The sequence below is a fragment of the Grus americana genome, chromosome 12, assembly GCF_028858705.1.
Source record: "Grus americana isolate bGruAme1 chromosome 12, bGruAme1.mat, whole genome shotgun sequence".
In the NCBI taxonomy this organism is placed as follows: domain Eukaryota; kingdom Metazoa; phylum Chordata; class Aves; order Gruiformes; family Gruidae; genus Grus; species Grus americana.
This window is the reverse complement of record NC_072863.1, coordinates 12,562,297-12,634,385: the sequence shown is the minus strand read 5'-3', so window position 1 is coordinate 12,634,385 and position 72,089 is coordinate 12,562,297. Positions and strand designations below refer to the sequence as shown.

The 72,089-nt window shown below is 39.3% G+C and overlaps 1 protein-coding gene across 1 annotated transcript; it reads left to right on the top strand.

Annotated features, from left to right (window-relative positions):
* The first annotated feature begins 31,385 nt into the window (after positions 1-31,385).
* On the top strand, positions 31,386-35,708 carry LOC129211903 (uncharacterized). The gene is given in 4 exon segments (XM_054839687.1): positions 31,386-32,158; positions 32,231-33,182; positions 33,649-35,363; positions 35,365-35,708. Coding segments are annotated over 4 exon segments (3,753 nt in total). The 3' UTR covers positions 35,678-35,708.
* Positions 35,709-72,089: the final 36,381 nt, after the last annotated feature.

The window sequence follows — 72,089 nt, the reverse complement described above, 5'->3', positions numbered from 1 at the left end:
AGTCATTTTTAGTGGCAACAAATAATGGAATATAGGCAACTTGCTTTTCAGGTGAAAAATCTGAATTTAATAATTAGGTAAACATTGAAGGATGCATGTTAGACTGGACAATATTTTCAAAATACCTTGTATGTTTGATGGAGAGATCTCAGCCCTTTATCACAAAGCTTAATATAGCTCCATGTAAATAAAATGCATAAAGCATACAGAGAAGGCAATGGCTATCATTAATATGTATTGAAATACACACGTTATGAGGTGGAACTTAAATCTAAATTCAGCAGAGAGAGGCTCTGAATCAGAGAAGACAGAAGAGTATAATTTTCTTTTGCCATCTGTATTTGATATTTTAGTGTATCACCATTCTTTCCATGATGATCTCTTCCAATCTCAAGTTATCTGAATGAGGAAATGTGCATCAGCATGGGTGCTGATGGCAGAGGTGAAATTTTAACTCAGATGCTGAGACAGTTTGGACATGTGTGGTGGGAACACAGATGTGGCATCGAAGTAAAACATTCAAACTCTTGCAGCAAAATACAGTTATATTAGTCTGTTGCTATTAGCTGTACTGAAGACATAGATACAGAAATACCTGCAGTAATACCAATATCTGTGGATCTAAGGAATTTTTTTCCTCCTCTGTCTGAACAAGATGGTTATTAGCTCAGTGGAGAATGGGAACAGCTGGGAGAGCTGGGGCAGAACTGTCAGTCAGAAACATGGACAGAATAAGAGACAGAAGGAAGTTCCTAGAGTTGCCAGTTACATTGACGAGTGCCTGAAAAAGAAAAACAGAGTGGTATATTTTGCTTTTTTGATTCAAAACGCAGATGGCTCCCAGTGTAGACAGTATATTATGGGAGAACAAGAAAGTTTCCATGTGGGAATATCCACTTCAAGGATCCATTTTGTCATTAAGCATGCAATTGAATAAGATAAGCATCTGTGCAGAAAAGCAAAGACGCAGTCACAAGCCACAAGCACGACAGGAGAGTAGCCTAAGACAGATGCAAAGCAGAACTGAGATACATTGTTTGCCAGGGACAGGCTCTGTATCTGCAGATGCCTCACTGAATGGCACAATGTTTATTTGATAAAACATACCTGTCACTGGAGAAAATGACACATAGGCACAAGGTGTATCAGATGGTAGCACCTACTCCAACAAAAACATTTAGAAGGGAGATATTGCTAATTAGTTTGAAGATTAAACAGGATTTCATATCCCTACCCCTTTTTTTTGCGACAAGGACAGTCTTTGGACCACAAAGTAATTCCAATGTTCCAGGTGGAAAGTGCAGGAGAACTTCCTTTTCTCCATACTTAAAAACGGCTTAAGAAATCTGCAAGTCACAGTGCTGTTCAGCTTCATAAAGCTGTTTCATTAACTGTGTCCATCTCAACTGAGGCTCAGCTAAACCCAAATTAGCAGCGTCATGAGATTACAAAAAGTCCTTCTCAAATCCATTTTCTACCTTTCCACCTCTACAGGCTTCATAGTGGAAAAGGAAAGGAAACTGCCTAGGCACTGAGAGAAGGTCTCCTCTAACTCTCAGGTTGTTTTCATTAAAATGTCCTGATTGCGGAGTCTCCCATTGCCTACATATGCCGTACAGAATATAACACAATACAAATTCACCTTTTGGTGCAAAGATAATGGCCTTGACTAGGCTATCTGGATATATAGGGGTACTCCTTTCTGATTAATTCCTTTCGTATTAGACCACTTGAATATATAATTAGATAAGTTTTATGGACTTATCTATGTTTGGTCATATCTTGCCCTTTCTCAGTTCAGTTTTTTCACTTTGTGTGCTGATAACTCTGGGTATCTCTCATCTCCAATTCAACAGCTTCCCTCTTTTTGATAGAACAAAATATACAAAGTATTATAAAGACAGAGCATGCTGCCTTAAACATCAATCTTTTGCATGATTCCATTGCCTGACATAACCACAGCTTGCACTTTCATTTTGCATATTAATATGCTGTATGTTTTGCAATTAGTCATGGCAAATTAACTGTTCTTGCCTTATCATAGGCAAGGACAGTTCAGCCGGCCTTGCTGTAGCATTTCATCTTGTGAATTCTTAGCTAAGAACAAAGGTATTAAAATTATTTTTTGAATTAAGGTCTTATTAAGAGGATCTCTTTTTGCCCCAAGTCCTTTTGGATGGAAAGATGCTCACCTGTGTGGTGCTTAGAGAATTCTGTCTATGTCAGAAGATGAAGAAATTCAGAGAAATTATCAGAGAAAACACAAGTAAATTTTAACATAAACTTCATCTACAAAACCTACTTTAATCCCAGATATCCCTGAACATTTTGTTGGCTCTTTTGCTCTTGCTGCACACTAAGCATTGATTTCACAGAATCATGATTCCAGGATCAATATACTACAGGATAACTGCCCATTCCAAACTCAGCACTGTGTAGGCATGGTTTAAGTTCTTTCCCTAGATGCATCACCTTACTTTTGTCCACGGTGAATTTGACTGATCTTTTTTCTTGCTCACTAATTTTGTAAGTTCCTTCTGGAATTCCATATCATTAGGATAGTATCATGAAAAGGGCTTAATGTCATCTTCAGACCTCACTGTTTATTGTCTTCTCTAGTTCATCAATGAAGATCAATTGTTACTGGTCCTGCTCTGATCCCTGGTCAACACTTTTCCATAATTAAAACTGATCTCTTGTTTCCTATCCTTTAATCATTTTTCAGTGTACCAAAGAACTCTTCCACCACTCCTGAGGCAGGTTAATTTGTTTAACAACTTTCAAAATGGAACCATGTCAAAGAACAACTATAGAAAGTCATGTAGAATCATAGAATCATAGAATGGTTTGGGTTGGAAGGGACCTCAAAGATCATCTAGTTCCAACCCCCCTGCTGCAGGCAGGGACACCTTCCACTAGACCACGTTGCCTAAAGCCTCATCCAACCCGGTCTTAAACACTTCCAGGGATGGGGCCTCCACAACCTCTCTGGATAACCTGTTCCAGTGCCTCACCACTCTAACAGTAAAGAATTTCTTTCTAACATCTAATCTAAATCGACCCTCCTTCAGCTTAAACCCATTATCCCTTGTCCTGTCACTACACTCCCTGATAAACAGTCCCTCACCGTTTTTACTGTAGGCCCCCTTCAGGTACTGGAAGGCTGCAATAAGGTCTCCCTGGAGTCTTCTTTTCTCCAGGCTGAACAATCCTAACTCTCTCAGTCTGTCCTCATAGGAGAGGTGCTCCAGCTTCGTGGCCCTCCTCTGGACTCGTTCCAACAGCTCAGTGTCTCTCCTGTACTGGGGATGCCAGAGCTGGACGCAGTACTCCAGGTGGGGTCTCACAAGAGCGGAGTAGAGGGGCAGGATCACCTCCCTCAACCTGCTGGTCACACCTCTTTTGATGCAGCCCAGGACACAGTTGGCTTTCTGGGCTGCAAGCGCACACTGCCGGCTCATGTTGAGCTTCTCATCAATCAATACCCCCAAGTCCTTCTCCTCGGGGCTGCTTTCAATCCATTCCTCGCCCAGCCTATAGTCGTGCTTGGGATTGCGCCAACCCACATGCAGGACCTTGCACTTGGCCTTGTTGAACTTCATGCGGTTCACACGGGCCCACCTCTCCTGCCTGTCCAGGTCCCTCTGGATGGCATCCCTTCCCTCCAGCGTGTCTACCACACCACACAGCTTGGTGTTGTCGGCAAACTTGCTGAGGGTGCACTCGATCCCACTGTCCATGTCGCCGACAAAGATGTTGAACAGTGCCGGTGCCAGTACCGACCCCTGAGGAACGCCAGTCGTCACCGTTCTCCACTTGGACATTGAGCCGTTGATCACAACTCTTTGAGTGCGACCATCCAGCCAATTCCTTATCCACCGAGTGGTCCATCCATCAAATCCATGTCTCTCCAATTTAGAGACAAGGATGTCATGTGGGACAGTGTCAAATGCCTTGCACAAGTCCAGGTAGATGACGTCAGTTGCCCTTCCCTTATCCACCGACGCTTTAACCCCATCATAGAAGGTCACCAAGTTTGTCAGGCACGATTTGCCCTTAGTGAAGCCGTGTTGGCTGTCACCAATCACCTCCTTATTTTCCATGTGCCTGAGCATAGTCTCCAGGAGGGTCTGCTCCATAATCTTGCCAGGCCCGGAGGTGAGACTGACCTGCCAGTAGTTCCCTGGGTCTTTCTTTTTTCCCTTCTTAAAATTGGGGGTTATGTTCCCCCTCTTCCAGTCGGTGGGAACTTTGCGGGATTGCCAGGACTTCTCAAATATGATGGCGAGTGGCCTGGCCACTTCATCTGCCAGTTCCCTCAAGTCCACTAGATCCTCTTCATCCAGGTTGGGTTTTTTTATTGTTTTGGGGTTTTTTTACTGGTATCCTCACAGAAACCCAAAAAGTTGGTGAGGTGTCATTTTCCTTAACAGAAGGTATGCTAACTCTTTCCCAATTGACCACTTTTATCCATGCACTTGGTGACCTTGGTTTTTTTATAGATTCTACCATACAGCTGGGATGCATCTCAGACTCACCAGTCTGTAGTTCCCAGGATTATCTCTTATGTCTTTGTTGTAGATGGCAATTACTTTGAGTCCCCATCTGTCCTCCGGTTCAATGACTGTTCATCATGGTAGGTTACACACCTTGGCCATCGGTTCTGAAATTTCATACTCATATTCCTTTAGGTATCTCAGGTGAATGCTATTCATTTCTGGTAACATATTAAACTTACCTATATGATCTAAATTTTCCTTTGAATCAACCTAGTTTCACTGGTATATGGGTTGCAAAGACTGTAGTGCTGTGATGGGTATTGAAACATCACCAGAATCTTCAGAAGTAAAAACCAATGTACAGAATTTATTTAGATTTTCTTCGACAGCTTTTATCACTGTGTGCATTTCCTCCTTTTTGTACTGGCTTCTGGCTTTTGCTGTATTTAGGAAGTATTTCTCTATGAGCTTGTACACCCTCTGAAAGGTGCTCTTCAAATTCTATTTTTTTGGTCTTCTTACTGTTCAGATCCCATTTGACCTGCCATGTTTCATGACTTTCCAGCTCTTCTCTTTCAGGCAAGTTTTCCATTCTTGAATACTGACTTTTCCACAAGGAGAACCTCCTTAATGTTTATGTTAAAATACAGAGAGGGGTTTTGCCTCCATTTGGTTTCTGTCCAATTGTGGTACATAGTTTACCTGGGCTTCTAATATTTTAAACAGACTATAGGCTGCTGGCAGGTCCTATTAGAAGGCCACTCTCCCACTAGTAACTCTAAATTAGCCTCTATCCACTGGTTAAGAACAAAGGCAGAATAGCACTCTTTTCTTCTAGGTTCTAAGACTAATTGCTCTAGCAATTAGCCATTTCTTGCATCCAAAAATTGCATCTCTATGTCTTCAGTCACTGATTCAGTCTACGTATTCAGTCTACAGTTGAAATATTCCATTATGACTCCTTGCCCTGTATTTGCAGCCTTGCTAGTGCACTTAACATTTCTGCATCACTATAATTCTCCTGATGGATTTGTAGTGCAATCCTCATGATACCTTTATTTTGCAAGAGTATGACAATTCTTTCACAAGGAGTCTATAGCAATTCTCCTTCTCTGTAATGTTTTTATTGTTACCCTTTCACATATTCTTCATACGCATCACCACTAAATTGTACTTTACTATTCCTGTATAATGGGTAAGCTGGCCATTGATTATCCAACTTCTAAGAGGTCTCTGAGATGCTTATGTTATCAGGGTTGTTATCTGAGGCCATACTTTCTAATTCCTCCATTTCAATATTTAAGTTATTAGCACTGATGCAGAAGCACCTGCTTTGACTTTGTTGCAAGTGCTAGCCAGTGGGTATTCCAACCAGTCTGCCTTTCCTGTTTGTTGTGGTTGTGCTATTAATTTCCCTCTCAGCTCTTTCAAAAGTGCAGGGAGCACTAGCCATGTTCCCCTCATTGGTTTTGTTGGTTCAAACCAGAGGTGCTCTTCCACAACTGTTAGCTTTCTCCTTGCTTTTATTTAAATACTCCTCCTGAAGTTTTAATTTTTGGTGTCAGCAGCACAGTTCCATTTTGATTAAGGTACTATTAAAATTTCTAAAATAACTAAAGCCACACTGGCTCATTAGCTTTCTTATGTAATCAGCATGCATACTCCTGCAAAACATATATTTATTACCTTCTTTAAAAAATTAGAAAGAAAAGTCTTTAAGCATGGTATGAAGCTGCTCTTTTATAATGGACATGCTTAATCCTTTGATATTTGAAATTTGTATGTAAAGATATAAAAGTCCTAGAGAAAACACAAATCCCTCCAGGAAATATCTCAATATGTACTACTATGGCATATATTTTGATACCTGCTGTCCTGTAATATAGAAAGAAACTTAAATGAAGTTAACATCAAAAGAGGGGACAATTACATGGGTAAAAGCAAACTCAGACCTGCTTACCCTTTCTTGCTTGACATTTTTTCTAAAGTTATATTTTTAGCTTTTTCTTACTATAAGCCTAGAAACATGTCTACCATGCCGGCTATAGGAAAACAATTAACTTCCTTCAAACATTTATTTAAAGGTATTTATGAAAATAGTGACTTGCTTTTCAAAGAACTAGGCAAGTTTTTTAATTGCCTATTTAATCTACAGCTGATTGTGATCTGGATCCACAGAAATCTGGCTTCATGACACCTTGGAGTTACAGGCCTCTTTGCATTACCTCAATTGGTAGAAGTCCTCTCCAGAAACCATATCTAGTACCAGGTTCAAATCAAACTCAGATCTAATTATGGCCAGACATGCAACTGCAAAGATGAAACTGAAGCTTCCGTTTCATCCTCAGTTCAGGACCTGACTCAAAGCTGTCCAAAAGTAACTGAAAGGCATTCCTTGATGGTAATGGGCTTTAAATCTGGCCTGGATTCTTGGCTTCTCTGAACTATTCTATTGAGTAAAACATAGTGGTGTAACTAAAATGTCTCCATGTTTTCACTTAGTGATCAAAATGTAAAATTTTACAATTAGATCTAATCAGGAAGACAGCTCATTTGTCAGCGAAAATCAATGAACCTCTTGAAATGGATTACAGTTGCAGCATTCAGGCCTGGCATAGTATTGTCAACCACTTTTAGTTATCAAAGAGTCAGGAATGGGAATGACTTTCAGCCTTTTATAAGGTCACTGGGACCCACAGACGATCAAGAAGTGACAGGAACTGTGCTGAACTAGCTGTCCTCTTAACTACCTATTCTCTGGCCTGTGAATTTTTTGACTGTAGGATTACTTCTTAGTCAAATCAAGTATTAATACCAAATTCAATATTTTGTCATAGGAATCAAATCACATTTTTTCTTAAATCTGAGTGAAATTAATTCAAATATTTCTTTTACTTTAATGTGCAATTAACAGAGACATTTTTCAGTTGCTGAAGTGACAATTTCAATCTTCACACGACATAGAAGTTGACATATTTTTAGACAATAGAATTGACTAGAATGTTTTAAGTATTTTAAAGTGTGGTAATTGCAGATCTGCTAGTGCTAAATCAAATACAGAAATAGCAAATGTTGTACCTAAATAATTTGAGGCAAACAATGTCTCATGTCTTCTGCCTTTGTCAGCTTCAAATTAGCCCATGTCAGTAAAACATCTGCCTTGTTAAATCCTATACTTGCTTACATAGCTATGCTCAGATTTAAGTTTTCTGTAGAAATTATTTGTGTATGTGATAAGGAGAGTTTCAATGCCCTAGAATAGCCTTTGCTGTTGACATCTCAAGAAGTTGTTTTTCTCTGGTAGATTGCTTTAGATTCGCCTTAGTAATGACAAAATACATAAAATAACTCTGAAGAGCTAAAAGCAACTTTAGCTTATTTGTATTCTCTCTTTCACACAGAGTCTATGCAGGTTTTTAAAAAATGTGTAACTCATAGTAAATGAGTCAGCCTGAAGATGGCAAGACTTTGTCTGAAACCACAGCACTTGATCTAGCTTCTTTACTTCACCATAATTATTTTTTTAAGTTGCAGCTGCACTTTCAGGGGAGAAGGAGGAATACATTGACAGTGACCATAATACAAATGTCAAAATCCTTCTACCACACACTCAAAATTATTTTTGGACTGCGGAAGAGACAGAGAAAGAGGAAGATCCTTTGCAAGAAGCAGTGCTTAGCAGCATTCTTATGAACTTATTAATGTGTTCTCAATTTACTGCTATTTGCTGTCTTTCAAACATCCTAAGAATCACAGTGTTGTAACAGGTAAAATAATTTTGGAGGATGTGCTGATGTCTCTGCATTAACAATATCTAAACCAAGATACATCTTTTATATGAGCTATTTGTAACTAATAAAGCTGTCAATATTCTTGCACTGCAAGTGCTTAGGTTATAGTTGTAGTCAATTCCAGGAACTGCTGAGAGTTTTCAGCTTTACTAAAATACATGAACAAAAGGACCTCCATCTCTCTTAACCCAGCAACACATTTCTTTTTTAGGGTGTGAATAAATGAAAGGCGCCAATGAATCCCTTTTCTTTGTGTAAAGATAAAAGATGATATTGTTAACAAGAAGAGATGAATAAAAGCTGCTTCACTCTTGATCCAGAGATAACCCAGATACTGAAACAATTAATTGGGCAAAAGGTTCAATTAAGCCGAATGGCCTCTCAATGTGGTTTCATGTACCTTACTTGTAAAGGAATGAGTTTCTAGTACACATGTTCATTTTTTTTTTAACAATGTTGTTTCATTTTTCACATTTGAATTTTAGCCGGGGGAAAAAAAAAAAAAAAACAAACCCAAAACCTGAATAGGAACCTTTTGAAGAAGAAACTATAAAGTTATTTACTGAAAAGTTATGCTGGACTGCAGTTAATTAGGAAAAAATCAGATTAAAACTTGGAGACAATGAAATGAGGAATTTAACATAGACTAGAAACAGATATTTTAAACTGAATGTAAGCAGTCAAAATGTAGTCTTGTTACAAATTCTGTGAAGTTAATAAAGCCTAATCTTGGTTCTAGGAATAACTATCATTGGTAACATGAATCTTTACTGATCTGTATTTATTTCTAGTAAAGATCAATTTGCACCCACAAATATAAGCAAGTGACAAACTGTTTAGTAATGTATCAGCTAGCTTTATTCAAACTTAGGATAGCAGAAATACATGCTTTTCAATTACATGACCTGTTTCTAACTGTAATCTCCCCAACCAAGCAGATGCTCTGAAAGAATATTGAGTATTAAAAGTGAATTTTAAAAAGCAATATGTTTTGAAAAACATTGGCATTGCAATGGAAGGGGATGTAGTTATATGCACACCTCAATTGTTGATGAAATACTTGTTTCCTTGCTTACTATTGCTAATAAGCTGTGTCACTTAATCAGGAGGCTATGTAGCTCAATCTGTAAAATATTAACTTGGATCAACAAGGTATATTTTTCATATATAAGATACACAGAGGTTGGTAAACTTTCTATCTTGAGTATAAAACTATGCACTCAATCAGCACAAAAGCGTGATGATAAAAGTATATAGCAAAATCAAGAGCACACACAGCTTTATCAGCATATTATTATACTTCATGGTTGTACAACTAAGCAACTGTCACCAGTGGCTACCCTAGAGCACAGCAAAGATTTTAATCGCAAGTATACAAGTGGTTCATATGTACACAGGCAAAAGGCTGCAATTCTCTTTTGCTACTTGAATTTTCCACTAAGCCTTCATATATCTAAAAAAATGATGATACAGAGAAACTGGCCAGTGGAATATAATAAGTGATTAAAACCTGCGAACTATAATAAGAACACACATAGACAAGTGTAAGCTTGAGGGGAAACACTAATGTAAAATCCAGGTTTGGTTTCTAAATATGAATAAATGTCACGATCCCTGTGTAACCACTGATGTAGGGTGTCTTTGTTAGACACAGGCCATTGATTACTGAACTAGATCAGTGTTAATACTAACACTTTCTATATACATTCCTGTAGTAGTACATGCTGCTGCCTGCTGTTCTTGCAGAACATTAGGAATAAAAAATGCTTTGAAAAGGAAATGGGAACTTGCAACATTTACTAGATTCAGGTATAACAGAAATGGATGGCATGGAATTCAGTGAACTGCCCTTTTCATTTGGAAGTTGTCATGTTCTTCAGAACCTTGATTTGAAAAAAAGTAAGTAGTTTCCTGGCTGTTATGGTACTGGGCATAAAAAATGGAATTCAGTACAAACTGCAGAAAACAAGGCCAACCTGATCCTAAGAACAACCTGAAACAATAATTCAAATACATTGTGTGGCCCAGTTCATTCCCATAGACTCTCAACATGTCTGCCTTTCTAATGTCCTTTCTCTGATTTATTGATGAGCTGAGAAATAATGCATTACTTGGTAACTTTAATTTCCTCACTAACCTTTGGATTAAGATCAGAGGTGTCTTCAGATGTCTTTAGAATACCTAAACTAGCTTCCTGTAAGTTATAAACCATCAAATTTCAATCCAGATACAGCCAAAAAAAACCCCAAAAATTGTTTGCCTAAATTATCTCTTTCAGGAAGGTCACCACTTGTTTTGGAGACACTGAAGAATGGAGAATTATTACTTTTTTTCAAATGCGCTAAATAGTCATTCTGTAAAGAAGTTGTGGTTGGGTTTTTTTCACTCAACTAGGTAAAAGTCTTCTAAGTCTCTAACTATCTAAACGTTTTCTCTAGCTATTCTGTGGTTCTCTGTACCTTCTCTACTTTTCCAGTATCTTCTTTTAGCAGAACCATTCACCAGATTGGAGTCAGAAGTCCAACACCAGTTTCCCCAATATTTTTCATGCAGAGAGAAACCATGCCCTGACCCCAGTTTTACTCTATGTACTCTTCTTTTGTACAGATAGCCCTTTCTTGCATGAGTTTAAGTGGTATTGAACTCGCATCCTTCACAGAGTCACTGCTGCTCATAATCTGTAAATCGGACTGGAATTCCCTGTTCCTATGGATACAACTTTTCATTTGGTTCTGTTGCAGTATATTTTGTTTAAATGAGTTTAGCTTAGCAAATAATCTGTTTCCTTCTGTTCACACCATTGCTTATGTATTCTTATTTCTAACATTTACAGGTAGCACAGTGACTTCCTACTTCCTGCGCCATCAGAAGCAACATTCTTGATTAGCACCAGGCCTGATTACTGATTTCTCAAACCCCATGCAGAAAGCAGCCTGCTTGCTGATGACTGTTTTTGAAATTTGTCAATACATCAATCTTAATATGTACACAAAAAAACCCCAACTTTATTTAATGTGTGCCTTGCTTATAGAGTATAGTGAGTTTTTTATAACTGAAGCGGGTATTTCTGTTTTCAAAGCACCAGGTAGACCTGAAAAAAAAATTTATTTATCATATAATGATATTCCACACAAGCTTCTGCACTTGGCATAGTACTCAGATTTGCTTTTTCAGCACACAAAGAGGTTGGAGATTGCTCTGTTGGCAGAATTTGGGAATAATGTCCTAAATCATTTTCTTTTCCAACTGAACTGAAGGAAACGTAGCAATGTAACAGTGTAGGCCCCAAAGAAAAGTCAGCCAGGGGTTATCCATAGATTTGAAAGCAGCTGCATATTAGTAAGAAAATCCAGTTTACTTAACTGATAAATACAGGAAAAGGGCCCTCTATTTTATACAGTGAGAAGAACCCTCCCAGGAAAAAAATACAAATAGACAATCTTGAACCAATATAAAAATCCCCATACTATTTAAAAAGTGTAATTCTAAAGGGTTATAATTAAAGAATTGTTATTTATTTCTAGCATGGTTATACTATATCTTCTTCCACTGTGGCTGAAGAAACCATTTTTCCATCTTTCCCTATGCATAATACAAGGATGGTTTATATATAGCCTGTTCTGAAATAAATACATGTTTGGACTCTGATGTGTCTTATTATGATAGCTGGCCATAAGTGAGGATTTTCAAAAAAATCTAAGAAAGAAAATCCAAAAACCGAATAAAACTTGATTATCATTTTGTCTGAGTTTAAGTTAAAGGTTTCTTCGTATAGTTCCATTTAGCATATTGACAAGCAAAATTTAAACTTCAGGGTAAACAAAGAGTTTGTGTTTAACATAGTGTTGCATTGCTCGCTAAAACTTACACTTGCAGTCAAAAAATTTGTTCAGTAAGAGTTTGTTTTATACAATCAGTCTTTAGGAGTCCCAGTTCTGAATGCATAGTAAAGGTATTCAGCCCAGAAATTACAAGAAATTAACTACCACATCAAATACTGCCTAATATCAAGCAAATAACCAGTATTCTCAAAACAGGCTATCACTAAAATATAGTCAACAAACCTGGCCAATTAATCAGGTAAGAAACGTAACTAGCAATGAAATTGGAAACCTTACTTACCAAAATAGAGCTGATTAGGCACCAGCTAGGTAGAATTTCATCAGCAAGATGTGCATGTGTGTCCCATACTAATGATGAGCACCTGCAGGTATTACCATTATCACAGGATACACTTATTGACATGAGACAGAGAAATAAGACAGAGAAAGAAAACTAAATTTTCAACCTATCAAATCTTTAGCACAACAGCAGGCATGCTTTATGGCACTGATAAAAGGCCTCTAAATAGTCTAGTCACATTAACTTTGGGGGGGGGGAAAGAAAGAATTGCACTCTCCATAGATTCTGGCCTCATTTATGAATATTTGCCAATAACTGTAGTTCTGTTACTTTGACATATCTATTAATTTTTGCTGTAGCAATGACCAGTCTTGAGATTCCATGGAATCTTCTAGAGCTGCAAATAACAGCTGTATCATACCTAACTGCATTATAGATGGTCATTTCTCTGCACATATAAATAATCTGAACAGCAGTAGGTGGACATCCCAAATATATGCTTTCTGTTGCAAGAATCCAGACAGCTGATGTCTCTCCCATAAAGCTTAGTAAATGACAAGAAAAATTTCCAACCGCATTTCAGCAGCTTTGCTTTTTGGTAACTTGAATGCTACTTTCACTGGCCCTTAGCCAAAGCTCATTGAAGTCAGTGGGAATCTTTCCATTTGCTTCAGTAGCTTTTGGATTAGGTCCATATTAGCTTTCAGATTTGCTCATATGTTTCGGATATATCTGGCATTTATTTTCAAGGCCATAGTGTGTAGAACAATAGCCTGTTTGCTGAATGCAATTTGACATAGTGTACTTTACCATGCTAATAATTGTAAAATTCTTTCCCTTCTTTGTATATTGCTTACATTTGTGCTAATCAAACAGTAAACTAATAGGTATTACCCAGGTAATAAATGAGTTGCCTAAGGAAGTAATAGCTGAATTCTTCATATATTCTTTCCTGGAACACTTAAATTAGAACTTTTTTTTTTTAACCCAAAGATGTGAGCTGAAAAAACAATGTTTTTATAGAACCATAACATCAATTTACACATTCAGAGATTATATTTAATGGCTGTAAAGGCCACTTATCATATTTAATTTCCTCCATAATACTTAAGGCATTATCTGTCTTCACAGTATAAACTGCAATCTGAATTATTTTCTAGAACTACCTCATGTTCTTACAATATTCTGTCATCATTGTATAATTTTACCCATAAAATTCACCCATGATTTTGTTTAGTGCTGTTACCATGTGTAAACAATTCTTCAAATACCTGACTTGGTAACAACTGACAATTTTGGGTGGAAGAACATAAGCTGAGAAACTAGATCCTTCTGAACTATCTTCTCTCACTTAATCTAGTCCAGCACAATACCCTTCTAAGGCCACACGGTGACAATGCAATAGTGCTATGCACTAACTGAAAAGAAAGCTGTGCCACTACAGATAGTTATATGAGAAAGATAAGCCTAAAATTCTGTCATCTGACATATATTCCAATGATCAAGAAATTAATATACTAAAATAAATGACTGATTAATAAGTAAAACCAAAGTCCAATTTAGTGAAAAGACACATCTGTGCAGGAGGAGACTAAAGACAAGAGGAACTAATTCTCAGCACTAAGCTCTAGGGTCTACATAGGCAGGCGGTCAGGCAGTGAGGTGGGGAGGCTGATCTCCCATGCCTTACATATGCTGTGCCAGAAATACTGGAGTTGCAGCTTCTCACCAGGGAAGGTGCAGCTGGCCACATTAGCTCACTTGGACTACACCACCACTACCCTCCAGCTGAGCAGGCTCATTCTAGTTCATTTGGAAAAGGAAGGACTCCGAAACACAAGCTGTGAGGAGCTGGAAACCTTTAGCTGGGAAAGGGTGATGAGCCACAGAGGACACAGAGGACAGCTACTATGAATAAAAAAAAAAAAAAAATTAAAAAACAAACAAACAAAAAACCCCCCACAAAACCCAATACCAGAATGGTCAACTGTTTACTGAAAAGCATTTCCCACTATAAACACCTGCCCCAGCCCTTGCACCTATCATGGGTGTAACAAGATGGGGATATTTTTACTCAAATCATTTTGTTAGCCCTTTTTTAGATAGAATATGCCCTACTATATTATGTATGTCAAAATACATTCCAAAATTTAAGAGCATAGTAAGATAAAGATCTTTCTGTGCCACAATAGACAAAGGCTGGAGGAAAAATGAAGAGGTAAAATTACATGTCCATAGTAACTTAATGGCAGAGCTGACATAGGAAATCCTGCTTTTCTAACTCGATCTCTAGTGCCCCTTCACTGGACTAAATATAGTAGCAGTGCCCATTATTGCAGGTAGCTCAGGATACAATTTGACTTACTAGCCACAGTCAAAAATGGTAAAAATGTATGACATGATAAAGCATACTAGAAAGGACAGATATGTTTATTTATTTGTAAATTAGAATTCTTCTTTAGACAGGATTTGCTATTCACAGCACTTTCTGATAAATATCCAGCAACACAAAACTCGAAATCAGAGACTGTTTAATCATCATCTCTCAAGGTTCTAAAGAATGTCATCCATGATATTATTGAAATATCTCCTTGGATATTTTCATAAAGTTCACACTTTTGATGACTTTACACGTTATAATATCATTATGGTAAAACAGGGACTGGCAAAAACCTACCATTTCTTCAATTAATAATGATTTCCAACCTTTATTTTAAAGAAAGGACTTATCTCATCAAGCCATGTCACACACCCATCAAATTCCTCTTCCTGCTAAGCCATATGACATTGTATAATAGCAGAATTAAGTACTGTGACCGATCTCCATCAAGCAGAGCTTGGATCTGGCAGCGGTTCGGCACTCAGACCACAGTTCAATTTACAGTTTTGGCAACTATTTCCAGGACATTCTCCAAATTCTTGCTACTATCTTTGAGACGAAGCACCTCTTAGCAAAGAATCAGTGAACCTGGACACTGGATGCTTCACTCCCTGAACAAAAACAAATCACAAACCACTTTCAGTGAACCACTAATGGTCACTGAAAAACAGCTTCTTCAAGGTAATGTTTTCGCAAACTTCATTGACGGCACTAAAGATGTCACTCCCTTGCATAATCCCTTTTGACGAACAGCATAGTGAACCATTGCTGTCAGTTAGCAGCCACTTTAATGCTCAAAATGGAATATAGCAACCTTTTGGAAACTTGTAGTCAGTTACTTGCTGACACCTTCAGAAATATGTGGGATACTGTCCTTGATGTTAAATCATCTAAGGCTTTTTTTACTATGGTGTACAATTTTCTCTCTGTCAGGGATGTCTTCAAACAAGTTGTTAAAACTATTCAGCAATAGTGAGTTGCTGATAAACTCACCCTCCAAAAGAGAGTTAGTGAGTTTTATAGTGTAGTGTAGAAACTGGATTTTTCTTCTATCTCTTGTCTTCTGTCTATGGACAACTTGTATTCCAATGAAACAGCGCAAACTGCACAAGTGCCTTTAGGGGGTTTCCTTTTGAGTATCATGCATAAACAAATCCAGTTTTTCATTTTTCAAATGGAAGAATTCAAACGACAAATGACAGTTCTTCAAATGACAAATCTATGGTCACACATGCTGCTCTGGAATATAAAATTACAAGCCTAGCCCATTCTTCAGCCATCTATAAACATCTCCCATTTTCCTCCATGAGGGGCTGATACTCCCTCAGTCTGCTTGCATAGCCAAGAATGATCCCTAAACCAATTCTTCCAAATATATGTGAATTAAAAACAGAGCAATCAAACAATTGTAAGTGTTTAAAATAACCTGGATCATTTAAAAATAACCTGGATAATTTTCACAGAACCAGATTAAGGTTTCAATTATAAATTATAAATATATTTCTACCTTCAGAGCTGATGGGTGGCATGGTGACAAGCATTCCACTCGCCAGCATTGTTGACCAGGATATATCCAAGACAGCATGTCTGACACCAGTCTCAGTCAACAGGGAAGTAACTTTAGTTGCAAGTGCAAATGTTTGCTGGATTGGAGCCTCAGATATCCACATTGTAAGTATGAACAGAGTGAACAGCGTAGGGCAAACATCAGGCCTTTATGTACAGTTAAGTGAAATTTTTGTAGGGAATATTTACAAGTATGTCCTGGTTTTGGCTGGGATAGAGTTAATTTTCTTCCTTGTAGCTAGTATAGCGCTGTGTTTTGGATTTAGGATGAGGATCATGTTGATTCATAGAATTATAGAATCATAGAATCATAGAATGGTTTGGGTTGGAAGGGACCTCAAAGATCATCTAGTTCCAACCCCCCCTCCCATGGGCAGGGACACCCTCCACTAGACCACGTTGCCCAAAGCCTCATCCAACCTGGCCTTGAACACTTCCAGGGATGGGGCATCCACAACCTCTCTGGATAACCTGTTCCAGTGCCTCACCACTCTAACAGTAAAGAATTTCTTTCTAACATCTAATCTAAATCGACCCTCCTTCAGCTTAAACCCATTCCCCCTTGTCCTGCCACTACACTCCCTGATAAACAGTCCCTCACCATCTTTCCTGTAGGTCCCTTCAGGTGCTGGAAAGCCGCAATTAGATCTCCCCGGAGCCTTCTTTTCTCCAGGCTGAACAATCCCAACTCTCTCAGCCTGTCCTCATAGGAGAGGTGCTCCAGCCCTCTGATCAGCTTTGTGGCCCTCCTCTGGACTCGTTCCAACAGCTCAATGTCTCTCCTGCACTGGGGCCCCCAGAGCTGGATGCAGTACTCCAGGTGGGGTCTCTGCCCGCTGCTGAGGGGACTGGTTGGGCATTGGTCAGCAGGTAGCGAGCAATTGCATTGTGCATCACCTGTTTTGTATATTCTTTTATCATTATTAGTAGTAGTATTTCCCTTCCTTTCTGTCCTATTAAACTGTCTTTATCTCACCCCATGAGTTTTACCTTTTTTTTTCCCTGATTCTCTCCCCCATGCCACTGTGGGAATGGGGAGTGAGCGAACAGCCATGTGGTGTTTAGCTGCCTGACGGGTTAAACTACAACAAAGTAAAAGGATTGGATGTCTTTCTCTGAAATGTAAAGAGAAGGAATAAAAAAATGCAACACAATACACCACAAGTCCTACCCTTTTTGGTATTTTTGAGAACATTTCCTTAAATATTTGTGTAATGATTTGTACCCTCACCAAACTCACACATTTCTCCTCCACTGAATTAAGAGAATGGCATCCAACCCTGGTAAGATAAGGCAGTTTCTGCTCAGTCTAATAAGCCAGTGTCTACTCAAAGAGATAAATAAAGTCATTGGAGTAGTAGCTCAGATCTGCTACTTCTGATTCAAAGCCAGGTATTTAGTTCTCTTCTAGCCTGCCAATGCAATTTCAGAACCTTGGCTTCTTGACAGAGCCTGGTTTTCACTTCTCTAACCATACCTCTAGCTGTAACTCATGGGAAATCATACCCAAGACATCTCATATTTGGACCTGTTGTCCCTGTGTAAACCAGAGTGGAATCCAGTCTGTAAGACTGGAAAGGCCATAGGATTATCGGTACAATAATCACTTAGGTTGAAGCCATAATGAGTCCTGGGCACTTGCTTTTTGTCCCTTAGAGAACCTGTGATAGAACATAATGACAAAATGCCTGTTTGCAGTGAAGTTGTGGATTTTGTGAGGTTTTGGTAATTAGCTGGAGAAAGTGATTTTAAAATAACAAATGATTCATTTACACCTTTAGTTTTCATGTATCTTACACTTTCTGTGAGCTACCATATACAGACTTTCCCTTAACATATAAGCATAACCCACCTCCATGAGTTTACAAGACCACAGGGCTATTGGCCTGACCTTAGCTTAGAGACTGACTCCTCACTCTCTATGTGCATATCCCTGGACGAAACTATGAAGAAACTACCTACAAGGCCTTGAGCTTCCCTTGTTACTCTGGGCTTAGGTATCCCACTGCACAGTGGTGTCAAATGGTTGAATAGATTCCATTCTCTTCTGCTTTCAGATTATTTTTATCCAGGCGGTCAGCTCTAGACATCATTCCGCTGACTTGTAATTACTGGTCATATATCTATTTATACCTATGGCACTGGGAAACTGTTCGTGTTTGGATAATTTGAAATATCATCTCCATGAATAAATGCCTTCCATAATATTTAAGTCCAAGAAGATGTGAACTAAAAAACATTTTGTCAAAATTTGAACTACCTTCTTTTTAAAGGATTGATTTATCTTAAAATATTTCTTGTTCTAGACATGTCTCTTGAGAAACCAGAAGAAGATAGAGGAATGTAAAATGCAGGCCAGAGATGCACATAATGGGACAAGAAAACCTATGAATAAATGAGTGGGAAAGTAAACCAAGGTAAAGGGCATCTTAAAGACATAAAATTCTGTTGATTATAGGGATCATTACAATAAGAAGAGAAAGAAATTGTAACTGGCAGATTTGAAATGAAGGTATGATTGATATAGCAAATTGAAAATGCAAATAAAATAATAATTCAATAACTGCAAGATACAGAAGTATAACCTTTATAAGAGTAAGATATGACATTTGCAATGACTTGCAGACTAATAAAGAATAGATGTAGTTACTGTCTTTACCTTAAATGATTGTCAGAAAAGTAAAAGTGCGTGTAGGTTGACAGGCATTTTAACAGTGATTATAGATTAAGTTACATAGTGCTGCTGTGCATGTTCTTCATTTATACTAGAAAGCAAAGAGGAAAATCTTACAACTTCTCCAAGTCTCTTGTGTGCTCTGGTGGGCTTCTCACCTTCTTTAAAGTTGCTATAACTGAATACATTTTGAATGGTGGTGTCCATTTCTCTTAATGCTTTTCTTGACAATTCTAGGTTTGACATATGCATTTCTATGTCCAACTAAGTTACAGAGTTTGATGGACAAGATTGTATCATAAGGATAGAAACTGAACTTAAGTTTCTGCACCTACTGAAAACGTCTCACTGAAAAAACTTGTGATATTTGGAATATGAATGTGTCTTTTGCAGGACTGACAGTCAGCATTGAAATTCTCTTTTTACTTCTCATTTGCAGGTATCAGGAGACTATCAGGAGGTGTTTGAAAACTGTATGTTAAAGGGTCAGAATGCATACATATAAATTATCAAGAAAAAATTTGAGGGGAAAAAATATCTGACATGATTAATCATCACGATACATGAAGCTTTTTAGAAGTAATAAAGAGTCTGTGAAGAACTGAAGTGTCCTCCATACAAGAAACAAATTCTAGCAAGTTATATGTAAAATCACAATAAAACAAACCGAGAGTTTGGACAAGGCATGAAAAATAAGTATAAACCTTTTTTAAAACACATTATTAGGAAACCTGTCAGGGGCTATGTAGAGTGATCTGATGATCACAATATAAAACAAATGTCCATGAAAGACACAGCTATGTTCATCATGGAGATCTAGGAAGGTACTCATACTGAGAATGTTATTTCAAGGTAACACACTGAAGGATTTACCTCAAATAGAAGTATTAATGTGAAGAGCTTATAGAACAAATGAACAGTAACAAATTGCCACAACCAGATGGTATTTGCCCAGCAATCCAAAGTAACTTAATAGAAAACAAATAAACCATAACTACAGTGAGTAACCTCCCACTTAAATCTGCCTCTTTACCAGAGGACTGAAGGATAGCTAATGTGATGCAGTATTTTAGAAATGCCATAGAGGGCTAGGCAACTATAAAAGACCAAAAAAAAAAAAAATCCAATTAAACACTTTAAGCCTTGAAATGTTCTGCTGCAGAATGCTGAAGAAGCTAAATTCTCACTCGACTTCAAGAATCAATTGACAAAATTCATAGAAGAAAAATCCATAATTTCTAATGACAGGTCAGTAAGATCTGAAGCACATATAGGGGCTGAAAAAGTAGTGTGGGAGAGTGTCAATACTTGCTTACACTTGTGTTTTTGCCTATGTATCACAGTACTGACAGTGTTCAAGATACAGGTTATATAAGCATTCTGTATGATTTGTTAAATTCATCCTTATTTATTTATATAAGGATTTTCTTTAAATAAAGACCAATTTGGCATTGGAAAATCTACAGCAGTTGAGTTTTTTAAACAAATCATTTTTCCCACGTTCCCTAATGAGGCCACTAAGGCAATTCACACATGCACAGAAAAGATACGGATGGATTCAGAGGACACTAAATTAATGTAAATTCAAGCTGTGTGTCACAGCCAAAGAATTTAACACTGTGAGTCTTGTTACATAAGCTACGGTGAATCTATGACAGATTAAGTTCATTCTGTCTTCACCTGCCTTCTAAACCTCCTCCTGGACCTGGAAAAAGGGGTTAGGTGCTTATCCATAGATGCTCCAATCCAGAGTTTCAGCTCATGCTTGTCTTCATTAGTGATTTAACCTATAACCTGTGACCACAGGCTAACATAGCCAAGCATCCCAGCTGTCAGCTCTGCAGGGGAGCCAGCAGCACCTGACTGGGGCAGGGAGATAGTGATGGAAGTATTTTAAACATCATTGTAGGGATTCACCAGAAGCTGTCTGGCAGAGGATTAGAAATCAACCTTGTGTGATTTCACTGCTGTTATTGGTTGGCTACTTGGATGTATTCCTCTGTATTTCAATTTTCTTTTGATGAAAGCTTTGTACAATAAATATATTTTCCTGTTGAAGCACTTTTGTTCTTTAATAAAACATATCAATAACATGCATTTACATTAGAGCACCTTTTATTTTTCAAATTTTTTTTTAGCACTGGGAATTAAAAAAAATAAAGTGTTACACGGAAATTTCCATTTTGATTTCTTTGGTAGGTTTGCAACTATGAGAGCCAATTATTGCCTTCAGCTACTCTGTTCTATTAGATTTTTTTCACATTTTTCATAAATTTACACAACAGGACAAAACTGTGTTCTGCCCTGCTCTCCTTTCAGTTGGGGGAGAAGAAAACCAGATTTTAAAAAAACATTATTGCAGTCTGAAATAAAACTGGACAGATGTACTGAACCATAGTTGCAGTAAAAAATAGTGCTCTGGGACTGATAATCCACATCATTGTCATCTTTTGACTTATTTGGAACATGAAAAAGAAACAACAGACGTGTCCGAGGCAGAAAAACTCAGTGATTTCTTAAAACTTCAGATGCACAGTTTCTGCTAATTTCAAAAAAACTATGCAAACTCTTTTGGCAGCATAGCAAGTTTCAGTATCTCTGAAATGCTAATGTAATGAAGATCATAGGAATTGTATTATACTGCATATGTAAAGCATGGGTGTTTTCTGTATATGCATACACCCATATGCTATTATTTATCATTGCATTAGGCAATTTTGCTTAACTACAAATTGCTAAAAATTTCTGTAATAAGAACAAAAATGTGGAGCCTCAAAATTACCCAGTATGATTTCAAATTTTTTATAGAACAGTTAGCAAACTGTATCTGTATTTTTTTACAAGTTCTTGACTGCTCCTGCAGATCCTGCATTCCCATTTCAAAACCTTCACATAACCTGAAGTATCACTTTGAGGAACTTTTGAGTATCACTTTTTGAACAATTCCAGTCTGGCCTAACACAAAACCACCCTGTTTTTTTATAATGCTCCTGGTACTGCTGCCTTAGATGAAAGGAGAGTAAGGATAGAGAGTTTTGTATTGGTGTAATACCATCTTTATATTTCATTATTTTTATTAACTTGTGCTTTATTAATTTGCAGAAATAGTTTACAGGGGAAAAAAAAAATCTCACAGTAATACAAAGGTCCCAAGTAAATATGTCACACAGCTGCTATTGCATTGTTAAAATGACCTATTTCCGTTTCCTTTAAATGAAATTATCTTCATATTCTTGTGACTAATCCATATACAACCCCAGGGAAATTCCCTGTGTAGCACGGGCATAGGTGAAATTGATCTATAGTTAAAGGTAAGTTAAAGTCAAGTTAATCAGAAGTAGATCCTTGAAGAGCAGTTAAGCCTTTGTTTGAACTCATAACCTGTGGGGGAAAAAAACACTCATAGCTCAGAGGATGATAAAAATGAGTAAAGTGAACAACTTAAGGAGGAAGAGACACATGTACAGCTGAAAAACTCTAGTAAAAACTCCTTCAATTAAATCAATAAATCTCCCAACAGCATGGGAGAGAACAAAAGTGCTTTAATGGTCAGGAGTTAATCTAGAAAATCTACCATCTAATCAATGTGAAGTTGCAGACTGAGAAGCAAATGCTGTTTTAAGCTGCTAAAAAAAGTCTATGTGTACTTTGGCATTTCCCAAGCCTTTGAAAAGATCACATTTTCAGTGGAAAGGGCAAGAATTGGAGTCCTCATTTTCATACCAAAGCTTCTAGGAAATCAGGGCATCAGATAGATAGAACCAATACTACCAAGGGAAAAATAGGCTCATGTTTTTGATGGAGAAAATGGAGTAACACATAATTTAGAATTTCAGAGAACCATAACAATTTGATGGTATCTGTAAAGAAAGGAATGGAATGCAGATAAAAGAAATTTCAGTAGCAGAGAGCATGCATTTTTCACGTGCAAGTAGTAAAATGATTTTGCTTACACAGATAGATGCAAACAGATGCCAAACTAGGCTGGCACTGACCAGTTGCATTGCTATGTTAACATTAGCAGTTTGGACGAGCTGAGAAACCTTGCTGGAAGCTTCAGAGGATAAGAACCAAAATAACTAATGAGTGGGGAGCATTTCCAGAAAAATAAAGTAAGAGAAAATAAGGATTTGGACATACAAAGCACTGCAGCAAGGCCAACACCCTTGCTTTTTTCTAAGGCAGTCTGTGTATTTGGCTTTACCCATTTTTGTTCTGCTATGTAATTATAACTTATCTTCTGATGTGATTCTGGCAAAAATTAGACAATTGGACAGGTACAGATGGAAAAATAATGTTATTTGCCACGTGATATCTTCTTTCTCCTTTGACAGGAATTCCGGAGTTGGAAATATGTCCACCTGGGTTAACAGATGTATGACATACTACAAACTATCTGTTGTTGAGATTATTTCTCTTTTTACGGCCAACTTTACATTCCCACAGGCTCTTTTCTACAATATAAATTCCCTGGCTGATGCTTCTAGATGTAGCCAGAAATGTCAAATCAAACTTACCTCTTGTGGATTTTCACTAAAGCTGCACAATACACACCGGTCAGACAGTGTTACCCCTCCGGAGACTACAAATATAACTGTGTTGCTCAGAACTTCTATGACAAATATGAGAAGCAGGTACTACAACTGAGGCTGGTTGTCCACTACATGTTATTTCCAACATGCACGGGAACATAGACCAAAAGAGTAAAGTTGCAAATCATAATGTGGATGCTACTCGAGCTATGGTAGTATTCCCACATGTTTCAGTGGAGGAAGAATGAAGTGTATTCTTTTCGCCACATCAAAATTAAATTAGTGAGGTTTCTTAAAAATGTTCTGAACTAGACAGAAAACTATTGCCATTGAAATCATTGACTGACTTTATTGGAGCAAAGTAAGATAACAGAGACTATTTTAATTTATTCTTACCTCAGATCCATGCAACAAATAAAACATGTATTTTGGGAAAGGGGAAGGCAAATCTGATTTATTTTTTCCCCTTTTGCTACTCATTTGTATTGTGTGTCTATGTTAAAATTATAACAGTCAAAACCACTATGTTTTACACTTAGACACCGTCTAGCACTGTTACGGTTTTTAGGGAAGGCTTCGTTCACCTTAATGAAAGGATCAGATTTATCAATTATGATATGAAAAACATAGAAGTTATCCTTGATTAAGGGAACTTTTAATTGAAGGCAATGATGGCCAATCTTTATAAATACAAAATGTAACTTGAGACCATATAAGAAATATGTATTGTAACATATTTGCACTTCAAAAAGAATTATGAAATATACATTTCTGTGCTATTTAGTTTTTATCCGATACTCTTTGTTCTTTTTAATTTAGAGAAACCCTGGATCAAATAAAAATCAATTATAGTCATGCATTGTTATCAAGGGGAAACAAGGCTTAATAAGGTTTGTACTGTATTTAATCAGTGTGTCATAATAATAAGGAAACTATTTATTAATATTAAAAATGTTACCTTATTTTAATGATGAGAGTAGATGTGGTATTACTTCTTTAAGCCAATTATGCCACGTAAGAGTAAAAATAAAGAATTCAGACAGTTTCACTTCAAAGAAAGCCATTAGGGGCTTGTTTCTGAATATTTTGATCCTGTATATTTTATACTTAGCAAAATTTATCTGTGGAGCAATTTTCTGTCCAGACTGCAGTAAATAAGTGTGAACAGCTGCATCCCTACCAGCCTGCGCACAATCTCACCCTATCATTTAACTTAAGCACTGGCAGACTTGGTATCTGGGCAACAAGCATCCTGCAGAAAGACTGTGATTGCAAGAGACACTAACATGCTACTGGAAAACTACACGGAGCCATGAGCAGCAAGGGATATATTTAGAGGAACTGAATTCTAAACAATTTTTTCTCGTGATTAATAAATCCAGTGAGAAAAAGGTTGACCAAAAAGTTGACAAAATCTCAACAAATCATTGCTTAATACCAGTTCAAGCATATGATTCCACCCTCACACTTTATAAATGAAAATTGTTTCATTCCTAGAGGAAAGAAGAAATAAATCAAATCTAGAAAATATTAAAAAAAATTATATATATATATATAAAAAATTTAAAATACCTGCAATAAAAAAAGTAAATTAAGGTAGGAATCCTTCCTAAAATCATTTGGTGGAAGCAGGATAGAATCTGCTTCCATTTCCTTTAACCTACAGCATTAAAGGACTACAACAGCATTCACTCTAGAATAATAATTCTGAACATAGGTCTCCATTATGATTTAATTTCATTATTGTTTGTTTATATGAGCTATGAAATAAACTGTCATGATATTTTCTGGCATGATTATGACAGCTAATATCCTGCCCCAATGCAACATCTGGATACTTGTTTACATGATCATTATTAAAAGGTCTTCCTTGGGAGTTTTTTAACTTTCTTTTGGGGGGGAGAGTGACTTTCTCCTTTTTTTTCTGAAAAAAGCTTTTCCAGCAGAAATATGTATTTTAGTGTACAATTTTAAACTACAGTTGTTTTCAACAAATCCTACAGGAAAATTACTTATACATCTGAAAGAAGGAAAATCTTATTATATTCTTAGTTATTGACAATATGTGATTTATGAATGAAGTAGATTAATGCAAATAAAATCAACTGATTTCATTACTTTTTTGGAAGTGCTCTGCAAAAATAAACCTGAAAAGGTAATTCCTACTGCCATAATTATTCCACATCTTACTCTATTTCTTACAATAGGAAGTTATATTCTAGCATATTTCCAGTCTGTAAGCAATACATATGAGGAAGAGAGGAATAAAAATTATGGTAGTCTCCATATGAAATAAGGTTATTAATCAGAACATCTTTGAAAGAGGTGAAGGAAAATCACTCTAAGTAACAGCACTGCACTGGCAGAAAAATGCGTTCGTATAAAATTTCTCGGTATTCGTATTCAAGGATATTTTAGCCTTGGGTCTCAGAAATAAGGAAATTTTATTAAATAAAAGGCAAAAACTTTTACTAAATTATGTCTCTCTGTGTGTGCATTTGTGTATTACCATGAATGCATAAATGTACTGGAAAATATGATGGTTGTAAAGCCAATAGATACATCTAGAAGCATCAGTACCAAATTTTTAGTTAATATTAATGAATATCTGTCCACAGAAGTCTGAATAATATTTAGAGTACCTCAGATTATGGCCTACTATGTTTGACAGACATTACTTTTTTTCTATAGGTTTTAAAACTTGTTTCTCCAGAACTCCATAACAAGGATAGAGTCTTTTCTTAACTGACTTCAGAAGCAAAAATATTCTGCACAATAATTATCATTTTTCATGAATTCTGTACAAATGGCTGAATCAAAAGGGAAACTTGTGCCAAATATTATTGAGTTTAGTCTAAGGATTTAACGACTAAGCACTAAAACAGCAATTTCAAGATAGGGACTAAATCATCAAATAGAATGAGAACACAGGACGATCTATGAACACCCATTTGTACTTTCACCAAGATACATACTTACACATGTAATAAAATCATGCAAACTTACAGCACCAAAATCAGAAAAAATATCCCCAAGTATTCCATGAATCAGAATACTTTTAGAAGAAATTTTCCAAACAGCCAATAGAGCAGTAAGAATGCTCATGCTCAAATCCAGACAAATTCTCAAGAAGATAAGAGTTAATCAAATGTGAAAACTATGACAAGAAGGGATGTTCAAAATCTTTGAGATAAATGAAAGGCTACAAACAGGTCTATAATTAAAAACAGTCAGTCAGAGGAAAACAACATTTATCACACACAGATTACTGATCAATTTGAAGAAAGTGGTTTGTGACCCAAAGTCAGAGTACCTGAAGTTTTTGATAATAGGTGAGAGCCAACGGACACATTTATATAAAAATGCAGTGTGCTCGAGAATCAGAATGGTTTTATTTACAGCTCAGTAATATATCAAGCAAACCAGCCTCTGAAATAGTGTACATGCACCTAAAGTGACTGAAATGATTTGTGAGCTACATGCTATGTGCGATTATTAACAACTATACAGTATTCATGGGGTGGTCATTGATAGGATTCTTGGCCCTGAAATAATCTGTTGGTACTCATGGGCATGTGACAAAGCACAGCTCGGCCCTAAGTGGTAAAGCTGAGGGACTACTAAACAAGCACAGGGAGAGACTTTTGGTACTGGCACACCTGCAGAGAAGGGATGCAGCCTACAGTCCCTGAGGACATTGGGACAGGACAGCAGTTAGTGCGGCTACACTACGGCAGCCAAAGGGGGTGGCATGTCAGCAGTGTCACCACAGGCTTCCCAGCCTAGGATGCCTTCTATAGCAGGAGCTAGGAAACACCACCACCTTGCAAAGGACTAGTAAGGAAATGGCAATTCTCTGCCTCTTTCTCAGCCTTCCTCCCTGCTCAGAGATGAACACAATTCAGGGATACCCACAGGCATTTGGCTTTTCCTTAGAGCCATGGTGAGATTTTGTATCTCTGTATGTTATGTATGGGGCATGGTCTTTGTTGGGTAAAAAACTGGCTGGATGGCAAGGCCCAAAGAGTTGTGGTGAATGGAATTAAATCCAGTTGGTGGCCAGTCACAAGTGGTGTTTCCCAGGGCTCAGTACTGGGGCCAGTTCTGTTTAATATCTTTATCAATGTCCTTTTTGTAGTGAGGGGCCCAAAATTGAACACAGTACTCGAGCTGCGGCCTCACTGGTGCCAAGTACAGGGATGATCACTTCCCTGCTCCTGCTGGACAATCACTTCCCTACTCCTACTCAGCACATCAAATACTGTGTTCAGTTTTGGGCCCCTCAGTACAAGAAAGACATTGAGGTGCTGGAGCGTGTCCAAAGAAGGGCAACAAAGCTGGTAAAGGGTCTAGGGAACAAGTCTTATAAGGAGCATCTGAGGGAACTGGGATTGTTGAGTCTGGAGAAGAGGAGGCTGAGGGGAGACCTTATTGCTCTCTACAACCACCTGAAAGGAGGTTGTAGCCAGGTGGGTGTTGGTCTCTTCTCCCAAGTAACAAGCGATAGGACAAGAGGAAATGGCCTCCAGTTGTGCCAGGGGAGGTTTAGATTGGATATTAGGAAAAATTTCTCACTGAAAGGGTTGTCAAGCACTGGAACAGGCTGCCCAGGGAAGTCACCATCCCTGGAGGTATTTAAAAGACCACATATAAGATGCAGTGCTTAGGGGACATGGTTGAGTGGTGGACTTGGCAGTGCTAGGTTAATGGTTGGACTTGATGTTCTTAAAGGTCTGTTCCAATCTAAATGATTCTATGATTCTACGATTCTATGTGTGGTGACAGTCCGGGAGGGGGAGGGGAAGCGGTTTTTAATATGGGACTTCTGCATGTGCTCCATTTTATTTTAGCACAACAGCTATTATATTATAAAGAAGATTTCACATCTCATCCCTTCAGACTATTCAAGTTTTAGTCTTGCTTACATATTGTTAGTTAATACATACTATTTTGCGCAGAGTCAGGATACCCAAGTGAAGAAAAGCCACTGAGGAAAAACAGAAGTTGCAAACTCTGAATCTTTCTATATAAAAATTAAAATAGATATCTGCTGATCTAATGAGCTAGCAGATTATTATGATGAAGATTTGGTTGAAATTAGATTTCTGAATATTGCATATAGAAGCCTAATAACTATGATTCAGTTAGGAAAAGAAAAAAGGGGAAATGTGAAAGCTGACCTTAGGCAACTGAATACTACTTTATAATAAAATAAACCTCTAAAATTACTCTCTTGTTTTAGAGATATACCATAAGCCAGCTTGTTGACCATAATAAGCAATGACAGCTACAGCTACTTGATGGACTTTCACAAGCATGATTAACCACTGGATCTTCCCATCAGGAGCAATATATGATGGATTCTATTCACATAGATATGTCATCTGGTACTCATCTTAAGGTGATGCATCACAGGGAAGAGTACATGGGTGAATTAATGTTGTTGCTTACAAACTATTAGTTAAGCACTGTAAAGAAATACAAGGAAAATGAATACAAACTAATTTGGTTATCTAGTGTGAAGAAACTGAAGTTGTCAGAGAAAGAGATTATAGAAGTTACATTAGTCTTGGCTTTGTAGTTTGAAAAAAGAGTTTATTTTCATTATTACATGTTTTAATAAGCTTTTTCAGATCCTGAGCTAAAAAGTCTTCACTTGCATTTTTTATTGCAGGAGTATTTTAAATGAAAAGCAACCATCTATAGCAGTCTCACGGAGCCAGGATAAATTACTGGACTGTTTACTGTGAGAACACACTATTATAAACCCAGTTGTCATGGTTTAACCCATCCAGCAGCTAAAACAACCACACAGCAGTTTGCTCACTACCCCCTCCCTGCCCCCGTGGGATGGGGGAGAGAATCAAAAAGGGGAAAAAAAAAAGTAAAACACGTGGGTTGAGATAAAGACAGTTTAATAGGACAGAAAAGGAAAATAAATACATAAATAAATAAAATAGCAATAATAGAATATACAAAACAAGTGATGCACAGCACCATTTCTCACCACTCAAAGCTGATGCTCAGCCAGTTCCCGAGCCACCCCACCTCTTGGCCAACCCCCCAGCTATATACTAAGCATGACATGATATGGTATGGAATATCCCTTTGGCCAGTTTTGGTCAGCTGTCCTGGCTGTGTCCCCTGGCAGCTTCTTAGGCACCCCCACCTTCTCGTTGGCAGGTCGGTATGAGAAGCTGAAAAGTCCCTGACTGATTGGCAATAACTAAAAAAATCAGTGTGTTATCAACATTATTCTCATGTAAATACCAACCACTAGGAAGAAAATTATCTCTATCCCTGCCAAAACCAGGACACCACTTTACATCCCTGCTGGTTTCTGTTAGTATAAAGGAAAAAACTAAATACACACACACGCATTGGCACAAATACACAATGCACACATTGAGCTCACTTCACTTTCATGAGACTGTATCAAGAAAAATAAATCTGAATTTGAAATCCAAATACAAGTAGAATTGTATTGTTGATGCAGGCTCAATTAATAAAGAGAAAAATAGGAAAAATAGAAAGTTAAATGTGTAATATCATATGATTGCTTTTATTTTGTTCTTATTTCAGGGGAATATACCATTTACAAAAGATGACAGAACACTGACAACAATGAAAGTACTGTATTTATCATCAGAGAGAACAGATCTCAGAGGATATAACACCAAGAAAGCTGTCCAAGAAAGTGAAGTGTTAGCAACAAATTAACTTTCATCAAAATGGACCAAAACCAGGGATGAATTCATTTTACGTGGCCATTCAGTCTCTTTGCTAAGACCAGCAATTTCATAACTTAAGTTCTTTCACACTCTCAAACATATCTTCTATCGCATTTAAAGAGAGACCAATTTGACAATGGTATTAATGGGTGCTTTAAAGTCAGTTTAGAATAAAGGTTTAGAATATGTTTCACCATAAGACAAAGAATTCCCTAGATAAAAATCCAATTGCAATGAAGAAACAGTAACGGCCCTGTTTCTTCCAACCTGGAACTGGACTTAAAGGTTGTTACCTTTGTAGTGGTATACCTTTATTATAAATTTATGATATAAATTATAAGGGTACAATTCATAATAAACTTGCCACCAAGGTTATTGCCAATATTATGGCAAAAGACAGTGAAAGAGATCTGCAATGTTATTTGCCTCACATTGACAAAGAATCCTGGCTGGAGAGTAATAATAATAATAATAATAGTGGTGAGTTGACCGTGGCTGGACACCAGGTACCCACCAAGCTGCTCTATCACTCCGCTCCTCAGCTGGACAGGGGAGAGAAAATATAACAAAAGGCTCCTGGGTCAAGATAAGGACAGGGAGAGATCATTCACCAATTACCATCACAGGCAAAACAGACTCAACTGAGGAAAATTAATTTGATTTATTACCAATCACATCAGAGTGGAGTAATGAGAAATAAAACCAAATCTTAAAACACCTTTGTAGGTAGTTAGGGCCCAGCGGCCGGAAGATGTCGCGCTGTACGGAAAGATAAGACCCCTCTCCTAATAGCCAATAGTGTTTAATTTACGACGTAAGCAGACGGATGTGATGTTGTAAACCTAAGCTATATAATGCTGTGTTGCCCACCAATAAACGCCATTTGCCATCCACCACATTGGTGTCTGTGAGCTGATGGACCGAACGACCTGGGGTTGGTCGTCGTGCCGTTCCTGAACCAGGTCGTCACGCCAACGACAGGCAACAAGTGGTGCCAAAACCCGGGAAAACTCGCCTGGAATTGGGTGAACGGTGGCCGGAGTGGCAGGACCAGCCCGGCGGGGAGGACGCTCCCGGACCAACAAGGAGGATGGAAGCCCTTGTGAAGGTCGTATCTCAATTACATAAGCAGTGGGGGATTGATTGTAAACCTAAAGATTTTACTCTTGCAGTTGCGAGACTTTTACAAATTGGGGTCATTGACCGGCCGGTGGATATTCTCCACCCTGAAGTGTGGGAGAAGTGCACTAAAGCGTTAGCTGAGGAGACGATGTCCTCGGGTCGTGGGAAAAACCTTAAATCATGGGGAAAAGTGGTACATGCCCTGCAGAAAGCTATACAAGAGCAGGAGACCTGGAGGGCAGCAAAGAGCTGTCTGCTGGCCACTCCGAAATTGGGAGTCGGGGCAGCCACACAGACTTTGCTCCCCCCAGACGCTGGTGATTCTGCTGAGCCTAAAGATCTGCAAGAGGGCGACGCGTCCCCTCAATCCCCAAACCTCGACCCGCTTACGGAAGGACAGAAACAAGCTAAATCCTTCTGGGGTGCGCTAGCCGAGGAGGCCAGAAGCACCGCAGAAAAATCAGAACCTAAAGAAACCTGGACTACGCCACCGCCCTACGCGCCCCAAGATGGCGCCGAGCACAAAGAAGAAGGGCGGGGCGAGAATGCCTCCGGCGGGAACAGGGAGGAAGCGCTAAAATCAACAAGCGCACACAAACAAGAAGGGGAGGAGAACGAGGAGGAGAAAAGCAGCGGGGACGAACGGGGAGAGAAGGGGGGCGTGAATGAGGGGCGGAAACCCAATCAGAGCGGCTATCGGAAAAAATGCCCTCATAGGGCAAACACCCTGTCGATCAGAAGGTGAGGCGGGTCAAGATGGAGGGAACGACCCACCCACAAGGGAAAAGGGCGGGGCCGGAGCCCAACAAAAAGGTACCGGAACCCGGAAGTAACCAGTCAGTCGAGTTCCGACTCCGGATCAGACACTTCGTGGGACGAGTGGCTTACAACTGGTTCGAACTTAGAGGAGAAGGAAACGAAGATAAACAGAGTCAAGAGCCAAAATATTCCCATCCAAATTAAAGAGGAACCAGGAGGGGGAGAAATCCCTCTCACGTACTGGAGGAAAATAAAGACCGCATGCGCTGACTGGGCCTCATCAGCCGCGCTAGCATTCCCAGTCTGGGTGACGGATGGGGGTCAAAGGGTCCACTTGCCAATAAATCCTAAGGATATACAAACAATTGTTAAAGCAATCGCAGACAAAGGGCTCAATTCTGCCTTGGTTTCCACCCTAATAGACGGGATTTTCGGAGGAGACGATATGCTCCCATTCGATATAAAACAGACTTGCAGACTGATCTTTGACGGGGCAGGAATGATTGTTTTTAAACAAGAATGGGAGGACAACTGTACGAGGCAACTAGCCCGAGTAACCGGGGCGGACCATCCACTACACGGCTCCAGCCTACAGCGGCTAATGGGTACAGACCCAACAATGATTACCCCCCATGCGCAAGCCCAGGGCTTGCGGGCCCATGAAGTTATGACAACTACTCGTGCGGCCAGAGAAGCTATCCGTGTAGCCTCCAGAGTTGTCGCCAAGCCATCGCCATGGTCCACAATAAAACAGAATGAAAGTGAGAGTTTTACACAATTTGTAGATCGTCTCCAGGCAGCGATCGACTCCTCGACCCTGCCTGTGGAAGTAAAAGGCCCAGTCCTTGCAGACTGCTTGCGCCAACAGTGTAATTCGAAAGCCAAAGAAATCTTACGATCTCTGCCAGCGGGATCAACTATCGCGGACATGATTAAACGTGTCGCGAATGAAGAACATCTAGCCCCGATTCAAGCTGCTGTTCGCACTGCAATAGCTAATATGATGGTATGTTCTAAGTGTGGCCAGGCAGGCCACGTCGTAGCAAACTGCCCTTGGCTTAGGGACCCGTCAACACTGCCCGCCCCGCGTCAAAATCGACCCAGAGGACCGTGTTGGGCTTGTGGAAAGAAAGGGCATTTCGCCAGGGAATGCAGATCTAAAAACCAGGGAAACGCAAAGGGGAGGGGGCACCCGGGCCGCACACAGCCCTCTCCCACTTGGGACATAAGGCAGCCCAATTATGCCAACCCCGAATGGGGTGAAGCGCTCCCGAATCCGCTGCCCCCTCGACGGGCGACCGACTTTATGGTTCAACCGACGATCCAGCCGAACCCGTCCCTGCCTCAGGGACAGCAACTACCACCCCTCGGGGGCGAGACCCGAGGGTGGCCCTGACAGTAAGGTGTGATAACCCGCCAGTGGTGTGGGGAATCTGTTCCCTCTACAATACCTTAGATGGCACCACCATTAGCGTCCCCTTTTTGATCGATACTGGAGCAGACGTTACCGTTATCCCCGAAACGAACTGGCCCCCACACTGGAAATTGGAAGATGCCCCCTTGGTGGGTGGAGTCGGAGGATTAACTCGAGCTCGGAGAAGCGCCCAATTAATAGCAATTACGCTTCACACAGAAAAAGGACCAGAGAAAACCATCAACCTTTTCCCATATGTCATGTCAGGAGTCCCACCCCTGTTGGGAAGGGACGCTCTGGCTCTATTAGAAGCCAGGGTGACAAATTTACCATAAAGGCCACTGCTACACACCCACTTCTACCAATTAGACTGACGTGGAAATCGTCCGACCCAGTGTGGGTCGAGCAGTGGCCCCTGTCGAAGCCTCGAATGGATGCTCTTCTTGAACTAATCGACCGCGAACTACAACGAGGCCATATAGAGCCTTCTACTAGCCCATGGAACACCCCAGTCTTTGTAATACCCAAACGGTCGGGTGAGGGGTTTCGCCTCCTCCATGACCTACATAAGGTAAACGAGAAAATTCAACCAATGGGTCCCGTCCAAACGCTGTTACCTATGAACTCTATGATACCAGAGGGACAGCCTTGCGCTGTTCTCGACATTAAAGACTGTTTCTTTTCGATACCCCTGCATGAGGAGGATAGAGAACGATTTGCCTTTTCCGTCGTGTTCCCAAATAGCCAACGCCCCAATTTACGCTTCCAGTGGAAAGTACTACCCCAAGGAATGATTAACTCACCTACTATCTGCCAAATAACGGTAGATTGGGCACTGGCACCGGTTCGACGCAGCGACCCGACTGCAACTATCATTCAATATATGGATGATATTTTGATCGCCGCACCGTCAGGGAGTCAGGTGGACCAGCTGGTGTCGACAATTTCAGACACTCTAAAAACAAACGGGTTCAAAATCGCGAGTGCAAAAATTAAAAGAGGACCATGTGTAAGTTTTTTAGGAAATCCTCTTTTTTATGGAAATCCTCTCTGGAAAATGATGCAAGCTAGCTACCAGGTATTGAACAAAACTAATCCAAACCTTACAGAGCATTGCTGGTTATGCTACGGAAGAAAACCACCTTTTTATGAGGCTGTAGGAATAACGGACATGCCTTTACAGTCAAATGGCATAAATCCGGCCCAATGTATATGGGACACAGAAAAACAAACCATTACATTGACACAGGTGGTGGGAAGTGGCATGTGTGTAGGCAAAGTCCCAGAACACAATAAACAACTATGTATTGGTAAGGCACGGTATAAAACCCCTGCAAAGTGGTTAGTACCGGCCGAAAATGCCAAGTGGATTTGTTCCACTGTTGGACTTACACCTTGTTTGTCCTTGGAAATATTTGATGAATCCTCAGAATATTGTGTCCAGGCGTCTATAGTCCCTAAGATCTTTTACCATCCTGAAGAATATGCCTATGACTCATATATTACCCCAGGACATCATCTGTCAAAACGGGAACCCTTTACGGTACTAACGATAGCTACTCTGATGATCATAGGAGGTGCAGGACTAGGCACAGGAGTAACATCCCTGGTACAACAGAGCAAAGAATTCAGCGCCCTGAGAGTGGCAGTAGATGAGGACATGGCTAGAATTGAACAATCAATAACTGCATTAGAACAATCAATTACATCATTATCGGAAGTCGTGTTACAAAATCGAAGAGGATTAGACCTGGTTTTCTTACAGCAAGGAGGGGTGCGCTGCACTAAGAGAAGAGTGTTGTGTATATGCGGACCACACAGGAGTAGTGAGAGACACTATGGCCAAATTGCGAGAGGGATTGGAAAAGCGAAAAAGGGAACGAGAGGCACAACAAGATTGGTTTGCATCATGGTTTAACCACCCACCATGGCTAACCACCCTGATATCTACCTTGATAGGGCCAATCGCAATGATCATGATGGCACTGATCTTTGGACCCTGTCTATTGAATAGAATCGTGTCGTTTGTTAGAAGCCGACTAGAGAGCGTTAACATTATGTTAGTAGAACGCCAGCAACTGCTTTAAGAATAGTGAGTAGATATATATATTTAAAAATAATAAGAAGGTGTGCTCAGTGTTACCCCCAGTTATTTATCCCTGAAGTTATCCCGACTTACACCCCATTACTAACGGTTACCCCTAACTTCCACCCGTTTAACGTGCCTTATCTTTTTATTCAAATTTATAACATATAAGAGTGTCATATAATATAGAATAAGAATAGAGATAGACCTTATTCTTAGAATTGTTATATTTTAACTAATTTTCTTATGCATAGGGAGGGGGGAAATGTAGGTAGTTAGGGCCTGGTGGCCGGAAGATGTCGCGCTGTACGGAAAGATAAGACCCCTCTCCTAATAGCCAGTAGTGTTTAATTTACGACGTAAGCAGACGGATGTGATGTTGTAAACCTAAGCTATATAATGCTGTGTTGCCCACCAATAAACGCCATTTGCCGTCCACCACATTGGTGTCTGTGAGCTGATGGACCGAACGACCCGGGGTTGGTCGTCGTGCCGTTCCTGAACCAGGTCGTCACGCCAACGACAGGCGACACACCTTCCCCTCCACCCCTCTCTTCTTCCCAGGCTCAACTGCACGCCCAATTTCTCCACCTCTTCCCCCGCAGTGGCACAGGGGGACAGGGAATAGGGGTTGTGGTCAGTTCATCACACATTGTCTCTGCCACTCCTTCCTCCTCACACTCTTCCTCTGCTCTAGCATGGGGTACCTCTCACAGGAGACAGTCCTTCACAAACTTCTCCAATGTGAATCCTTCCCACGGGCTGCAGTTCTTCATGAACTGCTCCAGCATGGGTCCCCCACAGGGTCACGAGTCCTGCCAGCAAACCTGCTCCAGCCTGGGCTCCTCTCTCCATGGGGCCACAGGTCCTGCCAGGAGCCGTGACAGGTCAGAACCTCCTTTGGGCATCCACCTGCTCCAGTGTGGGGTTGTCCATGGGCTGCAGGTGGATATCTGCTCCACAGTAACCTCCATGGGCTGCAGGTGAACAGCCTCCCTCACCATGGTCTTCTCCACAGGCTGCAGGGGGATTTCTGCTCTGGCACCAGGAGCACCTCCTCCCCCTCCTTCTGCACTGACCTTGGTGTCTGCAGAGTTGCTCCTTTCCCATATTCTCACTCCTCTCTCCGGCTGCAATTGCAGTTGCACAGTAACTTTTTCCCCTTCTTAAATACATTATCCCAGAGGCGCTACCACCATCGCTCATTGGCTCAGCCTTGGCCAGCAGGAGGTCCATCTCAGAGCTGGGCTGGCATTGGCTCTATCAGACATAGGGGAAGCTTCTAGCAGCTTCTCATAGAAGCCACCACTGTAGCCCCCCCCCTCCCCGGCCCCTACACAAACCTTGTCACACAAACTCAATGCAATAGTTTCTCATGTTCAATTACAGGAGGCACAAGACTGAAATTAATGCCCAAGTAAAGCATGACTACATTGCTGACTGCTCAGAAGTAAGTATTTTGTTCAGAACCCCATCAAGTTCTGCTGGTCTTTGCGTTTTTAAAAAAGGCTACCAAAACAATACCTATCTAATGCTGAGTACATTCCAGGAAGTGTAATTAGTTCAGCTGCAGAGAAAGGGAACTAGGACAGGAACCTGCCGCTAAACTCGCAGAGAACTGCAGTGAAAGACACAGGAACACAAAGGGCTTTACCATCTCCTGCTCCACACACATGGATTACCAGACCTTTTTTTGGAGTATCTCTATTCAACAGTCCACCCCAGAATGGTTTCTCCTAACCACCTGGTAAATGGGATTATTTTCTCATGTTATATTCCTGCTCCCATTTATTCTTTTATTTCTTGATTGCACTAAACCTCTGTTTGGGGTTTCAAAGCTGTTTTTCAGGCAGCTCTCACAGTTGCCTCCTTAATTCTTCCTCTCCAATTGTATTACACACAATGACTTTCTCATTTGGTTTTGCTTATTTCTTTTAAATTCCCAAAGAAATTTTAGAAGAAGAAATACAGAGAGCTGTATTACAATGCACCTCTACTTCTGTATAATAAGTAACCCCTCTAAAAATGCACCAAGACATCAAAGTATCCCTTGAAAACAAAAAGCAAGCAAGCAACTTCTTAGCATAAAATAGCTGCTTCCAGGATTGCTTTGAAAAAGCTAAAGTCATGTTTCTTTCACAGATAATAAACAGAGTCCATGCAACTGGAGATGCAGTATGTGGATTAATAGCACCTTTAGCTACCATAATAATGTGTCTGTATTACTTGTTTTTCAGAAGAGCAATTTTCTTCACACTAATAAATCTAAGTGGAGAAATATGGCTTATGTCACCAAAATGTATTGCAGCAATGTAGTCTTTATAACTGAGGTGAAGAAGACTTTTTATGTTTATTACTACACTGTTTCAAAAATGTATTTTAAAAACATAAGTAGTGCTACTACAGATATCCAGACAACCCAAGTGCATTATTCATGATATATGTGATAAGCCACGTGTCCTATAATGCTTTATCCATGTTGTGAGTCTTCAGTATTGACTTTCAAACTTAGAGAAGCACAGTCATTAACACTGCGAAGCATGGCTCCTCTAGTGGGACGCTAAACAGGCTTACTGCAGCGTTTTTTCTGATAGCTCCCCACCTGTGACAGCAACTATTCTTTCCTGTAAGGGTAAACGGCTCTTCTGCATATGGAAGGGGGTTTGAGTACCTGCACTGGTTTCAGCTGAGAGGGTTAATTTTCTCCATAGTAGGTAGCATGGGGCTATGTTTTGGATTTGTGCTGGAAGCAGCGTTGATTAATATAGAGATGTTTTTGTTCTATGGACCTATTGCTGAGCAGTGCTTACACAGAGCCAAGGCCTTTGCTGCTTCTCGCACTGCCCTGCCAGCGGGATGGCTGGGGGTGCACAAGAAGTTGGGAGGAGACACAGACAGGACAGGCGACCCAAACTGACCAAAGGGATATTCCGTACCATATGACATCATGCTCAGTTTATAAGGAGCTTGGGGGAAGAGGAAGAAGGTGGGGGCAGCAGCATTCGGGGTGATGGCATTTGTCTTCCCAAGTCACCATTACGCATGACAGAGCCCTGCTTTCCTGGAGATGGCTGAACACCTGCCTGCCCATGGGAAGTGGTGAGTGAATTCCTTGCTTTGCTTTGCTTGTGCCCGCAGCTTTTGCTTTCCCTATTAAACTGTCTTTATCTCAATCTCAACGAGTTTTCTCACTTTAACTTTTCCAGTTCTCTCCCCCATCCCACTGGGGGGCAGTGAGCAAGCGGCTGAGTGGTGCTCTCAAATGCTTGAGCACTGGGTACCAAATCTGCCACAGTGTAGTTCATATATCTGAGAATGATGCTTGTTATTTGTAGTGACATAAGTCAGTCATTTCTATGAGTTGTTTTAGGATTTGTAGGGAAGGCAGAAGAGTAAAGATGCTTTGGCTTTTAGGATAATTTTTTGCCTAGGAAAATTCCATCCAATTTTCCCACTCGGAGGTTTATCCTATCAGGTATGAGACACACTTGTTTCCAATCCAGCAATGGATATAAATGAAAAAATATTTGAGTAAGACTATTTGATTTCATAAAAATTATATGATTACATAAGTGCTGTGGTGCATATCAGTCACTCCACTATGGCTACCCATATTCACTGTGGGAATGATTTCTGAGAGCACTGACAAGCAACACTTAACTCCTACTGACTTCAGAAATGAGATATTAATTTGAGAGGGTTGTGACTCAATTCATGTCTATAAATTGAAATTTTATTAATCCCATTCAAATACCCTTTAATATATCAGGAGAGATCCAAAGCTACTTTTTTTTTTTTTTTTTTTTTGCAATGGGCAGCAGTCATCATGACAACTCTGGGCTTGATTCTGATCAAATTTCTATTAAGTCAAATTCAAAAAAAATCCACTAGATCAGTGGCAATATGCTGGCATAAGACCAGAAATGCATCAGCCCCATTTTGTATGTGTGTTGCCCTTCCTTGAGACTGACATTACACTGAATATCAATATGGCCATTCATATGCCACCAGGAACTTCATGACTTGTCATAGGCAGTTGTATTTCACAGTTCAGAAATCATCATTGAGAGCTCTCCAAACATCTCAGTTTACTTCTTATTCTTTCCTAATGTGGTCCCAATCTTTTAGTAGTTTCTTTTTCTTTGATGATAATAATATATTTTTGTGAATATTTACAGTGAAAGGGCAGGATGACATAAAATCATAGAATGGTTTGGGTTGGAAGGGACTTCAAAGATCATCTAGTTCCAACCCCCCTGCCATGGGCAGGGACACCCTCCACTAGACCACGTTGCCCAAAGCCTCATCCAACCTGGCCTTGAACACTTCCAGGGATGGGACCTCCACAACCTCTCTGGGCAACCTGCACACCAGAAAACAGCATTAATTATTATTCTAACAAAATTGTAATACTTCATAAAATATGAATAAATTAACTTAATGGAACAAATTATTATGAAGAGACAACTGCTTAACATAGCAGTCTGTAGATATGGATTCAACTAATAGACATACTGTAGCAACACATAGAACCAGCTGGGAGACAAATATTAAGTATGGAGCTCTTTAATGATTTGCAGAAAAACAGCTCTGACTACTGTTGCAGATGTTGACTACTGTCCAGAATAACATCACATAGCCTAATAAAGAAGCTTTTTTAATAATAATTTTAAATCCCTACTGGCATTAAATAACAAAAGCTAAAAAGTATAAAGAGAAATGGACAAGTGCCACACAAAAGCTAATGGACAATACTACGGTAGCAAAGTCAAATTCAAAACAGTTGAAAATCCAAATCTTTAAACTGCACTAACACTAACATCAACTCTTTAAACATCAGTATGCATACACACAAATTATGGAATTAGACATACAAAAAGTATCTAGAACGACTTTTGGCAAGACAGAGTACTTTACTAGTTTATCACTGTCCAAAAAACCAACAAGATATTCCATTATCTATTTGAAACAATCGTGTAAATTCCCTCAAATCTTTTTTTTTTTTTTTTTATTCTTAGTATAGATGGGGGCAACACATAGAAAGTGTTTAAAAGGGTTGTGGGGTTTTTTTGGTTTGGGTTTTTTTTTTGTTGTTGTTGTTGGTTAGTTGGGCTTTGCTGTTTCATTTTTTTAAAACACCTCATTCATAAAGGACTGTGTTGGGTTTGCATGGCAAGGTTTCAGTAGCAGGGGGGCTACAGGGGTGGCTTCTGTGAGAAGCTGCTAGAAGCTTCCCCTGTGTCTGATAGGGCCAATGCCAGCTGGCTCCAAGATGAATCCGCCACTGGCCAAGGCCAAGCCAATCAGTGCCTCTGTGATAACATATTTAACAAGGGAAAAAAACAGTTAGAGAGAGCTTTTGCAGCCGGAGAGAGGAGTGAGAAGATGTAAGAAACTCTGCAGACACCAAGGTCAGTGAAGAAGGAGGGGAGGAGGTGCTCCAGGTGCCAGAGCAGAGATCCTCCTGCAGCCCATGGTGAAGACCATGGTGAAGCAGGCTGTCCCCCTGCAGCCCATGGAGGAAGGATGAGGGGGTGTAGAGATTCCACCTGCAGCCCGTGGAGGACCCCACGCCGGAGCAGGTGGAGGCACCTGAAGGAGGCTGTGGCCCGTGGGAAGCCCACGTTGGAGCAAGCTCCTGGCAGGACCTGTGGACCCGTGGAGAGAGGAGCCCACACCAGAACAGGTTTGCTGGCAGGACTTGTGACCCTGTGGGGGACCCACGCTGGAGCAGTCTGTTGCTGAAGGTCTGCACCCCGTGGGGGAGACTCACGCTGGAGCAGTTCGTGAAGGACTGTAGCCCGTGGGAGAGACTCGCGTTGGAGAAGTTCGTGAAAGACTGTCTCCTGTGAGAGGGACTCGCAGAAACACCGTGTGCTGAACTGACCATAAACCCCACTCCCCGTCCCCCTGTGCCGCTGAGGGGGGAGGAGGTTGAAGCTGGGAGTGAAGTTGAGCCTGGGAAGATGGGAGGGGTGGGGGGAAGTGTTTTAAGAGTTGATTTTATTTCTCATTCCTCTACTCTGTTTTGCTTAGCAATAAATTAGATGAATTCCCTCTCTAAGTTCGGTCTGTTTTGCTCGTGACAACAATTAGTGAGTGATCTCTCCCTGTCCTTATCTCGACCCACAAGCGTTTCGTTATACTTTTTCTCCCCTGTCTAGTGAAGGAGGGGAATGAGAGCGCGGCTCTGGTGGGCACCTGGTCCCCAGCCAGGGTCAACCCACCACAAGGACTATCAGTGAAGTTTCTTTGATTTTCTCAATAACACTTTTTAAACAATGTTTTAGTAATAGAAAAGATGTTGCCAGCACACATTTTAGTTTTGTCAAATTTTAGCTCAGATAATCTAGAGAGAACTTCGCCCTTAGTTACTTCACTACCATGCAGAATTCAGCCAAAGGGTAAACTCCACAGAAAAGTGCAGATGCTATCAGAAAAATAGAAGGAACAAGATAAAAAGGAATAAAAATTTAAAAGGAAAGCAAAAATGCTGAAAGGTATAAAAATTAAAGGAGAGATGGAAAACTATCCATATTCACAATTTAGCCAACCCATCACAGAAAGAGTTTACCCAGATTCTGGAGATACTACTAACATCATAGTTTCCATGTCCTTTGTTCCTCCACAGGAATCTACTTTTATGTTCAAGAATCCCACCTCACTAGCAAGGACAACAACTCTACTGGATCTGGAAAGAGGGACATCAGCCTAGGGCCCAGTGAAAAAAGCATAGGAATCCAAATGGTTTTTAGAGCATCCAAATGTCATTTAGTTTCAGATAGAACAAGCTCCATCTAGAATCAGAGAAGGGCTTTCAGAGGGTAACTTCACAGAAATCCCTTCCTGCTATTGCTGAAAAAAACCCCAGTTTTTTTCCCCCTGGCCTTTCTGATTAATACCGTCTGTATCAGCATATGTAAAAGTAAAAAACTTTCACTTTAATTTTCCTCCAGCAAGGCAGGAAATGAGCAGTGCAACTTCATCATTCACTGATCACATAAGGCCTGGATGGATGAGCAGTAGAGCAGAAATTTTGCTGTTCATTTTTCTACCTAGCAACACAGGAACTGTGCTGCCATCACTGAGCTGTCATATCTGAAAGTCCTGGTCCCCAAAGATGCACTCTTGCAGGATTACAGTCTAGTCATCCAGAGGAAAGAATTTCTTAATCTGGAAGTGACATTACAGATAAACTGTTCCTAAACTCATGGGAAAGCAGGTATTCTGAGAGTAATGTGTATTTTCCAGCTGGCTTATATGCATGCGAGACTTGGACCATATTGGGTTTGCTTCCCCTGTTTATCATCAAACGAAAAGTAATTATGTATAAGAATATTTGTCTGTGAACAACTCCATAAATTACCAAGAAAGATTCTTGAAGTAATTGAGGTTGGAACCCATAATTGAATTGAAAATGTTTCTTCCAATCTGTGATTCTTTGCAAGACAAGTGATATTATCTTTTCAGCATGCTTACTGGATTCAGCACTGTGCCTCTATAGCGCATTACTACATTTGGAAAAGCAGCTGGTGATGAACATGCAGCACTTCTTCAGTCTAATAATAAGTGTAAAGAACCTAATGATTTCGGCAAGCTTTTAACATTTTATTACTGGCAATGTGTTTTGCAATACTCATGTAACATAGCAATAAAAGAAAACAAAACTGTCTGTTGCTCAAAATGTTTACAGAGTGAAGATGCACAAGTTCTTTGCATATCTGATAGAGACAGGGCATAAAAAGACCTCTTCCACTTACATTCCACAAGGTGTATCTTAAAAGCAAGTAACAGAACTGAATATACTGTGGGAAAGGTCTTTTTCACCAGAAAAAACAGCATTTCACTCCCACACCAGACTCCCTTTCAGAGAGACCTATGAGTTCTCCATCTTAATGGCATATAATTAGGAGATTCTGGAAAAGTGATGCCAACTGTCCTTTCAGATTTTACTGGGTTCTCTCAGAGACCTTTGAAGCAACACTGCAGTTGGAAAATTGCTGTGAGTGGCTACTGCTGTTCTATAAATGCACTGTAAGACTCAGATCTCAATGCCTCAACATCCTTCTAATGCAAGACAATGCTTCAGTTCCTTTCCTTGCATTTATGGTGATTTCTGTCTCTCTGAGTTCAGGTGCTGGAGAATGCATGATAACAGTAGGGACAGTTGCTTAAAATATCTGACTTGTAATTGTTTCTGAAGGTGTGGTCTTCCTCTGCTAACACTTTGTAACTCCTCTACTACCACCATTCAAGTGTAATAAAAATATTGCCCAGGTATACAAAGCCACTGCTGGACATGAATAGCTTCACCATATAAAGATGTAAAATTAGCAGAAATTGCCACAATAATTAGAAGTTTTCTAACATGGGTTTTAACTGTTGGGGCATGGTGTGTTCTTGTATTACCAAATGCTCAATTCTGTTGAAGAAAATTTCTACATGTCAAAAAGTTATACAAAAGACTCAGATTTGAGAGGCTCACATTAAACAGAATGTCACTGTGTCCGGCTTATAGTTTTGCTCTGCTAGATAATGCCCCATGGGCTACTGAATCTAGGCACTGGAGGAGCTAAACAACATAAGATGTGTAACAGCTATATGTGTGTCCTGACGCTCACAGGATATCTTTTTGATCAGCTAAGGTATTCTTTTTTCTTACCTACCTTTTCCACACTTTTCTTCCACCTTTGATCTGGGAGAAGTACACTGCAAAATCTACCTTTAACTCAGACAATATTTTTTCTGTAAAATATCCCAATAATGACTCTATATTCAAAAGAAGATAACAAGGCTAGTAATGGTGGAGGGAACAGCAGTGGTTTAAAATAATTCTAAGACATGAAATTAAAGAACCATTCAAAGATTCAATACAGTATTCATGGCAAATGAACAGAGAAACAAACTAGTGATTCAGTTTCTACAGAAGTTTTCTGACATTTAAATGCGTGACATTCTGCTAAAGAAAAAAAATCCAAACATTTTATTGATATCTTTTCTCCCTGAGCAAAATCACTTGAATGGTTCACAACTCCTTCATTTTGTGATTTTTACACTTTCATTGTATCCTTTCAAAATGGAAACATAATGAAGATAAAACTTGCTTAGTTCACAATAATGCAGAAAGCATAATGAAGCTTTGGTATGATTACAGAAAACTTTGAGAACCATGAAAAAGTTAAGACCAGTAGAGAATTTCTCTGAATTAAATCACAAATTACACCAAAATTAATCATTTTCTGTTAAAATACCATGATTCTATTGCTTCTAGTAGTGGCCTTTTTCTCTTGGTTAAGTCTCTAAACTGTTACTACTGGGAAGACACACTGAAAAGAACATTGCAAAGAAAAGCACCTCACTGTTTAAAGTGACCCAGATGGCATCAGAATTGATAGATCATTTAGTTACTAACTGTTTAAAGTAACCCAGATGGCATCAGAATTGATAGATCATTTAGTTACTAACATTATGTGATCTTACAAAGTTATTTACCACAGGTGTTAGCGTGGTGGGTTTTTTTTTTCATATTAGACATCATCTTCCGTAAGCAGGCACCCGTTCTGTAATTAGATAAACATAGGTCTTAGTAGATTCCTGCAGGAATTTCTAATAGGAAACAAATTTAAGTTTCCCATAAGTGCTAAAATATGTAGGCTTAACATTCTTTCTTTTCTGTGAGCATTTCCTCTGGCAAAAGCCCAGTCAGTGCAAGAGAACTCAGGAAGCAACACAAAGACATGTGAAATAGGTTCACTTAACATTCACATGAATATTTATGGCAAGTGTTTTGCACTATTCACTCTGCTCTTGTTACTAAGCTTAATTAATTTATGTTAATAAATAATAGCATACTTCGGGGCTGTGGAAGGCCAACATATTGTTTTGTTATTATTATTGTCACTTAATAATTTTCTATGGCTCCTAAGTCTCAGCTGATTTGATTCTTATTTTAAATATAAGCCGTGACACAACATATGGTGCAAACTTTCCTGTACTTAGGCCAAATTAAGAAAGCAAGATTATAAAAAAAAAATAACTTGTTGAAAGGCATCCCATATCACCAGGTCCTGCACTTGGGTCACAACAACCCCAGGCAATGCTACAGGCTTGAGGAAGAATGCCTGGAAAGCTGCCCGGCAGAAATGGACCAGGGGGTGTTGGTCAACAGCCGGCTGAACATGAGCCAGCAGTGTGCCCAGGTGGCCAAGAAGGCCAACAGCATCCTGGCTTGTATCAGGAATAGTGTGGCCAGCAGGACTAGGGAAGTGATCGTACCCCTGTACTCGGCAATGGTGAGGCTGCACATCAAATACTGTGTTCAGTTGTGGGCTCTTCACTACAAGAAAGACATTGACGCGCTGGAGCGTGTCCAAAGAAGGGCAACAAAGCTGGTGAAGGGTGTAGAGCACAAGTTTGATGAGGAGCATCTAGGGGAGCTGGGGTTGTTTAGCCTGGAGAAAAGGAGGCTGAGAGGAGACCTTATCGCTCTCTGCAGCTACCTGAAAGGTGTTGCTTTCTTCTTCCAAGTAAGAAGTGATAGGACAAGAGGAAATGGCCTTGGATTTTAGGAAAAATTTCTTCACTGAAACGGTTGTCAAGCACTGGAACAGGCTGCCCGGGGAAATGGTTGAGTCACCATCCCTGGATGTGGTGCTTAGGGACATGGTTGAGTGGTGGACTTGGCAGTGGTAGGCTAATGGTTGGACTTGATGATCTTAAAGGTCTTTACCAGCCTAAACAATTCTATGATTCTATATATTTATGCATCTATTTGTGGTATGCTTATTCTCTCAATGAACATTTAGGGATAAGAACAAAAATGCAGGAAAGAAAACAGTGCCATTTATTAACTAAAAGTTTTCCAATACATTTACATTATTAAGGCACAAAGATGGGGTTTTTTGCTCAGAATTTTACTTCAGTAACACCAGTGAATTTGACACAGATATTTACTGTTTAAAAGAAAACAAAGAAAACTTAAAGGGAATAATGAGTGGTTTTGCCTTTAGTTAAACCATTCCTGCTGAACCCTGACCTAGGCCATTTTAAAATGAAACATTTTGATTTTTCATCAATTTTTCATTTCATAAGATTTACATATTTTTAATTGTATTTTGAATAGAAAACTATTTTAACTTCAGTTCCAATTTCCTTGCCTATCCTAATACCAGGATGCCCCTCAAGTGCTCCTCTCCCCTATAAAAAAAAAAAATATGGCTGCCTACTGACTACCTCTGCATGTTTTCAGATGTCCTTCAAAGAACATTTACTCAAATGTGCAAGAATCTATCTGCAGTTGCCCTTGGTCAAATTTTTTCCAGGACACTTCAGAGAGTAAACAAATATGTCACGAAAGATCACGGTTCAAACTGTTCCTTCACTCATCTTATGAAATATTTAATGAAATACCTTTGCAGACACTGAGAACAATATTGCAGAGGTTCATAACTGAGTCTAGCCATCTCATGTCAATAATGGACAAAAAAGGATTTTTCCCAGCATTTACCAATTAATCCCCTGCAACTTAGTTCATCAGCCATTCAAAAATACAACCTTTTGTTAAAGGCCATGAAAAAGCAGTTTGCTTTGTTCCATTTTCATTATGCTTCAAAATGACTTGGTTTTACTCATTATTTCTCTGCCACGTTCAGAGATAGAGAGTCTGAAAAAGCAAATAATGTGTGAAAGAGTAGTCAGAGTGCAAGAGGGCTGTAAATTTAACTGTAGAATCTTGCCACTTGCTCTTGCTGCTGTAAACAAATTTACAATAAAGAACTTCTACAGATCTTTTAGGAAAATAATTGTTCTGAAGTCAGTGAATCTTCTCTTAGTTTAAGTGCCAATGTGCTCCAGCATTTTGCTGAAGGAAGATCTGAGTTACCCTATGCAATGTATATATTACATTTCTTGACATGACTTGTACAAAAAAGCACATTCGTGAAAAACAATTGACATTTTATGCCATCAGTAACGTCAAATTAATTTTTAGAATTCATCCAAACATTAAATTATATTTAATCTAATTATTGTCTTTTATTATTTATTAAAATTAATTTTCGTTTCCTTGAATACAATCACTAAAATATTCAAGGTCAGTGACTTATGTTCCCTGATAAAATATTACAAATTACTGCACAGCCTAGAGTGTCTTGCTCTTCATCAAAAAGCTAATGTTCAGAAACACACACTATTATTATTCCTATCACCTGGAAGGTCCCTGGCTTCTTCCCCTTTTCTTTTTTGATCAGAATTATGCACTGTTAAAGTGAAAATATATTTAGGAGCCTCATTGCACTGGCTACTTGATCATAGCCCCTTGGGGGACTCTCTTGTCCCTAAGAACGATGATGAAAACAATCCCCTATAATATTGAAGTGTAAGTATTGTTTCAACATATATTTGTAAACAAAGGGGTATAGAGAAGTATAAGACCTGGCTAGGAAACAGGAAGACAATAGGCGCTCGATAAAAAACCCACCACACTGGAAAGTCAAAAGACACAGACTCTCTTAGATCTTCTTTGGGTGTGGTGGGTGCTCTAGGGTAGTCATTTGACTATCTCAATTTCACCATCATAAAATGTGAATACTATTGATATCTTTGACATGATTGAAGATGCAATACATGATAGAAGAGAAAAGCATTGTCTAGCTCTTTCTGTTGTGCCTTTAAAACCTACGTATTTAAAAAAGTTTCAGTTAACTTCTCTAAAAGGAAGCAAATTTTCCCAAAGAGTTGATGTGAGGCTTGTATGTGTGGATCTTGCAGGACGAAGCTTTAAATCTATAAGGAAACATTGCAGAATAGGTTCTGTTTCAGATGACATGATTCTGGAAACACTAGACTCCCTATTTAGCTCCACTCCTCTACACCATCCAACAGGCATCAAGTGGAACACTCCTGTTCAGCAGATGTCTAAGTATTTACAAGACACAGGGTCTTAGCATGCAAAGCAATTTGTTTTAAGAACAAAGTAACAATTTATTTTCTACTCATTTATCACTTTCCTTCAGTACTGGGAGTTAACAGAACTTTTGTGCTTCATCTCTGATCATCATAGGTTTGCAGCAAGAAAAGATCATGACTTTTTACCTGTTTAAATCCACTGAATTTTATACAAAACGATTACTGTATAATGCTGCTTTCTTAACAGAGTTGTATTTTACAGAATAAGTTAAATATTAATTCATGACCTAATCTTTTAACTTTAATTCACTTTAAGTTCAAATTTAGTCTCCAAAATACAGTCATTTGATAAAACACCTCCAATTTACATATATCAACAACTAACATAATGTAGGAGTTATTGGAAAATATGCATTTTTCCCAGTGTAATTTTCAAATTACATTAGAATGTTTTGACTAATACCAAAGAAGCATATAAGTATTATACATATACATTCAGAAATGAGAAAATGTAATTTAATGACTCTGTTACTTCAAGCTTCATTCATCAGCCATTTCTGGCTATCGTCATCAGGATTCTTACTTTGGCATTTTTTGGCCAAGGGCAAGAGAGTGCTAATTCTAAGTCCCTTTTACAGGAGATGTCTGAAAAATAATAAGAAAGAATATCTCCCGGTCGATTTGCCGATAAAATATCTGACATTATTCCATTCTTAATTGGGGGGCATCAATACGTTTGGTATTCTAGGTCATGATGATAGAATTTCCCAAATAAGAGGACGATACAAAATTTCAGTCTTAAATTTGCCATAGGTGTTTACATTCTACATAAATCTCATAAAGAAATGGAAGTTGTGAATCTATTAAGAAGTTTATATGCATAACTCTGCTCTTCAGATGAAATTTATAAAGTTATAGCACCGTGTTCTAAAGGGCCTGTAAGCAGAAATAAATGTTTTAAGCCCATAGCTCTGGACGTGATGTAAGGTTAAAACAAAATAGATAGATAAACCAAGAAAGCTAAGGAAGAAAGAAAGCAATATAACCTTCTGAACTGCTGCATAAATCACAGAAAACAAAGAAAAGGATGCTTACCTTTCCTATAAATATTCTTAATATCTTTTAAGATACTGAAAATGATGATCCAGGAGGAAGGAAGAAAAAAGTAAAGCGAGTTCTTTAGCTCCCTCCTTTAGGAGAAGTAGGATTTCTCTGGGGCCTTTAAAGCCATTGTAGATAACAGAAAGAAATTGTGAATATAGAGGAAGCTCCCTAAGATGACTAACCTTTAAGTGAAGAGGATTTGCAGATGCCAGGCACTACGCTAGTTAAATTATTAACACACCTTTAGCTCTTGATGGAAAACTGGAATGCCCAAAAGCTTCTCTACTTTATCCGCCTACATTAACTGGTGTAGTAAAAGACATTGCCTATAAATCTTAGCTGCCCATAGGAGACTAGGTATGCTGTGAGGATTAGACTCATGCTATGCATTATCAAGGGCAGTTTCCTAGTAGTCACCTCGATGGAAAGGATGAAGACTGGATTCATCCTCAACCCAAATGACAGTATTCTGAAAAACATTCCTGAAAAGAACAGTAGAAATAAGAGACAATTAGCTTTTTAAACCTTTTTTAGTAAATACGTTACTATCATTCCAAGTATATGTTTTATCTCTAAACTCGATAGGACAGAATGAAGTTAATGTTCTACATCTATTTCTACTTAGAGATGTTTTGGTAGATGAGAACAGCATGGCATTTTTCGTAAACGAAGTTAGGTGTGCAAAATATCGTATGATTGTGCCCTCTCATTGCCTGTAACATCCAGTTACTGTTGATCTTGAATTGCAATTACTGAGGGATTGTTGGGTTAGCTATTCATACCAGAAATATGATGTTAACTCCCACTTTAGTCATCTAACCTCTGACTTCAGCAGTTTTGAACCAGTACTTTGGACATCAATGACATCGAGAGGGCCTGAGCTTTCTCTTTTAATGTACATTTGGAATGGAAGAGTCAATGGTATAAACAAACTGCTCATTAAAAACTCAGGCACGCCCATCATGTTAAAGTCATTACAAAGCAGCAGCCAAATAAATTGACCTAATATCTGAGCACTCCAATATCCCATTTATGAAGCAATGCGTAAACCTATGAACAGAAATATTAATAGGACCATAGAACAGTTTGTTTTCTATGGGTCAAAAGGAGGCTATTCAGATTTTGCATACATGTGAGCCTTCCTTCTTTGTGAATGTGGAATGTTTGACTTTGATGAGTTTGCCTACATAGATATGTCTGCAAGATCACAGCCAAAAATAACTTCTGGCAACTGTAGGGCTTTTCCTGCACCAAGACCCACTGCTTGGAACAGAAACTCAATAGATACATAGATGCTGAACATCAGTGGCTGTATTATGCAAAAGTGCTGCTTACACTATATAAACATGCTCTGTTGTCAGCCTCTTTGTAAACACAAACACCTTTTCATTCCTGAAAGCTTTAAGATTCCACACTTTATTGGAAATAAAATTTTCTTTGGATAGGTAATATGTGCTCCACCAATATAGAGGAAGAATAGGATAACTTTTATAAATAAGCAGATGTTGTTCACTTTTTCTTTCTCTCCTGCCAAAAACTGGTTTACTGTAGATTCCCTCCATCTGGCAGGAAGCTAATCTGAATATGAATCAACCTATTCAAAAATAACTTCAAAAATTTTAGGCATTCATAACGGGTTTTTTTCTGTACAATACCATTTTTCAGTCATTCTACTGAGACAAATGAGCTTTTCAAAACAAATCAAGCAGAAATATTTTTAGAGGATTCTACAACTTACATTTTTCATGAATTCTATCATAATACCACCAACTTATCTTGATTTTTCTGCAGTCCTTAAACAAATATTTTCAGGGAAGTAAAGCAGAGTATTCCAAAAATTGGGGGGTAGGAGAAAAGTAATAATTGTCTATAAACAGTGTACAGAAAATAATGTGTAATAAAACTATTTTAAAATCACATTTTAAATATTAGTTTTACAGCTTTGGTCTCTCTTTTTCAAATGCTCTCTTCCATCACTAAAAGAGACAGATAAGTAAATACACACACACACTCACTTCAACAAGAGCATTTCAGGAATAGCATCCAACAACAAAATAATGCTGTAACTAAAGCTTAGCTGACAGTTCGGTGTAAGTATAGGTTACACTTGTATAAACTCCGCAGGAAAATCTTGTCTATAGAATCTGATAATGATGAATAGATGCTGCCTAATGAGAAAATAGAGGTGAACTAGTACAACACCCTCTCCTAATTATCTGTAAAAGTACTATATCTTTTCCTGGTCAGTTACTGCAGGTAATTAGAAAAACAAAAATATGTTTCTTGGTGGAAAGAACTTAAAATCAGGGTAAAACTCTTATACTTAGGAAAGCACTTAAGCAGATACATATTATAGATATGTGCTCAATATTCACTAAAGATTTAATGAAATTTATAAACCTTCATATTCAGGTTTTTAGCCTCCCATTGAGGAAAATGCTAAAGGTATCATCCATTCTGAATTGCTGAAAGCATGTGTTTAAATTTTAATAGTCTAACTACTTATGCTTAAAGTTGAGCATCTGCTTAAGCACACTGGAGTACCAAGACTAAAGCACTCAGCATCAAATTGAGAGCTTGCAGGGGGGAATACTTGAAGGGCAGAAGATAAATGTATTCCTGAGGACCGAGAAGTGCATACCATCCTAGACAGAGACAGCAATATAGGTGAGAAGAAAAAAAAAGGGGGGGAAAGGACTTAAAAGGCAAGAAGAGTTATAGAACCCAAATGGGCAACAAAAAGGAAATGCAGATGAAATGAACAGCACTCCTAAAGGGAGCTGCAGTGTTGTGTGGGAGGAATATGATCACAGCAGGAATAAAGACACACATAAATAAGAGTGGATTTACTGAAGGATCACCTGATCCCTGATCCACCTGTAGCTTTGAACTGTTTTGTTAACTAAAACCTGATCAACTAAGAGCACATTTGCAGAATCTAAACCAAAAAACTCACCCATTAAGTAGTGGCAAAATAACAAATAGAACCCCCTCTCCCATTAGTAACTATATGCAGTGAAAAGAAATATACTACAAAATCTCTGATGAATTATATAAAGGAGATACATTTTCATTTAATTATTTTATTGGTGTAATATATTGTTTATTATAGGTACTTTACAAATCACCGTACTTCACCTAGAGGGTTTACGTGTGCAAAATGGATTAATTACTTATTAACTTTTCATGTAATTTAAGACATTACATAACTTTGGATGAAAATTCAGGGATAAGCTAATTTAAATTGCAAACCTTATCATAACTCAAGAAGCTCCTTAAAATATAGCATAAATTCTGATTGTTCAAATGAAAGTATTGCATAAAGTCATGACCCCAACCACCATATTGGCTGTTCCTTTCATTATTTTATTGGCCTTAGATGATATCCTGAAAAAATGAAGAATCTGCTTGAATTGAATATTGAGTAGTTTAGATTGGATAGCATGTTTCACTAAAAAAGCAGAAAAGTGTGAATAGAAACCAGCTACTGTAATATTGTCTAGTTACAATAAGTTTTCAGAAGAAAAATACAAATCAGATTTTAATAGAAACTTTATAGGAAAAGGATATTAAGTTTTTTAAGTAATTTTAGTATTTTTAATGAAGTAATCACAGTACCTGTGATGAAGCTTTATCCTAAAAATTCTGAGATGCAAAATAATCTTTCTGGTAAAACAGAACTGCTACATTCAATCTGCTTACATACTTACTCAATTTAAAGATTGCTCTATCCAGTTAAAAATAATATCAGAATTTTAAACATCTTGATGCAGCTGTGGTCACACTAAACTACAAACACCATGAAGCAGATATGGGTTATTCATTCTGGAATGTAATTCAGCACAGAATTATACTTACACAGTAAAACCCAATGGCTTTTTCCTATACATTTTCTCTGTATTTTCAAGGAGACTGCTAGCTGAGTTATCCTTGCTCTTCTCTTAGTCCTTGAACACCTTCAATTTTCCCAGTTGCACTGTAAGACCTCTGAATTGCTTCCAAAAATTTATTAAACAGTGGAATGCTAAACACTTGCTGATTTTGATTAAATTCCTCACTAGCAAGAGGTGCACAAGCATGGTAATAACATTTAAATATGCCATGTTTAAAAAAAACACTACTCACTCCAAGACAATACCCCTCCCAAAAACAACTAAAAGAAGAATTTAGTTGTAATAGTCAACAACTTGAAAAAGAAACAACAGGAATGGACCAGGACACAGAGGGATAGAACTTTGTTCATAAGCTCTATTCTAGTAGCTGCTGTGCATGCTGGAGAAGTTACCCTTCCCACCCTATGCCAAGACCCATCATTACTTTCAACTGGCAGAGCTACTCGCGTGAGCACCACCTAGCACGCATTAGTTATTGTCAGCTACATTAACATGAGCTATGCTAGCCAACATCAGGATTCACACTGAGAAGGCTAAGGGCATTCTAACTGCAACTGAAATTCAGCATTTCTCTGGAATATTGATGTTCTGCTAAAAGGAGGAACATCACACTGAAACATTTACATTTGGAAATACTAAAAAGATGTTTGGAATTTACAAATCTACTACCTTGTGTTCCCATTCTTTTTGAAAGGCCAGACTGCCTGGTAAGCTATATATCTTGCATGTAGGTATTCAGGTAAGGTTGAAGTACTAAGGTACTCCTTAGGAGTTTGGAAACTAATCTGAGGTGACATATCCAGTGGGTATAGGAACAAAAAGAATGAAAGGCAAAGCAGGTCAGGATAATGGTCAAAGAAGGAAATGATTACACAGACCAGATATGCACACAACTGAATGTTAGTATTTGTAAAGACACATTTAAACTAGGAGCTTAATGAAGTAATAGAGTAAAGGCCTTAAGATTTGGTCCTGTGTGATCAATTGCAAAATGTTTAATCACATACATTATTAATGATAATTGCATAGTTTTGTGTACTTTGGAGGAATCACTATCATTCATTGCAGGTCTGCAGACAATGCAATTGATTGTCCTTATCCAGGAAATCATTTCTGTATTCCTAACAATGCACAATTTTTTCTGCTTCTCTCAGTCTCTGTAACTAAAAGCTCTAGCTCTTCACCCAACCCACTAAAACACAGTGAAGAAATTTGGGTCCTATCAATACCTAAATAATAGATGAAGCTGATTTTGAGTAATACTGTTCTGATTATCTCAACAAGCAAGAACGTAAGTTTGCAATCAGGATGGGACTCACAAGCCCAGAAGCCTTTTCTGAAATACTCCCTTACAAATCCCTTCTATAAGTGAGAAAACATCTAACAGTCTGGAAAAAAAGTATTTCAACAGCCTTTCCATGGCAAGGCAGGAGTTAAGTGGCACATAAGGAGATCATATAGCATGGTTGACTGTGACAGAACGAAAACAATCAAGAGCCCTCAAGCTTTTCTTCCCTAGTTAGACACAAATAGGACTAGCGGAATAGCTTTAATAGCTGGAATTATAAGTAGTTTATGCATGTAATAGTATAATTTGCAAGAACTACTATGATAAATCCATCAAATTGTCCATAGCTTTGCAAACAGACCCTGTCTTAAAAGTGTGATAGATTTTCTTCAGCTTCAGTGTAGATTCCTCTTCTACTGAGACAAGAATTCTGGTAAAGCGGGCATGAGATGTATTTAAAGTAGGAAAGTTTAAGATCAGGTTATTTAATTATGTATTTTCTTCATTTGCTAAGCAGATTCCCCTTTTTATGAAAGTGTAAAAAAAATTGCTGCAACACCAAAAAATGTAACACATATCCAATCTGGGACTTTTGTTTGGACAAATGGACAGTTTCATGTATAGTTAGAGAGATTCAAAAGTCATTTTATTCCCTTGCAAAACTGTAAATGAAAGGCTCAAAGGAACATTTTAACATGATTCAAAAAAAATCCCAAAGTTAAAAGTGGATGCACATGGAAAAGTGAAAGAAACAAAATAAAAAGCAGTTCTTAACAATAAAGGAAAACAAACTGAAACTTTCAGTTTCAGTAATCTTGCGTGTTATTTTTAATAATGTCAGGTAAACATATATCAGACACAAGTCTAATGTTCAAATTAACAGTGTCCTAAGTAACAAAATTTAAGAAGAAATGCGCTTTTATAGCACCCATAAACTAGTACTGACATGATTAGTCTCTAGATGTTTGGTAACTGTTGTACCTAGCATTATTGAGAAATATTCATTGTATATAATGGCACATTTCCACCATTACAGCACCTCATAGTTACACTTCACCATGGCTGTATTGCCAGTATTCTGATTAAAAATAAGTGAAATATCTTGCAATTACACTGTGTTTTCTTTGCAATTATGCCAAACATGCTTTGCAATGCATTTAAATAGACTGCACTGCAGTTGCTTTTCAAAATACAAATGCATCCAAATACAAACTGTCACTGGAAAAAAATGCTTGCAAATAGGAAAAAATATCACCAAAATAACTACAAGGTTCAGAAAATAATAAAGAAAACAAGAATTTCTCTTGCAAATATATGAAGAAACAGGAACTACAAGTATTTTGCATACAAACAGGATAATTTTACCTTGTACCGACGTTAAATGATGTAAATAGATCTGTAAAAGTATAAGGGGAAAAAACATACATTCATTAGATTTAGCCTTTATAAAGGGTGACTGAATTTAACTGAAGTCATCAAGAGCTCACCATCAGCATTCGCTGTCTAAAATTATCTTTTCTTTCCTCGTATGCATCCATAGTATAGATTAGCTCCTGATAGGGTTAAAATACCCCTCGGGCATAAAGAACCTAAGGTCACTCCAAGTCATTTCCTTCACCTGGGTCCATTTCAGAATTTTCTCTTCACACAGAATTCTTGCCATTTTTCAAACGCTAGCTTTTTCTCAGAGCGCTCTGTGGAGGTTCATTAATACTTTCAGATTATTCACATTCAGAAACCTCAAAATATACTTTCTGTGTATCTACCCGTCATTTCTTTTATGAACTTGATGTGTGCATACATTCTTATTATGTTAATCCAACAGCATACAGCCCAAGTGAAATCTTGAACAGTATTCAAACAAAATTATTAGCAATATTTTCCAAATACTACCAAATATTACAGCTTTGCAGCTCCAGGCTTGTTTCTGGGGGAAAATAAAATCAACAGACAATGAATACTGAAGTACAATTATTCACTATATGCATGTATTTAAATTGGAAATATGCTCTATCATACGAATAACAAGTGTTTTTCTGCCTGATCATAGTTTGTCCAACCCTACCATGGGAAGATGACTTACTTATAAGATGTTTAAATCTTCCAAATGAAGCAGTGCCCAACAGCTTGTTGTCAGTACATCTGTAACATTGTTTAGAATAAAAATGCACAATTTTCAGAACTGCATTGAAACAGAATATCTAATGCAAAGTTTAGAGAGAAATTGCAGGCAGAAGTCTCAGACGAGAATGAAGAAAATGACTGGACTGTGGAAGAGCAAAGCTACTAATAATGAGCAACTTCACATACATCTAGAGCTATCTGAAGATTTATGTTAAATTGTATGGCTGTGTTATTTCTCCTGCAAGGGAGAAGAATTATGAATGCTTTATTGTTTTGCTACATAAACCATCTCTATGACTTTCATATTCAATGCTGAAATGTAGCATCAGTTAAATGGTCCATAGAGATAAAGAAACATATATCTGTTCCTTTCCCACTGCAGAAGGGACAATCAGAACACACAGTGAAAAGGGGCCAACTGAATCAGCAATAGGAACAGAGAAGGCTGTGGCTCCTTACCCAAATAAAGATTTTTAGGATAAAAACTCACATATCATCAGAGATCACAGCATAAGCCAGGAAGGGTAGTTCATGAATCTCAGTACTCTATACACCAGTAGCCCTGGGACCACTGTACATAGACATAAATTCAAACAGCCGAAGAGATGCTTTAAGTTGCTAAAAACCATGAAACCACATCTGCTTGAAAAATGGATGAGCGGCAGCCTCTTTATTTTCATCCATGCAGATCTCAGAATGAGGGAACATGGCCTAGGAGTCTCCATACCAGCAGGTAAACCTGTTCCACACAGAGAAGAAAATCTGCACTGATCTTCCTGTGCCAGACACACTGATTTTACTGCCAGACTCTGCTGGCAGGATAGGAGCAGATGCTGCATTCTAGTAGTCTGGCAGGAACACAGGGCTCTGCCCATAGCATTGGGAATTGAGTAGCTACATAGAAAAGATACTGCTATGCAGCAAATACCAGAAATATGTTCCATGCAGGCAGCTGGCATCATTAATTTATACTCTTTTATGAACTCTAGAAAAACAGGGTACCAGGGTGACTTAAGCAGTGAAATGACTGCCATCCATTTAATTTTCATGCTCACATTTCCACATAAACTGCTGCACTTTGGCCACTCATTTTTGCATTTTGATGTCATCTCTTCTACAGTGCTAAATTCCATGCTAGCTTACAAGCTTGCTCCCTTGGCTGATCAGCGTGCTCAGGATGCAGTGATCTAACTGCAGAGTCAGCCAGGATTGCATGTTAAGGATATTTCAACACTGTGTGAGAATGCACCATGCTGTGACATCTCAGCGAATTCTAACATAAGCCTTATTCCAGAACTGGACACATAACACTATGAGGATGGCACTGCCCTGGGGTAGCATGTTGGGTATACCAGATATAGTATACTGCTTCTAGGATTGAAGCCAGTATCTCTGCATGAAAATGGACTTTGTTATGTAGACCTGGCAGGTATCCCTTGGTTAGTTTAGGAATGAATCTAAGGGTGCACCCAGTGCAGATATGCCCAAATCGATGGCATGTCTATTAGCATCACCAAGATATGCTAAATCTTGGTGATCTATCCTACCAGCACTACAGTAGGTGAGTCACCTTGCTGAATCAACTCTACCCTGTCACATAAACTCTCTGAAAGTGATTAATTCTGGAAAAATTATATATTGTGGGTAGAATACCTGAGTGTATAATTTGATGAACCCTGGAAGTTACATCACGCTGATTTCAGGCATATTTTACTGAAATAAGTTCTATTTCTTGCAACACTTCTACACATATCATAGAATAATGGAATACAGTGTTTTACCTTAAAGTCAGTATATAAAAGACATGCAGATAAGAATCAAGATTTTTTCATAGAACTTTGTCTCTTTTACTTAATGAGTAAAATGGTGCTTCATTTCTCCTTACAACTTTTACAATTTTTTTCTCACATTCTTCATGATGTATTTAGTGATGTTTTATTGTAATTGATTTTTGAAGGCTAAGAAACACACAATTTGTTATAGCCATATCTGCCTCAAAAACAGATACAGAAATTAAGAATGTCTTTTTGCCCTTTTCGGGGGCGGTTATTGCTAGGGTAAATCTGTGGGTTTTTTTAAGGGGGGGTAGATAATAATTTCTGACTAGCAATATCAGGAGCAGACTGATTCAACTTTTTTAATTGAAATATCTCCTATCTATCATGTTTAGCAAGGCCCCTCATTCCGTCTCACCACCTTGATTACATTATTGAATTTTTCCTCCAAGGTAGAGCTTTTTTTAAGCCCATATAAAAGTTTTTGTGGACAGGAACTGAACCTATCTTGCTGCAGACCATCCATTCCTCTGGTCTCACCTAATGAGTTTTGCAGGGTCAACGTGGAACTTCTTCTGGAATCCCCCAATCAAAACCAAGTTACCAAGTGTTCTCAAGACAACAGCACTGAGAATCAAACATCAATTAACAACATTATATTGCCACAAAGGAAAAAAGAAAGTCTTTTCTTAAAAAAACATGACCTTACTAAAAGAAATGAAACAGTTTACACGTGACAGAAGCAAATAGGTTGTCATGTATATTCATTTACTGCAAAAAGGAAGGGACATGTTCTCCTTAGTACTTGGGTTAATGGAATAAAATAATGCATTTAAATTGAAGCAAAAAGATTTATATTGAACATTAAAATAAGCTTTCCAAAGCTAAGGTTAGTATATCACTGGCCTAGAGTGGCCAGCCACTGCAGAATTTCTCCTATGGTACTTTTAAGAACAATTTAAGTAAACATCAGGAAGTATTTACATATCCGCTGACTTGTCTGCACAAGAAAAGTGGTAACTGATTTTGTTTGAGAGTGGAAATTGGGCCCATTGTCTGGTATTCTTAGGTGGGAACTCCTTGACTATGTCACAAATAAAACAAGGCCTGACAGCTTTCTGAACATCATTGTGCTTCATGTTCTTAGTTTAAGGTTGATTATGCTGCAGGATTTACAGGAAAGCTTTCAGATTCTGACAATATTATTTTATCCTGATACAAATCCATTTACAATAGTGCTGTCTGCTTTCCCCTGCTCTGGCTAACAATAAGTCAAAACATACCGCCCTTGTACAGATAAAGTCCCGATAAATGAGACTGGATTTTGATACTAGGATGGCCCACCAGAGACAGCTCAATAACTACAGGGAATCATAGAATGGTTTGAGTTGGAAGGGACCTCAAAGATCATCTAGTTCCAACCCCCCTGCTGCGGGCAGGGACACCCTCCACTAGACCACATTGCCCAAAGCCCCATCCAACCTGGCCTTGAACACTTCCAGGGATGGGGCATCCACAGCTTTGCCAGGCAACCTGTTCCAGTGCCTCACCACTCTCACAGTGAAGAACTTCTTCCTAATACCTGATCTAAATCTCCCCTCCTTCAGCTTAAAGCCATTCCCACTTGTCCTGTCACTCCATGCCCTTGTAAACAGTCCCTCTCCAGCTTTCCTGTAGGCCCCTTCAGGTACTGGAAGGCTGCTATAAGGTCTCTCCGGAGCCTTCTTTTCTCCAGGCTGAACAATCCCAACTCTCTCAGCCTGTCCTCATAGGAGAGGTGCTCCAGCCCTCTGATCAGCTTCGTGGCCCTCCTCTGGACTCGCTCCAACAGCTCAATGTCTTTCTTATGTTGGAGACCCCAGAGCTGGATGCAGTACTCCAGGTGGGGTCTCACAAGAGGAGAGTAGAGGGGCAGAAACACCTTCCTTGACCTGCTGGTTACGCCGTTTTTGATGCAGCCCAGAATATGGTTGGCTTTCTAGGCTGTGAGTGCATATTGCTGGGTCATGCTGAGCTTTTCATCAACCAACACCTCCAAGTCCTTGTCCTCAGGGCTGTTCTCAATCATCACCCAAATACAATTTATGAAAACTCTTGTTTTATAAAAGGCAGTACACATTCTCAGCTAATGAGAAACCATTCCCTGATTTTTCATGCTACCTATCAGCAGTGACTGCCTAGCCTGTCAAACAGGGCACTTCTCCAGGCACTTACTAATGGCTCACAGATATGTAAGGAAATCAGCAAGTCCAGTGAGAACTGGGACTAAAACACTATCCACCACACCTTCAGCAGTTCCATCCTTGGCATCTCGCAGTGTGCAGCTACAGTGAAAGAACTGAGAAGGACACACACCCCGGGCCCACCAGCTGTTCACATGCCTACAGCAGCCAGCCCAGCACCCTACAACAATGTTCACAGATGTATGTCCATTTCTCCTTCTTGCTCTTCCTTCTGAATCTTATGGAAGTAGATTCAGACTGCTTCTTCACTGTCCTCATCTCATTCGGTTTGTCCCTACTAATCCTTATTTTGCTCTCTCTGGAAGGCTCCTTCATTTTCACATAGCGCAACAGCTCGAAGGTAGGTGGGGAGTCTCTATAGCTCCAGTAACAGAAGGAGAGGACACTGTAACCACAATGCTGTAGGTCAAAGTTGGAAAAGCTCAGTGAAGCAAAAAAGATCATTGCTCCCTAAAAGACATTACAGCCCATTTTAAAAGTGAATAGCTTGTATTAAACGATGATAGCACAGTCTGAGTGAATGAAGACTTTTCACATCTTCACCATTCCACTGCAAAATTTACAAAATGTAGCTTGCTGCAGTCCATGTTTTGGTGCTTTGAGTGCTTGCTTTATGACCTTGGGCTGCACAGTTGTTACACATTACATATTAGATGCTACTTTAATATTTTTCTCAGCTACTACTGTTCCTAGTATTATTTGTGTATGCTGCTTTATGATTGGGTTTAGGGACAAATATCATGCAAATGGAAAGAAAAGATAGTGATAGGTGAAGTGATTTTCCACATTGAATTTACCATGGAAAGGATTATCTTTAGCAATTAATTTTTACTTCCAATAACGCATGGATGTCCCAATGAGACAGAAAAAGTAGGTCAACTCATTACCCCAGCTGCACTGACTCAGCAGCACTATAGCCATTTTCCTACAACTAAAACAGGCACTGCACAGAGAAACACATACAAATTAGGGTAGAAATATCAACATTGCATAGGTCAGCAAAACCATATGGTGTTTAGATAAAACACATGCATATTCAGAAATAGCTGGTATCTACAGGCTGCATATAAAAACTCAAAGCACAGATAACTTAGCTCTGCAGTCCTTGCTTCCTTTTTCTGTATTCTAAAGTGACCTCAGAGCTCATGAAAGATTCTGGACTGACAGCTCTGGATACCAAAGTGTTCCAGCTACAGGCAGTGGAAACTCAAGCTTTGCTATGCTGTTCTGCCAGTTCTGCCTGATTTCGAAAGACCACCTGTCAGGATCAGAAGGTATTTCTGTCTCTCTCATTAATCCACTGGCCTCTCAGTTGAAGCTGACAACAGGATACTGCAGTGGTAGCCTTTGAGATGACAGCCACTGGCAAATGGAATGAGATTATTCAAATTGCCTTCAGCTGGATTTCACACTAGATGTGAACGAAGGCCCAGTGGAAAGGCACTAAAGAACAATACAAATTGAAATCCCTAGAAGCCCTTCTCTTATTTTCTTAATGACTTTCTAAATTATTTACTCAAGACTGCAATATTAACTCTTGAATTCTTCAATATAAAACACATTTTGTTTTGTGGCTATCACTACCGTCAGTCTCAAAGGAAACCTGGCATAAAGTCCATCAGAGCTAGGTTATTTCTTGTCACTATGCAAGTCTGAAATCCTGTTTCTGGTTTTGTAGCACTTGTGTTTCTACCACTTCAAGAAAATTCCCTGTATCCCCTTGAGATCTTTCATGGCTCCTCTTCCATCAGACAGGAAACAAGACCCTCTTAACCTTTGTTAAGAAGTTACAATGTGGTTCTGGAAGGAACTCAAGTTTTACTACGGTATGGTTGAAAAGCTCTAGCATCAGGTATGTCAGAGCACTGGGATAAATTTTGGAAAACAATATGGCCCAGACCTCAGTGTTGAGCTGTGAGTTAACTAAGCATTCCAAAGCATTCAGCTGCAGTAACTAAATCCCTTAAATTCCTCTGAAAACCACACCTAGGCTGCCAAAGGAATCTAATAATATATTGTATAAACTACCAAACTATAGAAAAAGTAGCTACTGATATGGAGGGAAGGTACAATATAGTGTACGCAATTTCACTGTCTCATAAAAAAGAATGAGAAGCTGTAACTTTTCATTGCTACATAACCACACCATCCCTCAGAGCTATTAAAAAAGACATTGTGTACTTCTACAGCTTTTAATTTCCACTTGTTATTGTTTTACTTCTCCATCTCAGTATCTTTTAAGTACAGTGACTCACATTGAGTTTTTAGTGTTGATGAGCACAGTATTGTAAAATTGCTTTGAAGACCGAGGAGCAGTTTTTCTTGTAGAAATATCATTAACCACTGAATGCAGGAGATAAAAGAACAGTTATTAAATGAGCCAAAATTTAACAAGCTAGCCCAGTGAAGGTAGCTGTGTGGTTTCACTCAGTAAGACCAGAACATAACATCCAGTAAACATATTGTTCATCCGAATGGTGTGTGTAAACTTTTCAATCTCATAGAAAAAGTTCTGATTTTTCTTTATCACCTTCTCTTTTTGAAGAGAAAAGATTACAAGGAATAAACTGACAAACTCACTGAGACTCTAGTGTAGTTTATATTTCCCTTTGATGTACATTGCTTAGCATACAGCTACTAATAATGTATACTCACATATAGTATACTGCACAGGATCATACAGGACATGGATTGATCTCATGCAAAGCAACAGGGCTCAGTTCCCTTACTTCCACTTGGTGGGTCTCAAGGCACAACAGCGGAAGCAAGGAAGCAGGTTACAGGGTTTTCAATAGGTATTAGCTGACTTGCCTTGAGTATCATAAAACTGTGCAATCATCCCTTCATATTTGAACTGGGCTGTCAAGCAGAAGAAAGTCATCCTACAGCTGTTGGCATTAGCAGAATCAAGAAGAAATTGGACAACGAACCCAGGATTTGTTGTATTCAGAGTGTTTGCCGAGGAACTGCAACTCACAGAGGTTTGAACTACTCACATTCATTGCAATTGAGAAAGAGTAGGGTCCCAGCAGCTGGGATCTGCTTCAATACACTGGACCGGTATTTTCCTGTAGGTTGAAGAAGCCTGTCAGACCCTGAGATGTGGCTCATAGGAACAAACTGGGAGGAGTGCTTGATAAGCTGGCGACCTTGAGAAGCTGTGGTTCCAGGTTGACAGGCGTCTCATGCTGGAACAAACACAAATGCAGAGTCCTGTGTTGAGGATGGAAAAATCCATCAGTACAGGTTGGGGGCCAAACAGCTGTTGAGCAGTTCTGCAGAAAGGACCTAAGGAACCTGTAGTAAAGCAAGGTGAACATGACTAACTATACATCAGGCTGTGCTACCAGAATATAACCAGCAGGTCCAGAAAAGTGATTATTTGGCACTTGTAAGACCACATCTGGAATACTGTGCCCAGTTTTGGTCTTTCCAGTACAAGAAAGACATTTATAAACTCAAGGGAGTCTGGTAAGTGACTAAAAGATAGCCAAGGACTGAATGTCATTCCATAAATTAAAATATCCTAAGTATAACTGAACTTTTGAAAGGTCTAATCCTGGTATACTTATTGGCTTTAGCTACAGAAAATCGACTGCTTAGAAAGCTGCTTCTCTAAAAATGGCAGAGAAACAAAAAAAAAATCAGTTTATACATTCTATATGGCAAATCTGAGCAGTGGATAGAGTACAAAGTAGGTTTGTTGCTTTGGAAAGTTGGAAGCCAACAAAATATTTAGGAAAAGGAAATGCTCTCTCCCCTTAAATGATCTGCTGCCCTAAAGGACTGATCTGAAAGAGCTGAAAAGCACAGAAAGAGCCAAGATGACACATGCAGAGACTAAAAATCATATAGGGAAAGCTGAAAGAAGAAAAACTAGAAGAACAGGTCTTGAAGAAGAAATAGAGTTAGAGAACAACATGAACAACACAAGAGCTACTTCAGAATCCACAGCTAATGTTCAGCTGGGCATGCATGTAAGTACTTTTTATGTTATAAGGTAGAAAATAGTAGCTTTCCAGGGAAAGAATTTAAAAAAAAAATGTAAAGCGCAGTTAGTGAATATAAGTTAATTAATCTTTTGCCTTATTTTGAGAGGTTTACAAAACTATTAAGACAGACAGGGGACAAAAAAACCTTCGAAAGCTGTTCTATAGGACATTATCATTGTTAAAAATACTTGTTACATACAGCCCTTTAAACAAGGTAGGGAAAATATTTACAAAATCTAAACTCTGTATTCTTTAAAAACTGAAATTTCCTATTACGTAAAAGGTCCCTATTAAGGAAATATTTTGTATGGGACATAGCAGTGAAGAAACATATATTTTTCCAAATTCATTAGCAAACTTCCCCTCACAGAAAAACACATCACTCATTTCTCAGAATCACAAGGAGAGACACTGCTTATGTAAATATGAAGAATCAGCTGGAACAGTTAAAAAATATCAGAGAATGGATAACTATTGGAGTTGCACTTACTCATTCCCAGACAAGTTCAGAATTACTTTGACTGATTGAACATGGTTTTGCATGCCAAAAAACTGACTCTGAGGTACTGAACAAGATGAAACTGAGGAGCAACCACTAATTCTGACAGCACTGATGTGTGTAGAATGACAATTCTACACTAGTTCATCTTTTCTCTCAAGCCACACTGCAATTTACTCATTCTGCAAACACAGTTGCTTCCATATTTAGATTTTTTTGTGTGTGTGTAGAATAAAAGTGAAAAAGTCACATTCCAGTCACCTAAATACTGAACTGTTTCCGTGTTTCACTAGTAAGTCAGCTGTTTCATCTGCAAGCAACTTTTCATAGAATCATAGAATGGTTTGGGTTGGAAGGGACCTCAAAGATCATCTAGTTCCAACCCCCCTGCTGCGGGCAGGGACACCCTCCACTAGACCACGTTGCCCAAAGCCTCATCCAACTTGGTCTTAAACACTTCCAGGGACGGGGCATCCACAACCTCTCCAGGCAACCTGTTCCAGTGCCTCACCACTCTAACAGTAAAGAATTTCTTTCTGACATCTAATCTAAATCGACCCTCCTTCAGCTTAAACCCATTCCCCCTTGTCCTGTCACTACACTCCCTGATAAACAGTCCCTCACCATCTTTCCTGTAGGCCCCCTTCAGGTACTGGAAGGCCACAATTAGATCTCCCCAGAGCCTTCTTTTCTCCAGGCTGAACAATCCCAACTCTCTCAGCCTGTCCTCATAGGAGAGGTGCTCCAGCCCTCTGATCAGCTTCGTGGCCCTCCTCTGGACTCGCTCCAACAGCTCCATGTCTCTCCTGTACTGGGGATGCCAGAGCTGGACGCAGTACTCCAGGTGGGGTCTCACAAGAGCGGAGTAGAGGGGCAGGATCACCTCCCTCGACCTGCTGGTCACACCTCTTTTGATGCAGCCCAGGACACGGTTGGCTTTCTGGGCTGCAAGCGCATACTGCCGGCTCATGTTGAGCTTCCCATCAATCGATACCCCCAAGTCCTTCTCCTCAGGGCTGCTTTCAATCCATTCCTCGCCCAGCCTGTAGTCGTGCTTGGGATTGCGCCGACCCACGTGCAGGACCTTGCACTTGGCCTTGTTGAACTTCATGCAGTTCGCACGGGCCCACCTCTCCAGCCTGTCAAGGTCCTTCTGCATGGCATCCCTTCCCTCCAGCGTGTCGACCACACCACACAGCTTGGTGTTGTCGGCATACTTGCTGAGGGTGCACTCGATCCCACTGTCCATGTCGCCGACAAAGATGTTGAGCAGTGCCGGTGCCAGTACCCTGAGGAACACCACTCGTCACTGTTCTCCACTTGGACATTGAGCCATTGACCACAACTCTTTGAGTGCGACCATCCAGCCAATTCCTTATCCACCGAGTGGTCCATCCATCAAATCCATGTCTCTCCAATTTAGAGACAAGGATGTCATGTGGGACAGTGTCAAATGCCTTGCACAAGTCCAGGTAGATGACATCAGTTGCCCTTCCCTTATCCACCGACGCTGTAACCCCATCATAGAGGCCACCAGGTTTGTCAGGCATGATTTGCCCTTAGTGAACTTTGCGGGATTGCCAGGACTTCTCAAATATGATGGCGAGTGGCCTGGCCACTTCATCCGCCAGTTCCCTCAAGACCCGCGGATGCAACTCATCAGGTCCCATGGACTTGTGCATCTTCAGGTTCCTTAGATATTCTCGAACCTGATCTTCTCCTACAGTGGGCGGTTCTGCATTCTCCCAGTCCCTGCCTTCTGTGACCTCGGCAGTGTGGCTCAAGCATTTGCCAGTGAAGAGTGAGGCAAAGAAGTTGTTGAGTACCTCAGCCTTCTCCATATCCTGGGTAACCAGGTCACCTGTTTCATTCTGGAGGGGACCCACATTTTCCCTTGTCCTCCTTTTATCACTGACATACCTATAGAAACTTTTCTTATTGTCCTTGACATCCCTGGCCAGACTAATTTCTATCAGGGCTTTGGCTTTCCTAACCTGATCCCTGGCTGCTCGGACAGTTTCTCTGTATTCTTCCCAGGCTACCTGCCCTTGCTTCCACCCTCTGAAGGCTACCTTTTTTTGTTTGACTTTGCCCAGGAGCTCCTTGTTCATCCATGGGTGCCTCTTCGTGGATTTGCTTGACTTCCTCTTTGTTGGGACGCATCGCTCCTGAGCTTGGAGGAGGTGACCCTTGAATATTAGCCAGCTGTCTTGGGCCCCTCTTCCTTCCAGGGCTTTGTCCCATGGTATTCTACCAAGCAGATCCCTGAAGAGGCCAAAGTCTGCTCTCCTGAAGTCCAGGGTAGTGAGCTTGCTGCATGCCCTCCTCGCTGCCTTGAGGATCCTGAATTCTACCATTTTGTGGTCACTGCAGCCAAGGCTGCCCTTGAGCTTGACGTCCCCTACCAGCCCTCCTTATTGGTAAGAATAAGGTCCAGCATGGCACCTCTCCTCGTGGGCTCCTCTGTCACTTGGAGGAGAAAGTTGTCATTGACACATTCCAGGAACTTCCTGGATTGCTTGTGCTCAGCTGCGTTGTCCCTCCAGCAGATGTCAGGGTGGTTGAAGTCCCCCATAAGGACCAGGGCTTGTGAGCATGAGGCTGCTCCTATCTGCCTATAGAGGGCTTCACCTGCTCAGTCCCCCTGGTCAGGTGGCCTGTAGCAGACCCCCGCTATGATGTCCCCTGCCCCAGCCCTCCCTTTAATCCTGGCCCATAGGCTCTCAGTGGGCTCCTCATTCATCCCCAGGTGGAGCTCCATGCACTCCAGCTGGTCATTGATGTAGAGGGCGACGCCCCCTCCTCGCCTGCCCTGCCTGTCCTTCCTAAAGAGCCTGTACCCTTCCATCCCAACACTCCAGTCATAGGAGCTATCCCACCACGTCTTTTCTTCCATAACTCTCCGTTAAGCTCATCAGCAAGTCACTGAAGCCTGCGAAGAACCCACTAAACTATGTTTGCATTAAGAAACTTTCACATTTCTTATTCTCACTCCTATGTCATGAACAGGTCTTTTCCGCCTGCAACTGTGGTATGCCAGCTCTGAGACTCTGCTGAACCATACTGATACAGGCTGCTTACACCTAAAGAATATGCTTTTTTTCAAAACAAAATTTGTTACTCATAGCTCTCAGTTCCTGTTTGATGTATTCTGCCATTCTCCTTTAAATGCTCTTAGTATTAGCAAATGCCTGTTCAACAGAGCTTTATTTTCACAGATAATGCAAAAAAAAAAAAAAGAAAAATCCATAACTCTTAAGGAAGACTACCCTTAATTTTAAGTAATTAAATATTAGACTCATTTAATTAACAAAACTACATTGAATATTGTGGTTTTTAAGTTGGGTCTTCATTTCCATTTTTCTTGAGCTGTTTAGGGACAGAGGGGAGATATAGCCACAGAGAATCAGTCTTGATTCATTTTTTTGCTCAAGCACAAGCCTGATAAGATTTTGCTGTACAGACAGTAGGCTCCTTCAAGAGACAGAACAGGTATAGCAGAGTTGAATTTTACATGCTCCTCAGTGTAACCTTCCTTCTTGTATGCTAGGGAAAATTAAGGCAACCATCACAAAGTGCAGTGACTTTACTTGGTGCTATTAGTGGAAATTCCCCATACAAAAAAGATAATTCCTTGCTAAGTCTCAAGCAAGTTTCATGCATGCTTTACCTAAGCACTAAGCCCACACAAGCTCGCCTTTTTACACATGTTTTTAAGAGCTTATGAGAATGTCAGGCATAATCTTTAGTGCATTCTATATCACCTTCCTTCTAGAGATATTCCAGGATTAAAAAGTGCTCAAACTGTTTTTTCTATATGCCACTATACAAGGCATCTGTAAATTTACTATTTTTAAAAAAATCATTCTTAAAAACAGCCACAGAGTAACAAATATCAGATTTTGGGTTGCAATATCATAGTTTAGTAGTTTGTGATGCAGAACTATTCAGTTGCCATCAGTGCTTGCTGTTAGATTGAGAAAAAAATGCAATTCTGTATCTTATTCTACTTTTACAGGAAATCTAATAAATAAAATTAATTCCCAAATATTAGCTTGTTTGTGGTTTTTGGATTTTTTTTTAATAATTAAGCATGTATTATTAAGACTGACCCAAAATTTCCAATTAATTTATAGTTTTACCCTATTCCCAATTTAAAAAAAAAGGTGTAAGAATCGCAATATTATATTGGCGCTTGTTTGGCAGAATCCTATTCCTCCTAACAGCCAGTATCTGATGTTTCAAAGTGCAAGAAATGCTGTCATGACAGAGAGAGGTCAAACATCCTTACAAAGGGAATTTTAACCAGAGGCAGTAAGAATAACTGGTAGCAATGACAGAAAGCAGCAGAGTTCTTGTATGGTGCACAAAGGTTCATATATTTGATATTGTGTCTAGAAGATACAGATATCATCTTGATTTAATTAGTAAAGGTGGCTTTGCTACTGACCTTGATATAAGCAGAATTTGGCTCATTTTCTGCTACTTTAAGAAACCCTTCTCCTTAAGTTTGGGTACAGGCAGATTAAATTGACAATTTTAGTTCAGTTCAGGGTATGAACACCAGTAAAGGTTGCTGGCTGCAGCTGACTGCAGTCATGTATCCCTCCAGCAGAAACAGTTCTTGATGAATGCTTCTTCAGCAGCTCACCACTGTCACAAGCACTTTTTTGAGGGGGCATCAGATCATGGTGCATGCTACCATAATGAAAGTGCCTGTTTCCATTGTATGCACCCATTCTCAAGACATTACATAGTTAAGAAGCTTTCTTCAGGCTAAAGCTTAGGCTATCCTCACTTGGAAGATACGACATACTTGGTACATATAAAGGCAACTCCCTTGCACTACTAAATACAATGCTAAGCAGTTCCTAATGGATCAGGATTCTACCTGCTCAGTTTGACAGTTGACTCTACCAAGAAGATGAAGAAAAATTGGTTGTTTCCCATTATTTGTATTAATACTTTCTCCTTAGAAATAATTTCATTGAATACTACCAAGAAGCACCTTCCTATTTCTAAACGTGACCTGCATTTTCCTCACTATGCTCCCTATTATACTTGAATATTGGCTTTAATGACACCGTATTTAAGCTTCTCATTGCCTGGACTACATTACTATTTCTACAGCAACTTCCTGGATTCACAGATTCTTGCAGTCCAGAGACCATCAGCCTGACATCATGGTACTGCAAAAGTGTCATCATTGCCTCTGCTTGATTTATGACACATCTTTTAAAAAGACAATTACTTCTTTACTGACACAGTGAAAGTTCTGAATATAGCAAGTTACATATTGGAAACTGAAAGGAGAAAGTGAGGAGATTTTTCTGGATAACTTGGAAAACAAAAATTATGCCTTATTTATTAGCAAGAAAAGCATAAAAATATCTTTACCAATTTACAATGATATGGATTTCAGTGTGATGGGTATCCATATTTCTGTTTTCTAGTACATTGACCAAAATGTCTGGTGGCAATGGTACATTTTAAAGACCACAAGCAACCCAGAGCAGAGTTCACAAATTGACAGGAAACTGGGCTTAGGCTCATGCATGCATTTTTCAATACCCACTTAGCAAAAGCTTTGCATTAGATAGTTATATGAAGGAGTTCAAATTTTGGCTAAAATTGCATGCATCTATCTCTTTGTACACTTGCAGATATACAACCTAACATTGATAGAAAAATTGGTCTTACACCAGCAGAATTAGATTTTGTGTCCAATTAATTTAGCTATCGGTTCAAGCCACCATTTTCTATAATGAAAAGTTTTGCACTCACAGAAAGGAGAATAAGATGGGAGATGGATTTCATGACATTATGCCAATGAGGAACTTACGTTGTTTAACGGTTTGACTTGATGATCTCAAAGGTCTTTTCTAACCTAAACCCTTCTATAATTCTATGACTCAGAAATAGCATGCCAGTTATAGTTCTAGTTCACCAGGGATTGATCTTAACTCTCTTGTATAAGATGTTTTGAGATCCTCCTTTGAAATAGCTGGGAAAATGCAAGTTATGATGCATGGACTGAGAACAGTTCAACAGAAACTAATTATATTTTTATGTTCTCCATCTGACTAAAGTCTGCAGCTTTCTTCTTTTGACTTCAATGACTCATACATAAATAAGGTTACCAGGCAGAAATCCTTTTAAGAGAAGTGATCAGTAGGAGATAAGATACAACTAAAAAAAGTCAGACACTTAAAATCTAGGACACAGAGATATGGAACAGAAACCTCACCTCTGACTCACATAATACCTGAATCTGTACTGCAATCCAAGGGAGAGATTTATTTCACCAAAAGCATAAGAAGAGTTTCTGATAATACTCACCAGGATGTAAACAATACAGAAAACTAGCATACTTAGAGGAAAAAACTCTGAAAAAAACTTCTTTTTATTTTACGCCCATCCTCACAATGTACTCTTAATCCCAAGTCCTGTTTATTCATGTTAAACAGACTAGCACAAATTGGCATAGCAACATGACTTAAAAATACAGAAGAAAAGGAATAGAATTGCTGCAAGTCAAGACTGAGATAAACATGAGTGTTATGGTTTAACCCCAGCCAGTAACTCAGCA